The 72,089-nt window shown below is 38.3% G+C and overlaps 1 protein-coding gene across 1 annotated transcript; it reads right to left on the bottom strand.

The window, feature by feature from the left end:
* Positions 1–13,787: 13,787 nt before the first annotated feature.
* Positions 13,788–23,543, bottom strand: gpr37b (G protein-coupled receptor 37b). Its single transcript, XM_067390811.1, has 2 exons — positions 22,545–23,543; positions 13,788–14,618 (listed from the first exon to the last, which is right to left on the bottom strand). The coding sequence occupies exons 1-2, from the start codon at positions 23,517–23,519 to the stop codon at positions 13,788–13,790; spliced, it is 1,806 nt and encodes a 601-aa protein (XP_067246912.1). The 5' UTR covers positions 23,520–23,543.
* Between the last annotated feature and the right edge of the window lie 48,546 nt (positions 23,544–72,089).

Consider the following 72,089-nt stretch of genomic DNA (forward strand, 5'->3'; position numbering starts at 1 on the left):
AGCTTGTAAACTTATGCACAGGATTTATTTTGAACATCGCTGATCGATGATTATTGACATTATTGATGTGAATTGGCAAACCTATTTTTTCTGGACAAACTGATTCATTATAATGAATGACTGTGCTAACTGAGAGGATACTGTAAGAGTGTTTGATTATTGGCTTGGTTTGTGCTGCTGTAAAAGAATTATTTAAAAAAATATATTTCATAAAAAAAAAATTATTATACTAAAAATAAAATTAAATAAAAATATAAATTAAATAAAATACATACACTCTAAAAAATGCTGGGTTAAAAACAACCCAAGTTGGGATGAAAATGGACAAACCCAGCGACTCGGTTGTTTTAACCCAACTGTTGGGTTAAATGTTTGCCCAACCTGCTGGGTAGTTTTATTTAACCCAATTATTGTTTGAAAATAACTATATGGTTGACTTAAAATGAATCTAAAATGAAATTAAAATGTTAATTTATTAAACATATTAATAAATGTTAATTTTCAAGATTTTTTGGGTTCATTTTAAGTAAGCAATACTGTAATTTTTAAACAATAGTTGAGTTAAGTAAAACTACCCAGCAAACATTTAACCCAACTGCTGGGTTTGTCCATTTTCAACCCAACTTGGGTTGTTTTTAACCCAGCATTTTTTAGAGTGTACAAATAAATGTTGTTTGTTGTAGAAATTAGCTTGTAAATGGAAATGCTACACTATTTTTAAAAACAGTTGCGCTGCTGTCATGCAGTTGAAAAATGCATTTAGCAGCCTTGCTAATTTTAGTTTTTGCTCCCCAAACATCAGTTGAATGATGCTTGTGCGTGTGGACTGCGGGTTATAATAACTGCGGCTGTCGTGACACCGGCTGGTGGGATGTATCTGCAGGGAGTGGGAACTTTAAATAGACTGTCTTTAAAACCACACAGTGATGCGAAGCAACAAGCTGTCAAGGTGGTCCACTGTCATTCACTCAGCTGGACGAGATGCGTTTCACATTGCATTCCTCTTTCTCAGGCTCGCGGCGATGAGGGAGTCGCCTTCATCATTGCACTCACACCCGTATCCGGTGCAGCCCCAAAGGCTTCAGGCTCGCTGTGACAATGCCATTAGTTTTCCATCAGCTGGAGGTATTTTCTGCCGCAGTGGGCTGAGAAATTGCCAAACATCCATGTCATTTAAAGAGGAGGATTATGATACCTGCCTTACTCACAAAACCACACCGATGAGCTTCAGCCAATAGACGAGAGCCGTAAACTCCTTTCGTCTAGAGCTCGCTATCAAACACAATCAATATCTCATTGTTTGGGAGCTTAATGTGGCACGGCTGCGTGTGTGTAAAGCAAGCCTTCCAGCTGTATTACAGATTACTGAATTAGGACAGAGCACAGGCTAATTTAAGGTCTGGATTTGAGCCAGTCTGCCATGAGCTTGCATTAATGATCTTCAGATGCAGGCGGAAGTTTGGCTGCTTCAGCTCTGTATATCAGGCATGAGAAAGGTTGTGTGCCATTACCACAGCAACAGGCATTTGGAGTTGCCAAAGCGTTGGAGAAAGTGGGGGACGCTGCAGTCAGTGGCGGGTAATTGCTGTGAATGATTACTGTAGATTGCCTGATGCAATTAGAAGCAGGGTGTAAAACACTGAATATGTCTCTGATTCGTAAGCATCAAATTAATTGCAATGGATTTTTTTTGCTTTTTAATGCAATCAGGGTGCATTAAAGGAGCTAAAATGCCCCTTTCACAAGATGTAATATAAGTCTCTGGCGTCTCCAGAATGTGTCTGTGAAGTTTCAGCTCAAAATCCCCCACAGATCATTTATTATAGCTTGTCAAATTTGCCTCTATTTGGGTGTGAGCAAAAACACGCCGTTTTTGTGTGTGTCCCTTTAAATACAAATGAGCTGCTGCTCCCCGCCCCCTTTCCAGAAGAGGGCGGAGCTTTAACAGCTCAACAACAACAAAGCTGGAGAATCTCACGCAGCCAAAATGAGGATTGTCAGTAACGGTGTTCAGCTTTACATTGTTCAAACCGGAGTCGACACTGATGGAGAGACTCAGGAAGAAGTTACAACTTTTAGACGTTTCTGAATGGTTAGTGGATAAATTGATGTAGTTGCTGTGGAGTTGATTCAACTCATTCACTAGCATGTGCCGTCATGTTCATCTTTTGTGTTGAATTGACCCTCGTTTGTGAAGCAGTGCAGTGTAAAATGACGGCATGACAACAGCACTCTACTACAGCAACTCTTCCTCTTCTCTAAAGAAAAGTTCAGATATTTGTACTGGAAAACAAGACAAAAATACTGAGTAAGAACATCATTTTTTTTTGCAATGTAAACTTTGATGCATAGTTTGTCTTACAGCATGTTTGCTGCAGTTATGCCTATTATTGTACAGTTTGTAGAGGAGAGATGTGCTAATGCTCTACTTGAATTAATAATGGGCACAAAAAAATCCTTAAAAATGTCTCAGAGAAGCACCAACCAAAAAAATCAAATAAAAACAAAACACACATATGCTGGTGATGTTTGCATGTGCAGACGCAACTTACAATTTCCTCAGAACAATGAAATGAATCTTATTATATGATAAACATCAGATCATGAACACTGCTAATTTATACAGACCACACAAAACGAGTCCACTGAGGCTGAAACCAGACCCTGTGATCTCCAGGGCCAGGAGTCTGTCGTTCGTGACCACGTCTCCACTGCTCATTATGGCTCCTCAATTAAAGAGAGAGCAGCAGGTGTTTCCTCAGGAGTCATCCAGAGTCTGATTATCCCAACCTTTCTCTGCAAAGAGAAGCGAGGAGGGAGGGCCTGCGGTGATGGAGTCATATCCGACAGAGAGGAAGGACACGGCACACGCCCTAATCCTCACACACTCCACGGGAACGCAGAAGCCTGAAAGATCACAAGATAAACTGGCACCTGCTTCACAAACAACAGAAGCACACCTAAGAGCCAGAGACAAGAATAGCCTTCAGGGTATTATGAACGTCACATAGTCAAGCCACAGATGTCTAACTAATCTACAGGATATAGTCGGTTTGAATCTAAAGCTTTCTGTTTTCACATTGCTTTCGTCAAGACACTACGGGCAAAAACATTGTGTGCGTCTCAATCCGACTCCCTAGGTCAGGAATCAGTATGTCGTGTACACAGATTCAGGCACTCTGTAGGATGGCTCTATTTCTGGCAACATCACTACTGGTATTTATGAACAACAGTAGAACTGATATCTTTCTGAAGTTATTTGTTATTTAACCATTATGATATATACATATCCTGCAACATTTCAGCTGTAAATTAATTATAAATGTTAGCTAGATTATGTTCAACAAAACACCTGACGCATTTCATTAAATGTATTGAGTTACTTCGTGCTTCAGAACTTCCATTAAGGGAACATGAGATGCGTTCCATTCAACCGTTAGTGGACTATGAAGTGCACATCACAGGGCATTCCACCATCTGAAGTGAGATTCCAATCCAAAGGGAGCGAACATGTTCAGTTCGAAGGGCACTGTGAACAGCATAGGGAATAAGGGAACATCGATACAGTGGATAAGTGGACAGCTGCTGGGTTTCCGGAAGTAAAAACTCTATTCATTTTCTCCATAGGGAACGTGATTTTTAATTATAAACCTTAAACGACAGCCTTATTTTGAGCTATTAGGTTGTTAATCAGTGGTTTTACTTCTGTTGAAGCTGTCAGTCTGCATTATTTCAACTTATTTTTAAAATATTTGTGTTGAACAGCAGAAATTGTGATGAAAAACTACATTACCCATGATGCTGTACAGAAAATTCCACCAATCAGAGAGTGGAAAAAGAGCTCTTTAGCTCCGCCCACTCCCATGAAGCTATGTGAATGATGTAATCGATTCTATCTCCTTATATGGTCTCAAAAATATTTAAATATTTGAATATATTCATCTGCTGGAAACCTATATTGTAGTTAATAAAGTTTTAAGTATTTTTCTTAGAGAAACCCATTGCTTTGCTTCAGAAGGCCTTTATTAACCCACTGGAGTCGGATGGATTACTTTTATGATGGATGGATGCACTTTTTTGGGGCTTCAAAATCTCATGCCCCATTCACTACCAATATAAAGCTGGGAAGAGCCAGGATATCTTAAAATATAACTTTTGTTTGTGTTCATCTGAAAGAAGATAGGGTAGATAGGTCATATACACCTAGGACGGTTTGAGAGTGAGTAAATCATGGGATTATTTTCATTTTTGGGTGAATTGTCCCTTTAATGCCTAATTTACGGTGGCCGAGAGAGCTCAACGCGCTGCAAATAAAGAAAACATCTTCATCAGTTTGACAACACATATGCGCTGCAAACTCCACAACACTTACAAATAGTGAAACGCGCTGCAAATAAAGAAAACATCATCAGTTTGACAACACATATGCGCTGCAAACTCCACAACACTTACAAATAGTGAAACGCGCTGCAAATAAAGAAAACATCTTCATCAGTTTGACAACACATATGCGCTGCAAACTCCACAACACTTACAAAAAGAAAAACGCGCTGCAAATAAAGAAAACATCTTCATCAGTTTGACAACACACGCGCTGCAAACTCCACAACACTTACAAATGGTGAAACGCGCTGCAAATAAAGAAAACATGTGGAGTTTGCAGCGCGTGTGTTGTCAAACTGATGAAGATGTTTTCTTTATTTGCAGCGCGTTTCACTATTTGTAAGTGTTGTGGAGTTTGCAGCGCATGTGTTGTCAAACTGATGAAGATGTTTTCTTTATTTGCAGCGCGTTTCACTATTTGTAAGTGTTGTGGAGTTTGCAGCGCATGTGTTGTCAAACTGATGAAGATGTTTTCTCATTTGCAGCGCGTTGAGCTCTCTCGGCCACCGTACTAATTGTCTTAATGTTTGATATCTGTTTGCAAGCATGACATAACTATTTGATTGTCTCCTTTTTAACTCGGAAAATAGTCTGCTTTTGTACAGCAGGATTTATATTTTATTCAATGTGCTGTTAAACTTGGCAGAAGAACAAGCATCTCTTTAATCCGTATCTCCAACCATGAGAGAAAGGTGTCGGCTCTCCATGATGCTGAACTGTGCCAAAAACCATGTCCAGAGGTCAATGGCAATGGGCCATTCTTACAATAAAAAAGTAACACTAATCAGGAAGAATCAATGTGAGGAGAACGCCCATGAATTCAACCTCCAAGATGAGGAGGGAGGGAATGACATAAACTAGACCCGCCATCAACCAACATCCTCATTAACCTAGATGAGCCATGGAGGAGAAAAACAGCTTGTGAAGGACGACTACTGCATATTTTATTCCCATTCCAGTGGAAACCGTGAAGGCTCTGAAACTCAGACTGCACTGCAGCCATTCAAGCATTCAGTTCCAGCACTGACCCAGAAATGAAGATAATCATAAAAGAAGAGTCACTCGTTCCCTCAGGAGGACTTTCATATGGTCACTACGACAGACTGAACCAGAATGCAGCACATTTCAGTACTGTGATGGATGGACTGGCCATAGGGAGTTTTCCCAATGGGCCACCTGTCAAAACTAAATTTAACATAGGCCTAAATATATATTTAAGAGAGAAAAATTACATTTTTTAATTTTTTTTTGGTAACTGATTTACCTTTTATAGTAAATAAACATGAAAATCCTTAAAGAACCATGTTTTGCCTTATATCAAAGCAATCAAAGAGAGAGAAAAAATGTCTTACGTAACATTTGGCATGCATGCGTAGCTCTTTAAAAGTTTCTTACAAACCAGCGCCAAATTTCTTCAACACATTCACAGACTTTGTGGAGGATTCGATTCATTGGATCAGATCCTGTTTGAGCCCTTATAAATAAACATAGAAAAACTGTCTCCCTCCTCCACATGCCAGAACCCACACATCCGAGGAATCTGTGAAATATGCATTCCTGCTATTTCTTTCACTTCAACAATTATTCGTTTGTGCTGTTGAATTATGCATTTTCTCACTGTGAAGCTGGACACTGGTGTTTCTGTTCTTTAAAACTGGCTTTGAACATGTCTATAAAAATTTATGAATGAATTCTGATAAATGGTGGTGGGCTATAAAACAACCTAATGTCCACAATTAAGCAGTTAATGCAAGTTCTATAATATAAAAACAAAAAATCATGTTCACAGTAAACATCTTACAATGGAATGAGACAATTGGGATGGTTTAAATGCAGAAATATGCTGGATATTAAAGCACATATACATTTTTCGATAAAAAAATATGTTACTTTATTCATGTAAAAAAAAGTATTATACAATATTCCATTATTCCTAAAAAGTATCTAAATGTGTTACAATATTGCATTACTCCCTAAAAAGTAACTGTTACAATATCACGTTACTCCCTAAAAGTAACTAAATGTGTAACAATATTGTGTTACTCCCTAAAAAGTAACTAAATGTGTTACAATATCACGTTACTCAATAAAATGAAACTAAATGTGTTACAATATTGCGTTACTCCTAAAAAGTACCTAAATGTTACAATATTGCATTACTCTCTAAAAAGTAACCAAATGTGTTATAATATTGCATTACTCTCTAAAAAGTAACCAAATGTGTTACATTATTGCGTTACTCCCAAAAAGTTACTAAATGTGTTACAATATTACTTTACTCCCTAAAAAGTAACTAAATGTGTTACAATATTGCATTACTCCCTAAAAAGTAACTGTTACAATATTGCGTTACTCCTAAAAAGTATCTCAATGTGTTACAATATTGCATTACTCCCTAAAAAAGTAACTGTTACAATATCACGTTACTTCCTAAAAAGTAACTAAATGTGTAACAATATTGTGTTACTCCCTAAAAAGTAACAAAATGTGTTACAATATCACGTTACTCAATAAAATGAAACTAAATGTGTTACAATATTGCGTTACTCCTAAAAAGTATCTAAAATGTTACAATATTGCATTACTCCCTAAAAAGTAACCAAATGTGTTACATTATTGCGTTACTCCCAAAAAGTAACTAAATGTGTTACAATATTGCGTTACTCCTAAAAAGTATCTAAATGTTACAATATTGCCTTACTCCCTAAAAAGTAACTAAATGTGTTACATTGCGTTACTCCCTAAAATGTAACTAAATGTGTCACAATATTGCGTTACTTCTAAAAAGTATCTAAATGTGTTAAAATCACGTTACTCCCAAAAAAGTAACTAAATGTGTTGCAATATTGCATTACTCTCTAAAAAGTAACTGTTACAATAATCCGTTACTCCCTAAAAAGTAACTAAATGTGTTAGTTACTTTTTATGTGTTACGTTACTTTTGCATTACTTTTTCTCACCTGGACTGGACTTGGTTAATACATTAACTAATGTTTAACTAATGAACCTTATTGTAAAGTGTTACCAAAAATTGTTATATTTTGGCAAATGTAAAGGCCCTTTCACACCTAAACTGAAATGAATAAACCTCAAGGCTGATTTATACTTATGCATCGAAACATACGTTGTAGGCTAAGTGCAGCATGAGTAGCCAAAAATGTAACAATGCGTCAATTCTACGCGGACCACAAGCACTGTGACTGGTCTGCTAGAATCTCTCCCTGCATTTGTAACTGCACGTCGATGTGGACAATGATGCATAAATATAAATGAAAACCCACGCATAGCATACGGCGCAGAGGCTAAAGCGTAGGCCCGACGCAGAACTATAAATCAGCCTTTACTCATGATTCTCTCAACATGGGGACACGAGAGCTGTCAGTCAATAAATGGGAAAACAAAGTAACTTGCGTTACCTATTTAAAAAAGTAACTCAGATATTTTAATGTAAATTTAATAGTAATGCGTTACTTTGCTAGTTACTTGAAAAAAAGGTAATCTGGTTACGTAACTCGCGTTACACTGAAAATAAAACTGTTTAGGCAGCATAACTCTAAATGAATACTTCATGTAAACAATCTATTTATGGTGCTACTCATGGCAGCAGTTGAAATATTGCACATAACTTTGCACAAACAAGGTTAAGTAACTGTCTCGTAACAAATAAGTGTTTAAATATTGTGTCGAATTTTTTGCCTTTTCCCCCCAGACTTGTTTATTTTATGCATGATTATTCCTGCATGTGCAATGTCCCCATTTAAAGTGCATTTCTGTAATTGTTACAAACAAATCAAACTTATTGTCTGTTTATGCAAAGATGCTGTTGATATAACTGTAGCTCAACTGGTAGAGTATGGCACCAGCAACATCAAGGCCATTCGTTTTGATACCCAAGAACGCACATACTAAACACATTCTGGTGGATTGCATCTGCCAAATGTAAATGAAAACATTCATTTAAATAACTTATTGACAATAGTCTGTGAAAAATGACTGGTGCAAACAGAATACTAAATTTCTGCTTTCATAACAAAAGTGGTGATTCTGTTTGAGATACAGCACATCCTGTCTTGACAGTGATGGGAAGAGAATAGCTCTGTTTCCGCCTGAGTAAGTATGCTGTGCTCTCAGCCCTGGCCGAACACATTACCATGAACACACTGAAGACTGCAGACATCCACTGCAACCTAACAACGTCTGGGGGAAAGTTATTCTTGGCAGTTTCTCAAAAACTAACCTCATTAAAATAGACAAAACACACCTGTTCCTCTCCGACAGGGCTGGAATAAAGCCATAAGGAGCCCTGGAAGAAACCGGCATCACCTCAACGGCTGTAGTATTTTCTTATAATTTGCTTTGCTGCTGCTGTCATTATTGTACCTTCTGAAAGGAGACCAGGGCTCAGATAATGGGGTTATTCAATAGCCAGTGTCTGCTGCGGGGCAGGGGGGTTTGACAGAGACACTGTAATGATAGACGTCATGCTGTTCCTGGACAATTACCAGTGAAATATGGCAGATCAATCTACACTGTGGACGAATCGTGACAATACAGCACCAGTGCATCTGACGAGAAGACAGAAATCTGTGAACAATGGACATTCAGGCCCCGTTTACACCTGGTATTAAGATGTGTTTTGGTTGATTGGATCACAAGAAGACAAGGGAGACATTTCTGTTTACACCTGGTGTTTTTATCTGTCTCTTTTTTTCCACTTTCAACCACTTCTGTCCTGATTTCTTTGAGGGCAGGGTCTATGGGTGGGTAAATTTAGTTTTTTTTTCAAACCTTTCAAGCTTTCCAGTGGACTTCACTGGGGTTCAACAGGTTGAAGGTCCAAATGTCAGTTTCAGTGCAGCTTCAAAGAGTTCTACATGATCCCCAAAGAATAAGGGTCTTATCTAGCAAAATGATTGGCCATTTTCTAAAAAAAAATTTACATACTTTTTAACCACAAATGCTCGTCTTGCACTGGTCTGCGATGCAACACGCGTAACATAATCACATTGGAAAGGTTACGCATGACAAAGACCGAAGTACCACGATAGGGCAAAAAACTCATTTTCTCCTCCAACTTCAAAATCATCTGTCATCGTTGTTTTACCTTTTTTTGTAAAGGTCATTTGACTTTGTAGACACTGGATCAGTACTTCCACCTATGTCACGCGTGACCTTTCCAACGGTATTACGTAATGCGTGGCGCTAGTGCAAGACGAGGATATGTGGTTAAAAAGTATAATTTTTTAGAAAATGGCAGATCATTTCTCTAGATAAGACTCTTATTCCTCATCTGGGATCATGTAGAGCTCTTTGTCTCTGACATTTGGACCTTCAACCTGTTGAACCCCAGTGAAGTCCACTATATGGAGAAAAATCCTGGAATGTTTTCCTCAAAAACCTTTTCGAAAAAAACTTTTTTTCCTCAAAAAATTTTTTATTTTCGACTGAAGAAAGAAAGACATAAACATCTTTGATAACATGGGGGTGAATAAACTATCAGGAAAATTTAATTCTGAAGTGAACTAATCATTTAATACCAGGTGTAAACAGGGATGTGTAAACAAGAGTCTGTCTGGGTGAATCACATGAAAACTGTCAAGAACATGTCATGAGTCTTAAGCCTCATTCAAGACTGTCAGTCCAAATCTGATTTCTATGCATATCCGATTGAAATCAGATCAGATTTAGCAAGTGTGAACGGCAAAAAAAAAAAAAAAAAAAATTTCATATCCATTTCAAGCTACATTCAATATGTGGTTTAAAATCCTATTCAAATCGCATTTCTGGAAATCTGTTTCAGTCTGACTGCTCTGATCGGATTTTGCGTAGTTTATGTAAATTTCACATGCCACATAAAAAGTAAATGTCATATGCTGAACATTTGCAACAACAAAATCTTGTTTCTGCAGCGGCTTGCAGCATGTTTCCTATAACAAAGTCTGACATTTACGTTTTATGATACGAATAGGATTTCAAACCACATATGAATGTAGCTAGAAACACATTTGCTAAATTTGATATGCACAAAAATTGGATTTGGACTGACAATCTGAACGAGTCTATATTTTACCACAGAAAAAGAGACATTTGTGCTTAATTAAAATGCTTAAATGATTTGTTTACTGATTTCAAATCAAATTGAATGATAATAAAAAAGTTGTTTATTTGAGTATCTTGATCAGACTAACATTGGAACATTGGCTCAACCAATGGCGTGAGCTTGGAGGGGGGGACTATCTATTTGTTCGACCAATGAAGATGGTGGAAAATTCTAATTTGGTGACGAGGGTAGCCAGTGTTGACAAGTCTGTGTGGAATTGGGCTACTTTAACAGTGTTGCCGTGGGTTGTTTTTCATGTCTGCGGGTTGAAGCGACCCTAATAACATGATATTTAGCCTCTGGAATGCTAATTTTACCACAGCAATCCCACCAAAAATGTGGATTTTACTCCAAGGGATGCAATTTTTACCGGGGGACCCCCTCCCTGAAATGTGATTGGGCTAGTTTTGGGCTGGTTTTGAGTAGCAATTGGGCGGGTTTTGTTGTGAAAACCTGGCAACCCTGCTGGTGGCACAGAAATTATTAAGCAGCTTTAATTTATGTTGCTTTAAATAAAAAGATCATTGAATTACATTATTTTGTACTGTAGTGATTAAAATAAATATTGAGAAAGAGAATAAAAAACAAAGAAAAAGACAGAAAAGTAAGACAATGCACACATTGCAGTAATGAGAATTGGAAGGGAAAATGTGCTCGATGCTCATGTAAATAATGTCACGATGCAAAACATCTTAATGGTCCTAAAATAGGCCTCACTTTTTATGCAAAATCATTTCTTTTTTTATCTTGTTTTGGAGGCCAACTGTGACCCATGCATGATTTTGTGAGATTCATCCATTTTAGCACGACTTGCAAATGTTCAAAGCTCTCCAGAATCGTGCACGATTGAGATATAACATGAGTAGGTGAACATTTTCTGACTTACGCTACAACAAATCAAAGCGTGGCATTTCTGCTGAAACATTTTCATATGTAAATCGATCCTGTCTATCACTATCTTCCCACAAAGTGTCCCAAAAATAGCAGATTGCTCCGTTTCTGACACCTCAAACACACCAGATGCATTTGACATACAAAAGTAAGATCTCATCTGGGCCTGTTCAATGTGCAGCCTGACAGCTAATGCTTTTATGTGGATAAACAATTCCTCAGACGCATGCAGGGACGGATGTGTGCTGCTGGCCTTGAATAATGCACAAGAAAAAGAGTGTGACTGCTTAGTAAAACATTGCAAATCTTTGTTGGAGACTTTAGTCAAGCAAAACACTCTGTTTGTATTCAGCATTATCTTCCTGGAAACATAAAAGCCAGTTCAGAATCAGCACAGGCTACAAAAGAAATGCACACAACCACACTGGCATTTTAATGCATCGGTTTGCCATTCTTCTAGCAAACGTTTCCTGTTTATTAAAGAGACATTTCGTTTTGGTTATATAAAAACGTTTAGAAAGCGTTAACTAGAACGAGCATGGTGTGGGTGTTCACAGGTGTAAGACACATACAGATCTGGGCGGGTGAGTTACCCACACATCTGCTCTACAGACTTCAAGAACGATTCACAAGAATCACCTTCATCAAGAGAAAGGTCACGGCACGCAACACACAGCCATTTACAAACATTAGAGAAATGTTACTTTCAATAAATGCAGAAACTCACCGTGCAACAGGAACACCGTGTCTACACCGGACGAGCTCGCCGTGTCAAAACTGGACAGATTCCTTTAATCAAGTCAACTATCTGCACTGGAGAACTTCAGATGAGCCGTTTGTTATTTTCCTAGGAAAATCTGGAAAGATCTGTGATTTTCAGGCCTGGAAAAATGGTGGAAATGAACAAAATCTTAAAAAAAAAAAAAAAAAAGATTATAAATAATGATTATAAATATATAAGTGATGCACAACTATAAAGTATTTTTAAAAAAATATTTAAAAATCTAAAATTTTTTTGTTAAAATTATTAAAAGTTACTGTAAAATAATGGCAGTTCATTTGACAAAGTTGTGGAAACCCTGTATTTTCCACTTATGTCTGAAAAAAATAAGATTAATAATCAAATGTGTGTTTGTTTTTTTTTGCTATGAATTTCATTCATTCATTACACATTTCTGAAAAACTTGTGGTAGTTATATACAGTTAAATCTAATGTAAAGTCACTGTAAAGCTTTTAACAATGGATTTTTTATGAATAAAATAAAATATATAAAAAAATGAATTACTAAATTAAAACTAATTTAAAAAAAAAAATAAAAAAAAATATGAAAAATGGATTTGTCAAAAGTAAAAGTAGTATTTTTGTAAAAATTAAGAAATAACTGTAAAATAATTGCAATTAATTTGTAAAATCACTGTAAAATTAAAATTAAAAATTAATTACTAAATTAAAAAAATCTAATTAAATGAAATAAATGTAATGTATTAAAAATAAAATAATAACTAATAAAATATTATATTAATAAAATTATAAAAATTATAAAAGGTGGATTTTTGTCAAAAATAAAAGTAGCATTTTACATTCAATAGATTTATTTAACTTCAATTTGAGGCCTAGTCCACACGTACATGGGTATTTTTAGAAACTGAGTTTTTCCTCCTCTGTTTTTTTTTTTTTAATAAAAAAAATTGTGTCCACATGAAAACGCAAAAACATGCTATGAAGCACTGTCAAGTGCATGCCAAACCAACAGGTGGCAATATAACCCTAACCGTAAAGCCATGTTGGCCAATCAGAAGCCTGGAAAAATTGTTATTACAGGTTCCTGTACCGACGTCACAAGCCAAAATCTCCGGTTTCATTGTCTACACGACAACACTGTAAATGGAGTTTCTAGAAAATCTTCATCCTGGCAGGAGTTTTCAAAAATGTTCGGTTACTGTGACCGGATACTGCGTTTGCGTGTGTACGAATGGCTAAACCGCATAGTAAAAGCTGCGGTTTTGAAAATACCTGTGTTCGTGTGGCCAGGGCCTGAGTCTACCCTCAAACTTGCACGTGATTGGTCTATGATTAGCGAGCATCCTGAGGTGACCGACGCTTTTAGTGCAACTCAATCCCGATCTCTTCCAGTGTAGACACGGTGTCAGTGTGAAAACAGAGTGGAGAGAAAGCTAAAGTGGTTGGCAGTGCAAACAAACTGCAAAATTAAAGCAGTCACTAGTTCAGTGTTTATATATTTATATATATATATATATATATATATATATTAAGGACAATTATACAAAAAAAGTAATTACATAACTTTCAGTCTACATTACTTTCTTTAAAAGAGCAACATATCGTCGTGGTCAAAGTATTTACACAGGTAAGACAAAAGCATGTGCTTGTTGGCACTAGAATCCACACGCCTCAGCAGTGCGATCCAGTCGCTGTGTAGTTGGACATCTCTCGGCGGATAGTGCTGAACGGGGACAGCTCCAGTTCCGTCGTGCATTCGTGCTCGTTGTCGTCACTTGCAGTGGCCGAAGAGTGGGCCGCTATCCCACAGGTGTCGGCGCAGCAGCAGCAGCAGCACTCCAGGAAGGCGCGGCCGAAGGGTCGGCACAGGCAGAGCAGCAGCACCGGCGTGACGGCCGCCCGCAGGAATAGCAGCAGCTGACTGAGCAGGTGCAACAGCGCCATGGTGCTTTGAGGGACCCCGGCCGCCATGTACGCCGAAACCATGTTGCACACGTTCTCCGGCACCACGCACGCACCGTACACGATCGCCAGTGCCACTACGGTGCAGTTCATTTGGCTTTCCAATCGGATCTGCTTCTTGTTGCCTCTGGCGCAGCCGCGCTCGGCACGCCGGATCCGCCGGGCGGTCGCCACCGAGCTGCCGATGGTGAAGAGCGTAGGCAGGCAGAAGTAGCAGCCGAAGCACCACCACAGACGCGCGCCCTCGTAGGTCAGGCCCAGCACGTACAGCGTGTCCGGCAGGGAAGTGGAGATGCGAATCAGGCAGCGCTCCGACGCCGGGTCCTCTACTGTGCCGTCGCCGTTTTCCGACACCAGCTGCCGGATCAGGAGCTCGGGGAGGGCGAGGAGTAAGGCACCGATCCAGATGACGGCCAGCTTGGCGGCAGTGGAGGTGCAATTCTCAATCATCTCGTAGTACATCTGGACGTTGGTGGCGGCGCGGAAACGGTCGATACACAGAGCGCAGAGGGTGAAAGTGGTCACACCGAGAGACGCCACCTGGACAAATACAAGCACACAAACACAGTTTGGTCATCAAAAGGGATGTACTGGTGCTTCACCAGTTGATAATATATTCAATGAAATGAGACATTTAATACATTTTAATAAAAAATAAATTAAATAAAAATCTGAAGAAAATAATAAAAATGACTTTTTAAATTTAACTTTTTTTGTGTGTGTCCCTTTAAATGCAAATGAGCTGCTGCTCTTCTGGAAAGGGGGCGGAGCTTTAACAGCTCAACAACAACAAAGCTGGAGAATCTCACGCAGCCAAAATGAGGATTGTCAGTAACGGTGTTCAGCCTTACATTGTTCAAATCGGAGTCGACACTGATGGAGAGACTCAGGAAGAAGTTACAACTTTTAGAATGAAACTGGATTTATATATAAAACATTGTTTCAATTTAATTAGGTTACATTTATTTATTTAAACTTTAAATGATGGAATAGAGTCCTTTGTTTGCTGTTCTATGTATGTACATATTAATATTTAATTATCTTTTTTTTTTTTAAATACATTTAAACAAAACTATTAAATAAAAATTCTGAAAAAATAATAAAAAGTCTTAATGACATTTTATATGTCATTATATACACTGATCAGGCATAACATTATGACCACCTTCCTAATATGTATTTCCCCTTTTGCTGCCAAAACAGCCCTGACCCGTCGAGGCATGGACTCCTCTAGACCCCTGAAGGTGTGCTGTGGTATCTGACACAAGATGTTAGCAGCAGATCCTTTAAGTCCTGTAAGTTGTGAGGTGGAGCCTCCATGGATCGGACTTGTTTGTTCAGCACATCCCACAGATGCTCAACTGGATTGAGATCTGGGGAATTTGGAGGCCAAGTCAACACCTCAAACTCGTTGTTGTGCTCCTCAAAACATTCCTGAACCATTTTTGCTTTGTGGCAGGAGCATTATCCTGCTGAAAGAGCCACAGCCACCAGGGAATACCGTTTCCATGAAAGGGTGTACATGGTCTGCAACAATGCTTAGGCAGGTGGTACGTGTCAAAATAACATCCACATGGATGGCAGGACCCAAGGTTTCCCAGCAGAACATTGCCCAAATCATCACACTGCCTCCACCGGCTCGCCTTCTTCCCATAGTGCATCCTGGTGCCATGTTTTCCCCAGGTAAGCGATGCACACACATCTGGCCATCCACGTGACGTAAAAGAAAACGTGATTCATCAGACCAGGCCACCTTCTCCCATTGCTCCGTGGTCCAGTTCTGATGCTCACGTGTCACTGTAGGCTCTTTCGGCGGTGGACAGGGGTCAGCATGGGCACCCTGACTGGTCTGCAGCTCCATACACAACAAACTGTGATGCACTTCTGATAACTTTCTATCAGAACCAGCATTAACTTCTTGAGAAATTTGAGCTTCAGTAGTTCGTCTGTTGGATCGGACCAAACGGGCCAGCCTTCGCTCCCCACATGCATTAATGAGCCTCGGTCGCCCATGACCCTGTCGCCGGTTCACCACTGTTTCTTCCTTGGAGCACTTTTGATAGATCCTGACCACTGCAGACCAGAAACACCCCACAAGAGCTGCAGTTTTGGAGATGCTCTGACCCAGTCGTCTGGCCATCACAATTTGGCCCTTGTCAAACTTGCTCAAATCCTTACGCTTGCCCATTTTTCCTGCTTCTAACACATCAACTTTTAGGACAAAATGTTCACTGCCTAATATATCCACCCACTAACAGGTGCCGTGATGAAGAGATGATCAGTTCACTTCATCTGTCAGTGCTCATAATTTTATGCCTGATCAGTATATTATATATATATATTATATATATTTTAAAGGGATGTATTCATTGTTAATTTTTGCTTTTCAGCAATGATTGAGAACCATGAAATTTCACTGGTATTGGTATCAATTGTTAAAAGCCTTGATACTGCATGTCAGAAGGTGAGTAAGGCCAGTGGCGTAAACAAACTGCTTGAAAAGAAATCTGAATTATGTCAGGCATCTATCTGAACCCAGTCCTACAGCTGGAATAATCTCCTTATTAATCATCCGGCACATAGCAGCAGGTTTGCAAAACGAGAAACAACTATAGCTCTCACATTTACAGACTTCATCTGCTGCGTTATTGTGACAGACAAGTCGACCTCCTGCCGGCCCGGCAATTAATTCAGACGGCACAGAGTAGGGCCCTAAAACCCTCTGATCGCACCATTCCCACTGTGAAATGGGACATTTGCCGTGAATATTGCCACAATAAATTGGGTGATATGAAAGAGTATTTACAGTGGAGACACAAAAGAAACAACTGCAATGAATAGGAGACGACTGGAGAGATTCTTGGCCACATTCTCGCAGCTGCATCCCAGCGGATCATACAAACCCAAATGAAAGAGGCAACTAAGTGTTTGTCTTCATTATCATAATTACAGAGCAATCAGGCACATCAGCATCAAGGAGGAGACAATTAGCGGAACGGCGCTCGTGCACTTGCTAAATGAAAACCAGCCCGCCTTTTTCATCTCCAAAAGCAGATTTGTTAGATCCTTCATCATTTTGACAAAAAGCACACTGTTCAGAATCCATTATGGACTATTGTGTCCATTAAGACACTGTAATGGTGCTATATTACTTCCATAGGTGTGAAACGCATCCATCCTGCTCCATTAGACGCTCAGCACATCGAATGATCTTCGGTTTACTCTGTAGGATGAGCATATTCTCAGCAGCAGGTCAGAAAGAAAGAGATGCTGCCTGACTGCAAAATACTGCTGGGTTTCCCGTATGCCCATAAAGATTCCTAGGCCATCAAACGAGGGGTGTTAATTGGGTATGCCAGTGTATGATGGCAGGTCAATGCAAAGTAATATTTTTATTGCAGGATTAACGGTATATTACTATGGGTAACATATAATTTGTAATTGTTTAATAAAAGATAAAAGCAAGTCACTTCAAGTGATCTGGTTGTTATATTCGTGTCACATGAGTGCAAGCATGATTTTGCGTTGAGTATTGTAGCCTATCATAGACATTTCTGTGGAAAATAATGACTAATCAATTATCGGTAGTGAGAATCCACTTGGTTTTCACTCAAAATGCTGAATGTGTGTGTTTAAGCAAGTATACTAACTCTACTAAGCGCACAAATCCTCTCATTATAACAAACAACGTGGAGACACAATTTAACTAAAAGATTAATTTTGAAGATTAGTCAGATTCATTTATTAAAATGGGAGTTTTCGTATTCAGTGTCACTTCGCAACTGACTGACGGCTTCAGTGATTATAAAGAAAGTTCTCTTAACTAGCAGTCTGTGTAATTTCATTCACAATTTGAAGAAAAGTTTTTGTTTTTCATGAGACTTTTTCATGACCAAAACGTGTGAAAAAACTACGTTAGGGAGTGGAAATGACTAATGAGCCAATAAGTGCTTGTAGTGGTAATTTCATGTCTTTTTAAAAATTTAATAGCCTAATAAAAGTGTTTGTCTTTCACCAAGTGTTCATTTTTCTACATCGATAAACTTTTAGTTTTACAAATGGGGCATTAAAATAAAATAAAATAAAAAACCTGTAACCCTTTATAGGAAAATCAGTTTGAGATTGATGAGAAAAAAAAAAAAAATACAATAAAATAAAAATAATGAAAACTGAATTATTCATAGGAAAATAAGTTAAAATAAAATAAAATAAAATGGGGACAATCTTTGAAGAATGAACAAAAAACGTTTTTGGTCATCACATTAAAAATAACATTTAAATTGGATAATATTCAGACTTTTGAGCTTTGAAGCGCTGGAAAAAGTTGTGTGAAGAAGTACTTGAAAGTCCTTTATTCTTATAACAATGGTCTATAACTGTCTAATTTGCTGGGTTATGATCAGAGCTATATGTGATTAATCTTTGGACACACACTCAAACACACACACAAACCTGATTTGACACATTATCAGATAAAGGGAGAACAAGACGAATGTACATAGAGTCACAACCACAGGCTACATGATTCACATGTGGTGGTCATGTGGTTTGAACTGAAGTAATCAAATCTAAGGTCTCCTGGTCGCCACACACCTCACACTGTGGCAAACAGTCCAGATCACGACTGATCTGACATTCACAGGCTTTTTCTAGCTTACAGGTTTCCTAGCAGCAGGTGAAGATGGCGTTGGCTGAGATGGTCTTTACTAACGCCTCATTAATTCTCTGATTAAGAGGCTCTCTAAAACCATGGAGGTGCTGGATATTAATCTGGTTTAACGGTGGCTTTCAGACTGGAGGCCATTTTTGGGCTACTGCCAGCAGGGAGGGCAATAATTCTTACATATTGACAAATGAGACGGCACTGAGGCATGAGCGAGCTAGAGACAAAAGCTATTACAGTAATAGTGTTATATATGATGACCACCGAATGAAACAACTACATATTCTGCTACATAAATTCAGACCATTAGAGTGGGAGTCAACAGCCTGGATCACAAACACAAAGCCAACAAAAACCAGTAAACAAGCCAAAAAATAAAATAATAAACTAAACTAAAATAAAATAAATGAACTGCGACCCTACGTAGGACAAGTAGTTTGGAGAATAAACAGATGGAAACAATAAAGTAAAGTAAAGTAAAACAAAACAAAACAATAAAAAAAAAAATCTGCAACCCTCAATAGGTAAAGCAATTTGGAAAAATAAAATAAAATAAAAAATGAAATGAAATTCTTTATAAGAAAAGTAGTTTGAAGAATGGATGGAAAATAAAATATAAAATAAAAGAATAATACAAAATATTTAAAAAATAAAATCTGGAGAAAATGTAAGTGGTGTTTGCTTGTCCAAAACTCATCATCATCATCATGCAAGGCTTGCCATGCATTTGCTAATGCGTTCTCTGTGTTTTTAATACGTTGCTAGAAAGCCGAAGGCCGGATTGTCAGGTGCTCCTCTGCAGCATGTTTACTCAAATGAGACAAGGCCTTCATGCAAATCTCTGTGTTGTGACTGATGCAATCTCCAAAAAGCTAAAGGCCAGTCAAAACACAAAAACGTCAAGTTAAAACACTGCACCGACACGCTGCCCTCGGATTCGCTCGACCTTCCCCAGTAAAAAAAAAATTGAGACCTCTGATAAAACAAACTCAATGATCAGACAAGTTCCACTGGCATTCGCTGAACTTACTGAACTACACAATATATCTCTGCACCCCTGAGCGGAAACACCCTGCAGGAGACAACAAGTGAGGGGATGTCAAATGTGAAACGTGTCAGGTTTGAACAAAAGCAGCAGTAAGATGCAGAATACACATGAACTATCACGCACAATGTTTTTCATGCGTGCATGTGTGCGTGTGCTTCACTGGGCTGTGAGTAATGTAGCCCGAGGCGTTTTCTCCCTGTGGAGCATTCGCTCACAATTTGCCCTCAAGACTGACTTTACTCACCACTTAGCCCTGAACGCATTCACTCCCGATCAGCATTCATAGCTGTGCTGCAGCCGGAGGGACACGGGCACAAGCACGCATGCACAGTGGCTTGTTTTCATACAGCTTCACCATTGTCAGGCCGAGCCTCCAGGCCCTCTCTGCCTGTCCCATACAATCACAGCAGGCATGCTGAGTGTGCCACCAGGACGCCGCATTTGCACCGCTCTCCCTCCAAAACCCACGAGAACGTCGCAACACCCCCCTCACACTCTTCACGTTCACAAAAGCAACTCATACAATCTAACTAAACAGATGAGTGAATCTCACCAATTTGTCTTCAAGGCAAGACGGTGGCCATCTTGGTTACACCTCTTAGTGTATACAAGTACAGCTCCATTCTGCTTGAATGAAACAGCCAGCAATGTATTCAATATATTCATTTTGGGGACCTGAAAATGCAAACTTTTCATGACAGGTTTTAAAGTGCTTGTTTTTGTACAGTAAATGATACCATTATAGTCTCTGTGTAAACTACAAAAACGCGACATCATGCGCATGTTTCTTTACAAAGTAACATCGCCACCTACTGGCCTGGATTGCATAATATAACGTTTTTAGTTGTTTTCGCAAATCCGTGTGAACGGGGATCGTTTTGTGGTTTCACAAACACAAAGGAAAAACATTTAAGTTTATAGTACATTGTTGTCGTGTAAACTGATGCCTCCATTGATGCCATATTGAGCATTATGATTTAATTTGTTTTGTTCATGAGTCGTCTGATCGCACAAAACCATCAGACATTATGTTTTGGTTAAAGAAAATGAAGCCTGTTTTAAGGAACATTAACTCTTTCCCAGTTATTGACAGAATTTTCCAGCTTTCCATGTTTTCACTGTTATACGGTAGGGGGTGCTATTACACAAGAGTACAGAATCTCCAGATCAAAACACAGGTGAAGTAGAAGCAGAAACAAGCAATAAAAGGATTGCTTATGCATGTTGTAGAAACGCTATTTTCTCGTTTTTTTTTGTTTAAAATGTTGCTTTTTTATGAAACATTCAAGTGTTGATAAAAAAAAAAAATGCATAAAGCTTTTTTTTTTTTTTTTTTTACAGGGGGTCAGCAGAGGCACCGGCGCGATCACTTGCATTTTTTCCTGATAACTGCGAAAAGAACTTGTCATTTTTGTCACATACAGAAACGATTAATACATCATACTTAACTGTAAAGGGTCTATTTTTACTTGCATACACTCACAATAACAACAAAACTTTGTGCTTTTGTAAAATAAAGAAAACAGGGTGCGCTTTCTGCAGTCTCGGCGAACTTCTTTCTGAAACGTGTCAAAAAAAAGAAATGAAACTCAGCAAAAACTTGCCACACAGACATGAGAGATCTCTACAAGAGGTTCTGTTCTTTCTTTCGAGATATTGCATGTTCATATATTCATACAAAATATTGTTGGGGCCATTAAATTTTTGTGCAAATTGTCAAAAAATGCTTGCGGTGGATGGAAACTCAAAAACAAAAAATGCTGGTGGGGAAAAAGTTATGATGTTTTGGATTATGGCATTGTTTTCAAGACAATTTTACTACTCAAATCTGATTATCATAAAGTTAAGAAAACTCATTCTCATTACTGCAAGGTACTGCCTTTATGCATTAAATTCATTTTCAGGAAAACAATGTTGCAATGGAAAGGCTTCAATACTTTTACTTTATGCATATAATTTCCTTTTTTCTATTAGATTTTGGTGTGAAATATGACCTGGATATTTTTTTTGTGAGATTCACCAAGGGTCCACAATTATTTGACACTAAAGAAGCGTGGGGTTTGGTTGTGGTAAAGTGAGCTGTGCTGAAACTGGGTGTGGCGAGCAGATCAGGATGGCAGCGGGGCGCCTGCAGATTTCACGTGAAATAATCGGTTATGCTCGCGCCGTACAGTATGTGACGGCAGTGGGACAGAGGTCAGCGCCGGTGTCCTGAGGGCAGGGTGGATGTTCTTTTGCATGCAGGGAGCACTGACGTCTCTCGAAAGGAGACACAATTACCCACCATGCCACAATTTCAATACCTCACCCTCCTGTGCAAAACAAAAAAGCAAACCTTAACACTCTCAAATGGATTTGTGCATTAAAAACTAGAATACTTAGGCCTACATTTTAGATTTTTAACCAAAAAAATGTAAGTTTTCACAATAACCAAATTTATGCTGATTGCATATTTGAATAAATGAATTTTGAAAATATGATTATTTAAATAAAATCAATTAAATGCAAATAGATTTTGATTTTTTGAGTGCCGAAATCTCGACTGCTTCATTCATGTACGACTGAGAAATATGCATCACATTAAGTTGATCTAAACGGATGGAAATTTTATACGGAACACGAGGGCAATTGAATAACAGAATTTTTGGGTGAAAAGTGTAGGGTTAAAGGTTTACTCTAGGTATGAGCAAGCGTTGATGCTTGCCTTAGCAAACGACAATTCAACCCTGATATGAATGAACACAGAATCCATTACCTCAATATATGGTACGACTTTACAGGTGAACTGGCCCAACAGCCAGGTCTTTGTGAGTTCGTGAAACACCACGAGAGGCAGGCAAAACAAGAGCAGCGCAAAGTCCCAAACAGCCAGGTTAGCCAGAAGAGCGTTTGAGATGCTCCTCATGTAGTAGTTATGGCACACCACACACATTATTGCTATGTTCCCCGTTACTCCAACAGCGAAGATAAGGACCGAAACGACAGTGATTGCATACGCCCCATACGTCTCGCTAGTGACGGGGTAGAAAGGATTGGGGAAGAATTCGCTCTCCTCATCCTCGGCGTACGGAGGGGTCATCGGCGTGGCGTCCCATGGGTCGTCTACCTGTTTGGTGTGGAACTCAGTATATCTGGTGAGATCAAATGGGAAATCTGTGGAGGTGAGAGCTAGAGGTTTGGGCATGGGTTCCCACATGGTAAAAGAGGACGTCAGAGCATTATAATAAGTTTCGACTGGTGTCGATGAGGCAGCGCTTTTATTCTGGCCCCTTTTCAAGCTCTTAAACGTTTTCTTGTGGTGCTCCTTTGTGCCTCTTTTGCGCCTGTGGTTTCTCCCTCGCTTGCTCGGCTTAGAGTTATTGGGTCCATCTGCTGTTCCCATGGTAGCAGGCATCTCACCATTCAACTTTTTCCTTTTATGTCGCCGCAAGAGCTTATGTAGGTTTGTGCCACTCTTCGTAGCCGCGTGTGTTCTGTTCGACAAGAGATGTCTGTATCCATACGGTTTACCTGCGCTCCAGAGACGTGAGGACAAGTTACTGGTGTCTTCTGAAGTGTGTTTGATGTCAAAGGCAGGTGTACCTGCGGCTGGATGCCTCGCAGGGCGTGTGGCACTGGGTTTTGGATCATGAAGAGTATCTTTGGTGTGTGCATTACGGCTTTCTCCACGCAACAAAACATGTGGACATCCTGCAATGAAAAAGATCGTTCTTAAAAGCAGCATCTGCATCTTCAATGAGTCAGTGTGCTGAAGATGTTAGAAAAACACTCTAATGTGATGCATTGCAAAGAATACACAAGATTCACATCGTCAGAGGAAAAAGTTCACACGTGAATGATCGGTAAACGCTGATTAAATCCATGCAAATGACTTTTCCGGTTACATCCACTCCGGTTATGATTCTCTCTTTGCGTTCCTCGTCTTAGCAAAGTGACAGCGAGGCATTATTTCAGCTTCTGAGGCGCATCCCAGCCAGCTGCAGGAGACGGTCGCATCCCGCGTTCTGTTGGGCGCGGCAACCTGCGCCTCTGCCGTGCGTGGAGAAGCGGAGTCCCGGGGACGCGCTCCGTAGCGCGAGCGGGCGGGGAGCTGCTGCTGCTGCTGCGAGTGAGGAGCGGATGAAGAAAATGGACGGGCTCTCTCCTGGCGGATAACCTTGTTCTGTCAAGCCGGATCCATCACCAGCATCAGCCCCTTGGACCACCGCAGCTGGAGGCGACCCCGCCCCGCCCGTGCGTAGTACATTCATTACCATGCGTAATTACGCATGTCAACAGAATCATAATCCGATCAGTCTTGAGTGTAACACGGGCTTATACGAGTTAAATTATAACCTTGTGTCACAGTAACACGGGCTGCGAAAGTAAAACGGCAAAATATATAAATATTTTTTCCTTAAAATAAATAAATAATCGTGAAATATTACACTCTAAAAATGCTGCTTTAAAAACAACCCAAGTTGGGTTGAAAATGGACAAACCCAGCAATTGGGTTTTTTAACTCAGCAGTTGGGTTAAATGTTTGCCCAACCTGCTGGGTAGTTTTTTTTAACCTAACTATTGCTTAAAAATGACCCTATTGCTCGCTTAAAACGAACTCAAAGTATGTTGAAAATTAACATTTATTAATATGTTTAATAAATGAACATTTATTAAGTTTAATCAATAATAAACCATTAACATTGCTTATTAAGAAATGTTCACCTTTTGCTTATTATTGTTGCCTCTAGTAATTATGTGTCTAATTTTTAATTTCCAACCTATTTTGGGTTCATTTTAAGCCAGCCATATAGTCATTTTAATCAATAGCTGAGTTAAATAAAACCGCCCGGCAACATCGGTCAAAACAACTCAACTGCTGGGTTTGTCCATTTTCAGCCCAACTTGAGTTGTTTTTCACCCAGCATTTTTTAGAGTGACACATGCACAGTACATGCAACATACTCATAAATACATGTATCAATATAAGACGTGAGTATATTAATATAATAAGTGAAAAAGCCCTACATATGCACTGAACACGCATATACACAAAAAATATCGGCTATAGTAAAAATGATATATAGTAACCATTCCTAAGTTCATTTATAAGTAAAATATATTCATATGAATGCAAACAACAACATTAGTATCCATCTTTTGAACAGACAGGCCCTCAGATGTATTTGAACATGAGTACAGGTGGCACTTGCTGTGATCTTCACATTCAGACATCTATGTGTGTGACTGAAGTGTTTAAATACTTTTTGGTGTCACAGCATATCTAAAGCAAGTTACTTTCACTACTAAAAGCTCTTTGGTGCATTGGTATGTGGAACAGGTTTTCTCAGCCTGTGGCAATGTCACAACAGAGCAAAGTTCTCTGAGCGGAAGGGCAAGAACCGACTTGCTTCAGGTTTGTTTTCCGCTGGACAGAAACTTGGGCTCAGAGGCGAACATTTGCAAACAGCCAAGAGCCTTTCATTGCCTTGCAAAACATCATGTGGAAACACTCCATATTTAGCTCAGACATGCTTTAGTTTCTTTGTTCTGCTGGGTCCAAAGTTTCACCTCTAAGTCCTGCTGGTCATGGGAGCTTGGCAGAATATTGTAATGTAGGCCAGGTGCAGAATACAAGCTACTGGAGTTGGCACAGCCTTTGCTAGCACTGATACTCTGTTGCCAAATCTAAGCATGGGGTTCAAAACGTTAAATAACAGTGCGCCGCAAGGTCAGATACTTGACAAGAACTGAAAGCTGACAGAAATGCGTGTGGAATGAATGGAATCAATGGAATGATTTGTGCAACATGAGGAGCCATGATTATTTCATTAGTGAAGTGTGTTTCTTTTGTTTCATACTCAATCAAATACCTTTGTTTTTATGCCTTCTTCAAACAGCTGTAATGAATTTCTTTCCTTAATCATCACCACTAGGGCCTATATTTGTCCTGATTTCCAGAAAGACGATAACAAAACAACCTTTTAAAAAAAAGATAGTTTCCTGCATTGCAAAAGAACATCTTGAAAACGTCCAAATAGCAACGTTTCATATTCTTTTAAGCATGCATTTTCACCAAATTTAGATGAAAACAAAAGCCCAAAACACTTAGATTCAAGATATATCTCCTGAAATAATATTCTGTGTGTTATGCAATTTTGTTTTGGGACTGCATGTTTGGATAGAGAAATAGACTCATCCTGTCATACACTGTATGTGTGGAGGTGATTTAACTATCCAAATCTGAAGACATGACAGGCTCAAAAAGCATCTTAAACACAGATGTATGTATCACTAAGCAACTGGGTGGGTAATTTGAGTGGAACAGATTTTGCAGCAATCTAAAGCGCCACCTGGTGGTTTAAAACAGTAATGCATAAACATAAAAAATGCAGTGTGAGAACTGACAGAAAGATATATTCACCCTAAAACACACTCACAGAGCATAAGACAGGTGTACTGCAAGTCTAACACAATGTGAATATACTTAAACAGAATAAGGGTTACCAAAGTGTGAGAATGAAGCACGAATCACCCAGAGACAGTGTATTACTGTGATCAATCACCTGCTGTCCACATGAGCGTGAGATGATGAATGACTTATATATCTCCCAACAAGCAGCAGCAATATCTCACTGCTAGATGCACAATATCACAGATATGGGCTGGCATTAATGAGTGAATCAATCAATCAATCAATCAAATCAATTAATCAGGCAGAGTTTACTATAAAACGAAGATCTTTTATCATTTACTCTCCGTCTTGCAGTTCCAAACCAGAATGACTTTTTCTTTCTTCGGAGCGCAGAAGTTTAGCAAAATGTCCAGGCTTCTATTTTCTATATTCTAAAAGACTGATGTTGAAACACAATTTCTGGATGAAACAAGTTCAGAAACTGCATCATAGAGAAAGACAGCACAATAAACCTGATGTCACATGACCACTCATACTGGGTCAGTAGAAGTCTGAGTAAAAGCCATTCAATTCTCTACACAATAGGACAGAAACAGCGTATCACTTAGAGAAGTGACGTGATGACAGCAGTTAGTGGTGAGTGTGGCGGTGAGCGAATGGAAGAGGACTGTCGGTAATGGCCTCTCGGATTGCTCTGGATGACTCAGAAAATACATCTCAGAGCTTGTTCAGGATTTGACCGTTTCATTTTTTTGCCATTCAATCACTAATCTGCAACAAAGAGCAAAACAATATTACAAAACAGTAGTGCAATATTTAAGCACCAATTAAAATAACAATAAATTAAAAAAAAAAATCCAAGTATAAAAGTTGCTGGCACAATGTTTTCTAAGGCATTGCTAAGCAGTTTATAAGGTGTCATGGGAGCTTTGAGTGCATGATATTCTGATCTCTAGAAATGGCTCGAGTCCCTACTTTAACCCTTCAAGCCATGAAGGCATTTTTAGAAATGTTTTTTCTGAGTGACATACACAAAAGTAAAGACTCATAACTCCAAAACTGTAGCAAGGTTGTCCCATAGAACATTTTTTTACATTTTTAGAGAGAAAAACTGATTACATTGGACATGTATTCATGCTGAGAAACTGCTGATAAAGTACAAATAATATATAATTTTTTATTGTAATTTTACAATTTAATTTTTTGTGGTGATAGTTACAGCATTTGAAACCAAGGTAGCCTATTTGTTTAGCCCTTGAGGAAGATCTTGTGATCAACACGAGATTATGTTGATTTTGGACTCATTTCAATCTGGAGCATTCAGTTTAAGTAATGATGTGCCATTTTATACAATCAATGCATGTTTCATGAAGTTATAAGTGAAAATTCTACGTGAAATCTTTTAGTTAGCATCTGTGCGCCTGTGGGGTTTTATGTGTCATGAGGAATATCTCGTAATAGACTCACTGGATTATGTTGATGCTGAATGAATTGTGGACTCATATTAATCGTGAGAACCTGCTGTAAATAATGATGTGCCATTTTCCACAGTCGGAGCATGTTTCATGAAGTTACGAGTGAAAACGTGACAAATGCAGCATACACATATTATTTACATATGGGTCTCACATGGCTTCACGTACAAAAACTCGCTCAAGTTTAGTCAAAGCCAAAAACAATTATGCTTGTTGTAATCTACTCTGTGAGACCTTTCAAATGACTATCTGAGCTGTATGATGTTTTTGACACATTGCAGTACATAGTACAAAAAAGTAATTCATAAATTATGAAAACTGGCGACATTCATTGACTTTCAAATGACACCTATTTTGTGTTGATCAAAGCAGTAGTTTTGAAAAATATGATTATTAATTTTGTTTTTGTAGCTAGCTGTCACGCGTGTGCAGGAAACTCTGGTTTAGAGGGACTACTCAGCATTCATTAAGAGTTGATCAAAATGGTTGCTTAGTAATTTGATTATGATTTTTTTTTTTTGCAGGGGGTGGTGTACCGCCAGCGGTACACTTCGGGATTAAAGGTTTAATGATAAGGAATCCAACAGCACTTTACGCGACTACAGATGCGATGCGACAAGATTCCAGCAACAAGCAATATGTCTGTCCACACCAGATGCAATGCGAATATGAGACAAGACAAAATCCATTAAAAATAACAGCCAATCAGAAGAGCGTGTTGGCAGAGTTTTTGCCAACGCACTGCACTTGCAAAGAAATACAAACCCGATTCCAAAAAAGTTGGGACGCTGTACAAATTGTGAATATAAACAGAATGCAATGATGTGGAAGTTTCAAATTTCAATATTTTATTCAGAATACAACATAGATGACATATCAAATGTTTAAACTGAGAAAATGTATAATTTTAAGGGAAAAATAAGTTGATTTTAAATTTCATGGCATCAACACATCTCAAAAAAGTTGGGACAAGACCACTGTGTGGCATCCCCTCTTCTTTTTATAACAGTCTGCAAACGTCTGGGGACTGAGGAGACGAGTTGCTCAAGTTTAGGAACAGGAATGTTGTCCCATTCTTGTCTAATACAGGCTTCTAGTTGCTCAACTGTCTTAGGTCTTCTTTGTCGCATCTTCCTCTTTATGATGCGCCAAATGTTTTCTATGGGTGAAAGATCTGGACTGCAGGCTGGCCATTTCAGTACCCGGATCCTTCTTCTACGCAGCCGTGATGTTGTAATTGATGCAGTATGTGGTCTGGCATTGTCATGTTGGAAAATGCAAGGTCTTCCCTGAAAGAGACGATGTCTGGATGGGAGCATATGTTGCTGGATATACCTTTCAGCATTGATGGTGCCTGTCCAGATGTTTAAGCTGCCCTCATGCAACTCGCACTCACACTCATGCGACCCCATAGCATCAGAGATGCAGGCTTCTGAACTGAGCGCTGATAACAACTTGGGTTGTCCTTGTCCTCTTTAGTCCGGATGACATGGCGTCCCAGTTTTCCAAGAACTTCAAATTTTGATTCGTCTGACCACAGAACAGTTTTCCACTTTGCCACAGTCCATTTTAAATGAGCCTCGGCCCAGAGAAAACGTCTGCGCTTCTGGATCATGTTTAGATATGGCTTCTTTTTTGACCTATAGAGTTTTAGCCGGCAATGGCGAATGGCACGGTGGATTGTGTTCACCAACAATGTTTTCTGGAAGTATTCCTGAGCCCATGTTGTGATTTCCATTACAGTAGCATTCCTGTATGTGATGCAGTGCCGTCTAAGGGCCCGAAGATCACGGGCATCCAGTATGGTTTTCCGGCCTTGACCCTTACGCACAGAGATTGTTCCAGATTCTCTGAATCTTTGGATGATATTATGCACTGTAGATGATGATGATAACTTCAAACTCTTTGCAATTTTTCTCTGAGAAACTCCTTTCTGATATTGCTCCACTATTTTTGGCCGCAGCATTGGGGGAATTGGTGATCCTCTGCCCATCTTGACTTCTGAGAGACACTGCCACTCTGAGAGGCTCTTTTTATACCCAATCATGTTGCCAATTGACCTAATAAGTTGCAAATTGATCCTCCAGCTGTTCCTTATATGTACATTTAACTTTTCCGGCCTCTTATTGCTACCTGTCCCAACTTTTTTGGAATGTGTAGCTCTCATGAAATCCAAAATGAGCCAATATTTGGCATGACATTTCAAAATGTCCCATTTTCAACATTTGATATGTTATCTATATTCCTTTGTGAATAAAATATGAAGTTTATGAGATTTGTAAATTATTGCATTCCTTTTTTATTCACAATTTGTACAGTGTTCCAACTTTTTGGGAATCGGGTTTATATATAATATATATGTATTTGTGTGTATGATCCATATGTATAAATATGTGTATATACACACATACACATATACATATATAATATATGTGTTTGTATGTACCTATGTATGCATTTATATATATATATATATATAATATATATTCTTTCAATTAAAAAATCACCCACTTCATTCCACGTCATGACTCCGCCCCCACTGCGTTCCTGAAACAGCATTTCTATCATTGTCAATAATGCCTTGATTGCGATTTGTAAGGCTACAGCTCTCTAATAACCAACACACATTTTATAAATGAAGCATTTAAATGCTGAAAGCAGACTCTTTTACATTATACGCAGACCAAATACGACCTGTATCCTACTATAGCAAAGGCTGAGCTCATGCTGACGTTGCCTGGTAACCTTCCCGGAGCGTCTAGTCACATTATTTATTCCATATTCACAAGCCACGCCCATTAGCTCTCTGATTCGCTAACTGACTCAATTACGGCTGCTCATTGAACGCCATTATACCATTATTAAAATACATACAGAGTGACTGAAACAATCTTTGTCACAGAACAGATTTGTTTGTTCACACTGAGTTGACAGTTTTCCTTTATTTTCAAGGTAAAAGGTAAATCCACTGTCGCTTTCAATACGGCTATGAAGGTAACGCAAAATGCTTTTCAAACTCACATTAGGCGCTTTTAACATTAAATAAAGCACACAAACAGTACCTGAGATTATCATTATCATACATTGTACAAACTGGTCTGATGAAAAATAGAATCCCTCTGAGGTTTGTGTCACAGTGCAGCAGTGGGAAAAAACTCAATCAATATGTGCTGGTGAAAAGGTACGTCAGGATCTATCTGTCAGAGTCTAACCCATCATTGTAAACTCTTCGCTTTCTGACATGCACACACTTCCATGTTTAAAAGAGCTGTCTGTTTTTCACTGCTTCCTCAAGGGCAATTCCTTTTGCATTTGACACACTCACACATATTGACAACTGACAAAAGCAAAGAGAAACACACTTCCCTTTATTCACATACACACACAACCTCGTTCCAAAAGCCATTTGGAGCGCAGCCGAGAACTCAGTACCGGATGACAGAAAAGAAGAGCTATTGTTCTTCAGTCAACCAAAACAAAATCGCCTCTGAGAAACCACAACAAGTGCTCATCAAGCATGCCACTGAATCCTTGATGAAGGTTGTGCCATTGCCTAAAGATCAGGCCTCAAACCTGTCGTATGGCTTCAGAAGAAGCCTTTTTGTTTGTCGTTTATGAAGTTCAACAGCACATGAAGCACCTGGTCACCATTCACTTCCAAGGAAAAGAGCAACCAGGACATTCTGCCTAGCATTAACTTTTGTGTTCCAAGGAAGAAATATACAGGTTTGGATTGACATAAGTAAATGATGACTGAATTTTTGCAAATATAGAGTCCAGTTACCATATAAACATTGACTACCAATGTGCTTTCACATAAAGATGAATGTTTGTTCTGAAAGGGATAATTATCAATCCTTGTGATTGATAGAAGTCTTTGCAGTGTGCACGATGCAAAAGGCTAAGACGGGCTGAAAGGATTGAAGTTGTGAGAGTTAGAGACAGAGAGATGGATGGAAAACGATATCTAACTCTGCACAGAGATATTTCCATACATTACTGTCCTCTTTCATCAACTACAGCCTAAACTCACAGTCAGCAGAGAACAGTAGATTTCGGTCCCTAGATTTCGGTTCATTCTCGTGTTACGCAGCATGTTTGAGCTTTCCTCAAGAACCAATGAGGTTCATTCTCGTGTTACGCAGCACGTTTGAGCTTCCTCTAGAAACAATGAGGTTCATTCTCATGTTACGCAGCACGTTTGAGCTTCCTCAAGAACCACTGAAGTTTGTTCTCGCACGTTAAGCAAGTATGGTTGAGCTTCCATTTATGTTTGCTGATCAATGTGTACATGTGAATAAAAGCCTAAATTCAATCATATAAAAAGTTAATCATATAAAGCGATCATGTCTCTCAGAAAAGTTGGACTAAACAGCTCAATTCATATGGATATGGATCTCTTTATGAATTTTAAAGAGTCAAAGTGGTAGTTGCTTAACTGTCAATAGAGGGAGAGAAATCTCTAATATTTCATTAAAGGTGCCATCGAATGAAAAATTTAATTTACCTCGGCATAGTTGAATAACAAGAGTTCAGTACATGGAAATGACATACAGTGAGTCTCAAACTCCATTGTTTCCTCCTCCTTGTATAAATCTCATTTGTTTAAAAGACCTCCGAAGAACAGGCGAATCTCAACATAACACTGACTGTTACGTAACAGTCGGGGTGTAAGCCCCAATATTTGCATATGCCATCCCATGTTCCCAACATTATGAAAGGCATTAGACAAGGGCAGCCAGTATTAACGTCTGGATCTGCACAGGTGAATCAACAGACTAGGTAAGCAAGCAAGAACAACAGCAAAAAATGGCAGATGGAGCAATAATAACTGACATGATAGATGATATCATGATATTTTTAGTGATATTTGTAAATTGTCTTTCTAAATGTTTCGTTAGCATGTTGCTAATGTACTGTTAACTGTGGCTAAAGTTACCATAATTTCTTACTGTATTCACGGAGACAAGAGCCATCGCTATTTTCATTTTTGAAAAATTGCAGTCTGTATAATTCATAAACACAACTTCATTCTTTATAAATCTCTCCAACAGTGTAGCATTAGCTTTAGCCACGGAGCACAGCCTCAAATTCATTCAGAATCAATGTAAACAATATAACAGTATACAATACTTACATAATCCGACGCATGCATGACGAACACTTTGTAAAGATCCATTTGAGGGTTATATTAGCCGTGTAAACTTTGTTTATGCACTGTTCAAGGCAAGCGCGAGCTCCGTGGGCGTGGAGCACGAGAATTAAAGGGCCAGTAGCCCTGAATCGGCTCATTTATAATGATGCCCCAAAATAGGCAGTTAAAAAAAAATAATAAAAAAAAATCTATGGGGTATTTTGAGCTGAAACTTCACAGATACATTCAGGGGACACCTTAGACTTATATTACATCTTTTTAAAAAAACTTCTAGCGCACCTTTAACATATCTTCATTTTGGAACAACATGAGGGTGAGTAACTGATGACTTTTTTTGGTGAACTGTCCCTTTAAATAAACATTAATACATTAAATATAATTTAAGTTACAATAAATGTTTTATTTTAAAAACAATTTAAAATTTATTTTACAGTAAATTGTATTTAAAAATTAAAATGTTTACTTTTTAAAATATGACTTTATTTTTATATATTGTAAGGTAAGTTACTATATAACTATATAAGTTACAGCAATCTACTCTCTAAAAAGCCCATTCAAGTTGTATTTTTAAACTTGGCCACATGATGGTGCTCATTGGTCAATCCTCAAGTGTCATACCTGAAGAGATTTGACACTCTCTTACAAGACTGCAATTTTAACTTCTAATCTTATCATCTTGGTTGAATGTAGGACCCTTATAAAAAGAGAAAAAACAGCATTACACTTACACCGTCTCTATTACAGGGCTAAAATTGAGGGCTGAAGCCGAGCCAGGGAGCGTGTTGGCAGCCGTACAGGAAGCCTGCTATCATTGGGTTTGCAGGCTCGACTCAGACAGCGCTGAAGGATGATACACACACTGATACTGAGATGAGACAGAGACGGAGCAGAGAGGATGACTGGAGACACTTTATTCTCCCTCAGTCTGAGACTAAAACATATCAGCATTTTCAGTTGGCGTAGATCATTTCAACCTTCTGCATGGTTATGACATGACGTGGTTTTGACATCTAAGACCAAAGATTGATGAACATTCAGTTTCCAAACTGGAATAAAATCAAACTTGTAGTCCTAAATCAAAGTATTTCTCAAAGATTTAGTGTTAGTTTGGCCCCAGCTTCCATTAAGCTTTGCTTGAGCTATCCATTGTAATGCTACAGCGTTGTGGATAGATTCTAATGCACTGCTTTGCAGTTTATAAGGTGTCTTGGGTGCTTTTTTTGGGGGGGTCGCTAGGGTGTTCTAAATGGTTGCTACGTGGATGCGTACTAGCCCAAGTCAGTCAAGTGTGTATCATATTCTAGTCTCTAGAAATGCATCCTTAATGTAAAAATTTTCACCCATTTTTATCATCCAAAGGCTAAATTCTTAAATTCAAATAGGAATAGCAATGCATTTGAAGTATCATTCATGTCAACAACAGAAACAGTGTGAGACGAGTTATGCATCGAAATGAAATAATTGTAGGATTATTAAAATCCCTTACCATAAGTACAAGAAGTATAGTGATGCTTGTCTTAGCAACGTCAAATGACAAAGTAAATACGAAGAAAGACTAAGTGGGATCAAAACAAGATATTTACTGAGGGGGGACGGGATTACTGAACGGTCCTATACTAATTAGAACGCAATAAATCCACACCAAACTACAGAAATATTCTCTCCTCATATCCATATTGCCGCAAACGGCAAACAATTCATCACAGAAGGAAAAATTCATCATGTTTGATAGAAAAATAATAAAACGAAAACAAAACGGTGGCATATTACAATAGCCCATATGAAATCCAGTCACCAGGCGAATGGTTATATAAATCATAACTCTTTCTGCAGTAAGCCTTCCTGTCATATTTCATAAAAGTGGTGCTAGCGACAAAAACACGTCTTTGCCACCTTAGTATGGTTCATTCCGATTCAGTGTGTGGTGAAACTGCTGATTGGAGAGAAAAAGACTGAGAGAGAGGAAGGCGCAGAGAATGAATAAGGAAGACGAGATGAGGGAAGATTTGCAGTGACATCTGTATCATCTCCAGCAGTGTATAATGTCAGTAAAGTTTGGCTTTAACTTTCTCAACAAATAGTTTTAATGGCCAATTACACAAATGAAGTTTCCCAGTGCCACGGCACGTATGACCCTCGAGACAGAGAGCATCAAACCTGACGTGACGGCAGCATTCGACCAACTGCTCCAAACGAAAGTGCGAGATCAAAAACTCCCTCATTAAAAAGTCTCCTGTCGCCACACCTCTAAGACAACGGATTAGGATCCTGATCCTGTTGCAGACAAAAGCGTGACATAAATATTGAAACATTTTTAAAGCTCTGTTTGGATTTATTTCACCTCTAAAAGGCTAATCTGCTGTATTTAAAGGCCCACTGAAGAGTGTTGGAACGCGCAGCATTATTCAATGTGTTGACGTAATTTCAACTGAAACAGGAAGGCAGGGCGATAAATCGAACAGCCCCTTTTTTAAAAATAGCCAATAGCGTTTTGTTTATGTTACAGCTCGGCCAGAGCCGTTAGACTCTGTAAAACCTCTTTGTGGTGAGCAGGCCGGAGCTCCTCCGTGAGAGACTCAAGGCCGGTGCGCCTCGCAGGTGAAGCTCATTATCTCTCGCGTCACCGGCCTCACGGCGTTCCCTCACGGCTCTCTCCCGCCCTGCTCGCCACACTCTGTTTCCTTCTAATCTCTAACCGTCTCTCCTCCGAATGTCCTTTATATCACTTTAATATACAGCATTCTGTGCAGAATTCAAATGGGTCCAATACCTTTTGTGGTCTGTGGTCAATCAGAAGGCGCAAATCGAATCATATGATTTCGAGCGGTTTCAATATAGCGGCGCGCTGATCGATTCAGATTGAGATTTTTAAAATAAAAGATGGAGTACGATGAAATGGATCAGCCTGTCCTACTAACATTGAATGGCAGAAGAAAACGTTATTTACCTCAAAACTCTTGCCTGTCATAAGGCAAAATAGCCTACAGTGGAAATGGCTTGGTTGCAATTGTATCATGCACTCATAACAGTTCTTTGTGCAGTGCCGTTACTTTGAAGGAATTGGATTTATTATACATCAAACAACAGCTCTATTTCGCCAAAGACAAAGTCAAACAAGATGCCATTCTTCTGTCTCATGTGGAAGCTGTGCCATGTGAACGGAGGAGGCAAAAAGTGCTGAAATCAGAGTCAAGCCCTGTTTATAATTATTATTTTTTAATTATCACCAGAAATTCCATTGTGCTTATCCATGCAAAACTAGTACCACAATGCTAGGATAGTTGTCAGAGATCAGAGAGTCAAAAAAAAAAATCAATCGGTTACACTTTATTTCGCTAGTCCACTTTAGACATTCTACTAACTATAAGTAACTTGGCAACTACATGCCAACTAACTCTCATTACAGTATTAGTATACTGTAGTAGAGACTGTTAGGTTAGGGTTAGTAGAATAAGTTGATGTAGTTGCAAAGTTACTTATAGTCAGTAGAATGTCTGTTAGAGCATCAAAATAAAGTGTTAGCAGATATTAAGCAGTCTACTAATACTCTAATGAGAGTCAGCTGACACGGAGTTGCAAACTTACTTATAGTTAGTAGAATGTCTCAAGTGGACCAGTGAAATAAAGTGTTTTCTATGGTTCAGGAGCCGGATTCATGAAAAACTTGAAGAAAGAAGTTAAGAAATTTCTTTAGATAAAAATGTTCCAATGTGCAATTCTTGAAAAAACCTTACAAAAAGTTCTCAAATGTCTACTTTAAGAGATGATTTACTAACCCTCAAGCCATCCTAGTTGTATATGACTATCTGAGTTATATTAAAAAATATTCTGGCTCTTCCAAGCTTTATAATGGTAGTGAATAGAGGATATCTTGCCTTCAAAAGTGTCACTAAAGCCGATTAGCTGAAACAATCTAAGACTGAACTGAACACACATAACGACTGTTTCCTTCGACTGGAGCCGATTTATATACTCACATGGAATTTGAACAGCGACTGTAATCGCAGACTGAACGCAACTGGCTCTGACTGGACACGTTTGAGCGCGATCAGTCATAAGCATCAATTTACATTCAAAATCGGCCTTACAATCGTTAAGTATGTGCGCGGCTTAACCACAGAACTACAAGATTTGATCAACTGGATGACTTGTAATCCAAGGCCTACATGCCAATCAACCTCAAAGCCCTTCCGGAGGGGCTTCTCAGAGAGGATTATGGGATACGAATTGGACAGGCGCTGACCCAAAGCCCTGCTGAGCCTGCAGTGCGTCTGTCCAATTCAAACTCTGATCCAGCTCTCAGACAGAAGATAGCAGCATGCAATTCAATATCTCTCTGATAGATTGAATTATGTAATCTAACGTTCCCCAAAACATCATAATTCTGACAAATGGTTCCGGTCCTGAAACATTTGATCAGCATATTTTTGAGTGTTTGTAAATAAACAGTGTTATCTTTGGCCAAAAAGGGCCATTTGTCACGCCGTTCACTGTCTTGACTTTTATTACAAGTAGAACGGTTGGGTTTTCTGTTGAAAGGCTCATGACTCAAGCTGTCAGCAGATGGCACTGTGGCTCAGTGACAGATGCGCAGTCATTACAAGTGTGCGAGAGAATGCAATTACAACCACTGGGGGAAACAATTAAGTGTTAGAGGTAGAGCTCCCTACACCGCTGCAGTCTGGGAGAGAGCCCACTTCTGTGCTTCTCAGCTTTAGTGCCCGCAGGCGATGGCGAAGAAGAGGCATAGATGGAGAGTAAGAGAGAGACCCTCTGGCAGTGCTGCTGTGCTATAGCCACTAATAGGCTGCAGCATGCTTCAGTGGAAGGGTGTTTGATAGCAGCAGTGTGAGGGAATGTGCATGTGTAGAAAACCATAGCACATCGATGACAATATAAACAAGGTTTTTACATTTTCTTAAGGGAGTCTGAGTGGTGTTTGCACATGCAAAATTCACAGCTACAGTGCTGCTATGCGTTTGGTAAGCATGTTCCTATTTTGTTCCTAAGATGTGTTTTGCTACTTGCAATATACTGTAGTTGCTATGGTGTTCTTGGTAGTTGCATGGGTGTATATTTCATAACAGTTGGAGACAATAAACACAACATTTCTCAAGAGCAATTTTTGAATGGGACACAGAGAAAAGCCCTTACGTCTATTATTAGTGTAGGACATTGGAGTTTTCCCCTCTTTTCCACCTTGGTGTGTGGCTTAACACTGCGTATAACACTGCTAACACCAACTATCGCAGCAAGCCTAGAAGGGGAGGTTTTTTTTTGCCCCATTTGAGTTTGTATATTTTTACTACTTACACAGTTATTTAAGTATATATCATTATATTATTTACAAAACACAGTGTGGTTTTTAATGATTTTTTTTTTTTTACCCTCAGATGGGGTAGGTCCTGACCCCCGATGATTTACGCCTATGGGTAGTTGCTAGGGCATTGCTATGTGTTTTAACTTGTTGCTGTTCCTATACAATTTCAAAGGTGTTCTGGGTATTTCTTAACTTGCAGTTGCTTGGGGCGTTTCCTGGGTGGTTGTCAAGGTATTACTAAGCAGTTGCCATAGTGTAATTGTTAGTTGCTAAGGCATTGCTATGTAGTTTTTAAAGGTTTTAACTTGTTGCTATGTGGTTGCCAAGGTGTTCTTTAACAGTTGGGTGTTCCAAGTGGTTGTTAACTTGTTACCTTGTGTCTGTCAGGGTGTCAATTACTAAGATGTTCTAACATATAAATTGCTACATGATTTCCAGAGTTTTTACCAAGGCATTTGCTATATGGTTGTTAAGTTGATCTAAGTGTTTTAGCTTGTTGCAATATGGTTGCTATAGCACTCTTGGTAAGGGCATTTCTGTGCAGTTTCTAAGGTGTCCTATGTGGTTTAAGCTTGTTGCTATGTAGTTGGAATGGTGTTCTGAGTAGTTGCCTGGGCATTGCCATGAGTTTTCTAAGTTGTTCTTAGTGTTTTTCGCTTGTTGAACGTCAGGACATTCCTATACAGTTGCAAAGGTATTCAGGGTGGTTAACATGTTACTGTGCAGTTGCTAGAATTTCCTGGGTGGCATTCAAGGTTTGTTTGTTTTCGTTTCTATTTGGTTGGTAGGGTGTTTGCAAGGGATTTGCCACAAAAATGCTGTGAGGCAAGTTACATGCTACAGGTTAATAGTTAAAGGGTAAGTTCACCCAAAAATGGAAATTATTCCATGATTTACTCAACCTCAATCCATCCTAGGTGTATATGACTTTCTTCTTTTAGTAAAACACAAGAGTTATATTAAAAAATATACTGGCTCTTCCAAGCTTTATAATGGGAGTGAATGGTACCTTTGATTTTGAGGCATCCATCTATCATAAAAGTTATCCATATGACTCCAGTGGGTCTTCTGAAGCGAAGCGATGGGTTTTTGTGAGAAAAATATCCATATTTATAACTTTATGAACTATAATCACTGACTTCTGGTAACGGCCGTACGCGGGTCTAGTTCCGGCAGAAGAGTGACCTCTGACCAAACACATGACATACTGATGAACGTTGAAGCGCAGAGGATAGAGCACAACAAAATACCAGGTCACAAATTATGAGGAGCTTGAGTTTGTTGCCCAGCCCTATTTGTTTGAACCACAAGAGGCATCTAAGCCTATGCCACTCCTACTACCTATCAGAGGTCAGAGGTCACTCTTCCGCCAAAACTCGGCTGTAACCAGAAGTCAGTGATTATAGTTTATAAAGTCATAAATATGGATATTTTTCTCACAAAAATGCATCGCTTCGCTTCAGAGGGTCTTCATTTACACTCTGGAGCCGTATGGATTACTTTTTATGATGGATGGAAGTGCTTTTTGGGTTTCAAAAATGAAGGTACCATTCACACCCATTATAAAGCTTGAAAGAGCCAGGATATTTTTTAATATAACTCAGATTGCGTTTGGATGAAAGAAGAAAGTCTTCTACACCAAGGATGGCTTGAGGGCAAGTAAATTATGGGATAATTTTTGGGTGAACTGTTCCTTTACGGTTAGTGATTTGAACAAACCCTAAGTATGAGTTACAGTAACAGTGATGCTTGACTTAGCAAAACTACTAACAAATGTCCAAATCTGTATGTGCTATGTGCAAGCATATGAGGGTGTGTGACAGCAAGAGAATGATAAAGAGTCATGTTGTGGGTGTGTGTGGGCTGAAGTCGCCACACTGAGTGAGTCTGTCTGGTTATTAGTGTATATGTGAAACAGTGCAGTATAACTGGTTTACTGCATCAATCTCGCCATTGTGAAAGCACCTGCACTTTACAGCACACACAGTGCTACTCACGATTTCATCAACCATTTCATAGCTTATCATAAAGTTCTGTCAATCAGCAGTAAACAGGGATTGTTTCTTGAGCTAGATGTCACTGTGTACTTACCTAGCGTGAATCCAGTGGATAAAAGAAAGTGGAAGAAGACACCATCCCAATCAGTCCATTTAGCAACAGCCATCAAGTGGTTTTCAGTTACCTGTGGTCAAGAGTTCACATGTGTGGTTTACTTAAGATCAATTTGTCTTGACCTCCTCTTTGACTTGCTTCAGTCTTTGAGACACCTTCCAAACCATCACACGTTGTCTAAAGTCTAAGGTTGACTACATGTAAGAAAAAAAGTCCTTCAGCATCTGTTTTAGCTGTGGAAATAAAGAGAGCATTAGATCGACGCAGGGTGTTTGCACAGGATGAGAAAAATGAGCAGAAACGGTGGCCAATAAGTGCAGGCCACAGCATGATTAAATGCTGCAGTTACTTCTGCCATATCCCAGCAATTTCTGTTTATAGTTGTTTGTAAAAAGTCGCTCTGAAAGGGGAACATTAAAGCTTGCAGGCACTGAGCATCGCTGTAACTAATCTATTTGAATTCAGTGCATTGAGTTCAATTCATTGTACAATTACGACACTGTAAATAAAGAGATTAGGGTTGGAATAATGCGGCAAATATGCTGCAATGCACATACACATGAGTACGGACACGCATCTGAACTAATAAAATATATATTTAGTACACAAGAACGCACATACACATGTCTGGGTCATAAGTTCACCCTACAATGTGTTTAAAGAAAACACAAGTTATCTTAAAAACAAACACATTTTCCCCATAAATTGTCTTATAATTGCTTATTTTTTTGTCCTGGTTATGAGGTGAAATGTGACCTGGACTTGTTTGCATGAGATTCACCCACACGTGGTGCAGTGCATTAACAGAAAGTGACTCAGTCTCAACTCTTTCTATCATCTCCTTGTAACACAGACTGACACCAAACACTTGTACTCGCCTGCAATTATCTTACCAGTGCACGCACAAAAACTCTCAGTACAGACAGTCCTTCACACACAGACAGGAACTGATGTGGATTATGGTGCAATGTGCATTATGGGCAATCGAAGGGGGAGGGAAACGATCAGGTCGAAGTGTGACACAAGTCCATACTTATATCTGCAGTGCTCTTCACTTCAAACTACAAAAACAACAGAAATTGAATGAAAAGCAGACTGGTGCTATCGACTGAAGGACTGGGTAGAACATGTGTTCCAGATAAAGAGTAAGGGATGAAAGGGAGAGAGAGAGGAGGAAGAAAGCAAGAAAAAAAATAAAACATTTCAATTTTAATACAAAGGGAAAGTTTTTTTCCCTTTCGAAGTGGAACTTGTAGAGTTGATGCTATCAGCGTGACCGGTGTCTGAAGCATGTGTAAACAAATCATTAGCTTTTTTGTCTTCAGGAGCCGCTTGTTTGTATGCACATGTAAGATGAAAGCTGGAAGCATTCCTTGCATTGCATTCGCGGTAAGTGCTGTCCTTGCTTCATTCTTTCCCGAGGGATGAGAATCCAGCGTTTGCACAGAGTGTATTGGCCCTCAAGGGATTTAGAGGCACTCTCCTAGTATTGGGAGATATTGACTTAGGGAGTGGTGCCACTATTCAGCCTATATGAGCTATATTGGATGCGCCCTTGCTCTGACTTTGGCCAAGAAATCAGTAGAGTCAATTTATGCTAGGACCACTAATGTCTGCGCATGTTTAGTGAGGTAGGCATTCCCCTCAGCATGACATAGTGGGTATTGGTTCCCCATAGTGTCAACTCCACTTCGATAGGGAACATCTCAGATTGAGTATGCGACCCTGTTCCGTGCAACGCTGCGTCTCGTTGCCATGCTTCAGGCTTACCTGCACGTCTCCTTCAGACAAAAGATCTGATGATGTGTATTACAGGAGCCCTTTTATAGTCACATGCACTCCACTTGTGATGTCATGGACTGTCATCTGCCAATGATAATTGGCGATTGTTTACATGTGCTTCAGACACCAGTCATGCTGATGCCGTTCCCCATAACTCCACGACGCAGCATCTCACTCCCCTTGTCAGGGAACCGGGTTGCATATGCAACCAGAGACGTTTTCTTAGGGCATTGGCATTTATTCCTTTTTTAAGCATAAGCATTGTTAAAATGTTTCTCTAAAAAATAAGAAGTCTTCAATGCTGAATGATGCCACATCAATCTGCATATTTAAGACAATAAATAACCATATTATTGATGCTTGCTAAGGCAAAATTTGACCAAAGATTTAAACAACCCCCTCAGAAATTATGAAATACATACACTGCAAAAAATTATTTTTGTCTTGTTTTTCAGTAAAATATCTAAAATTCTTAAATCAAGATACATAAAGTTGTTTTATGAAAAATTAAGTGAATTTATGCTTAAAAGAATAACAAATATCTGCCAGTGCAGTTAAGATATTTGTACTGTTAAAAAAAAAATAAAAAAACCTGATCATTTTTTGGCGGTGTATCATTATTATTCTTCATTTTGCAGACACTTTCTTATACAGAATATTTATGGTGCATTTTGCTACAGGGACAATTCTACTGGAGTACAAATGTGATCTGAAGTGCACAATCAGGTACATGGATCCCTTTTGGGTTTGAGCCGACAATCTTTTGGTTTTCAGTGCAGATCTTTAACACTAAGCCAATCCGCCTGCATATCGTGCCACTTACTTATGCATTGATTCAGTCTACCTTTAGGTTATGCTTTATACTGCAGACCACAGATCCATTGTTTCTCCGCATTATGCTAAACTATTAACATATAATATAAGGTTAATGATCACAGGTGGCTTCCTCTCTCTCTGGAGAGTTTCCTGCGCTCAAATATTGATGGAGGCGTCAGAGAAAGGGAGCGGTGAATCTCCCCTCCCGCAGGTGCTGGAGTGTTTGGTGGAGGTGGCTGCTGTCTCAGCAGTGCTTCAGGTGGATAGTGTTGCAGTCTGCTTCGATATCTGACGCTCTGCAGGGAAGGGAGACAGAAAATGAGAGGAGGGCTACAGAGAGGACAGATGGTGAAGACTTGGGCACATGGAGCTGATTCAGGAGTTTTATTAGGCACTTTGAGACAATATCCATGCAGTACACTGCAGAGGAGTTTGCATTCATTAATATTCACGTGTGTATTTATGTGTGTATTGCTGGTCATAATTCATTATCTTCTTGATTGAATTATGCCATCTGATTACTAATGTCCTCCAAAATGCCATATTCATAATTCTGACAAATGGCTCAGCGGTTTAAACATTTCATCAGCACATTTTTGAGTGTTTGTTAATAACAGAGTTATGGCTTTATTTTTTTGGAGAGAAAAAGGCCATTTTTCATGATGATCATTTTGGTGGTGTCATTTCTTTTCATAAGATGAAAGTTTGTAAAATGTGTTAATCTTTTCAACAGAATTACTCACGAAAATGTTAGCAGGGTTTCTTGATTTTGTCAAGCATAAAAGATATGAAAATGTGCATGATGAAAATAATTACAGTTTTAATTAAGACGTAGCTGATGAAAATATAAAATGTCTGAATATTTTCTCTTTAACTAAATTTTGTTGACTAAAATTTAATGGCATTTTAGCCATAGTAAAATTGGTGGGAATTTATTTAATATATGACAATGAAATATTGACTACATTTAAAACAAATACTGTGGGAGAACAAAAATGAACTGTCTGCAGCCTGTGTTTTATTTTTGCATTTGGTATGTTGACATCAGAAATCCAGGAATAACATTTTGTTTAACTCAAAAGATGACCTAGAAAATATTTTTAGACATCATATGCATTTCCGATGCAAATCTTGTTCCGAAAGCTAGGCAGTATAATTATACTGGCTTCAAAGATACCTTCTGTGGGACAAATTCTAAAGCTACATTGCTTGCACGTTCTGTGGAAAAGCCAATCCCAGAATGCATTGAATAGAAAATCAAACCAATATGATCAAAATTCTAATTATATTGGAATTCCATCTTCCTGTGCAAAAAGAGGAAGTACTAAGTTAGTGCCAGCAAGAAATAACCTTGAAAAATAAGACATTTCAAACTGAAAATTGTAAATTTGCAAGGTAGATCTGAATAATATCTAATATGAATCCAATTTGCTTTGTGTGTTTTATGACATCATGAAATATGCATGTGCCTTCATTCAGCAACATACAGTACCTGCACTGCCACAGTATTCCATCTCACGTGGGTGGTAGAAAGGTTGTAAGAAAATAATGAATGACCTGCCACTCAGAGACTGAGTGAAAACTCTGGAAAAAGGTGCAGAGAACACAGATTCACAGGAATATCAGAACACACACACACAAACACAAACATTAGGGATCTTTGCTTCCATAAACTTGGTCATAGTCCCTTTTTATTCAGCATAAACTGTATCACAGTTCAGAAATCAAACCTGCCAGCCATTGTGACAGTGTGCGGCTCTTCCTCTGAGAACATCAAATCATTTCATGCATGAGGGCACATGGGGATTCTCCAAATTGCTCTGGAAGTACAAACTTTCTCTTCAAATATTTACCGTGCTGAGAGAAACGGGGAGAGATATCATGGATGGATTTGTGAGCTAGACAACTGGAGGAAAGCGCTGAAGTATAAGACAATTTCTAAACAAGTCATCTCAGACTCTCTTTGGGGATGCACTCAACTCCCCATGTCAGCTAGAAATATGAGGAACATCGCCAGCCTCCTGGCCTCAATAAGATGAGAAAGTGGCGTGGAAAAGGAAAAAAACTGTTAGATACATCTGCTGCAAGAGTCGCTTTCACAGGCTACATCTTGCGAAACACTAGAGAGAAAGATAAACAACAACACATGGAGAACAAAACTCTACCACTGTCCTTTCACTGTTGGGGAGCAACTAACTAAAAGCAGCAAGACTACTAACCTTACATTTTCCAGTAGCATACAATAACAAGCTACTTTTTCCTAATGATTAGTTATGGTACACAAAGGTAGAGTATATCTGAGTGGAGACGGCAGCGTCGCGGATGATTTCATATACCAGTTAACATCAGCACTGAAGACTTTTAAAATCATTTTAGCCCAAAACTCGCTTTCAGATAGCAGCGAGTGTTTGAAATAACTTCTGTTTGTGATATGATGTGGATTCTGATCACTGTATAAGGCAGAAATACTTATATGTGATGCAAAAGACTAACCGCACTAACCATTACCATAGTAAACATGGTAAGTATGACGGCTTGAAGAAATCAAACAAATCATAGGCTAATCACAATCATGTATTTATTTTATTGACATCTTATCTCTTTATACCGGACTGTCTGATGTCCGTATTTAGCCTTGCTTATGTCATAAAATAAAGCAACTTCGATTTTTCTGGAGCTTCCTCTGTTTCTCTGACTGAGAGTATAACTGTATTGGGGCTGTCACTGGAAAGTGCTCCTCAGGTCGTATTTTTGGTGGAAAATATATAGAAGTGATCATTCTTTCTAAATGTAATGTAAACATAGGGACTCCTGTCCTGTGAATACAAATAAACAGAAACTGAGTAAGTACGTGTCCTCTTTCTGTTGTGAAATAACGGTAAATCCCACTTTATTTCTGTGACTAATTTGCAATCTTGACACAAATTAATTCATTATGATCGATGCATCACATATTATTGTAAAACTGTTGTAAAACAATCGATTCTTGGTTTTTAAATCTTTAAGTAAACAAGATTGCCAACAAATGGCCGCATTTATCATGTTCGTTTTGCGCTCTCGCTAGTCTACAGTGATTTCTTTCTGATTAGTTTTCTGATAAAACTACAATTTGTTGGTGAAATGAAGGGTCTGTATGACGTTGTTCCAGAGAGGTTTGTTACAAGCGGGTTTTAGTGAAGTGCTGCGGAGCTTCTGGCCCGATGTTGAAGATGCAGTGTGGTTTTGGGCTCTGTGTTACAGGCAGGCGTGAAAAAGGTGAGAAGGATATTTCCCCTCTAGGGGGGGAAGAAAAATTTAAATATTAGATATTTTAAAGCATCAATCTGATGCATTTTGAGATGCTTTTTTTGCCAACCTGGGGAGAGCTGGAGAAACTTAACTTAAGTCAAAAATTATTATGGCCTCCTTACTAAGTATGATGAAGGGGGATCTTCACTGTTGTCGATTTTCAGTCTCTTTTTAATGATAGGCTTTATGCATCTGTCAATCATCCCCACTTGCTATTTGGGGGAAGTACCTAGCGCTATGATTGGTCGAACTCTTCTTCTTTTGCTGTTGCTTGATTTGAGGACTGCACGTGCACAGAGGCGTCACCAGGTTTTTGCGTAGTTTAGAGTGACAAATCGTACCAGCATACTTTGAAGTCAAAATGCGTATCCGCTACGCAAATTGCGTACAGGTTGTCAGGTCTGCTTATTGATAGAACGGTGGACCACTTTACCTTCTGCCTCGTCAGTCCCCTCACCTCAAAATCTAAATTATTAGCGTTAGCTAATAATTTTCCACCGGAGCTTTAGCTAGCTGGCTAACGTTGCGTTCTCTCCTGCTGTGTTCAATGACTCAATTCATCAAGCTGTAGCTAATGTTAGCTAAGTCTATGTCAACAGAGCTCCTGGGTAACTTAACTTAGATATACCAGAAAATATTACAATTATTGAAACCATCACTCACCAAATTCATTCAGGTAAATCGCCGAGGCCAGGCGTGCTTTCAGCTTCTGATGGTGGTCTGCACTAGTGATGGAAGGCCCTTCGCGTTAATATTTCCATGCACTCGCGCTCCCTTCTGGCACACGCACCTGTTCGCAGTTCACTGAATATGAATCCAATTTGGTTTCAAAACGGCAAATTTCGCCGAAAGGTGAGGGATTTTCATGTATGTACAGGTCCGAGGCTATTAGTCCAGCCCGGCCCATCGAAAGCCCTATTGGCTATTGATGCGCACTGTCAGTTCACACGGTCAGTTTTTGGGATTAACAACCACATTTATTTACAGGTGTCTTTAAATGTCCAAACAGCAACTTACAGTAGTGTCTCGAATACTGGGTCTCATTCACTAAGCATACGTGTACGCATGAATTTGTGTGCGAAATCTGTGTACGAATGTTTTCATGAACAAATTGTCTGTTATTTATCAATAACTTTCAATGTATAATGTATTCTAAATTATGAAAAACTGAAAATTGAAAATGAAATTTTAAACATATAGATCTTTAATAGGATATATTAAATCATATATTGGCATATCAGTAAAAAGGTGCATTATAGCTCAAGCTGTGAGGTAGCTCTGCATAAAGATGCAGATAAGTGCATGTACAGCTATTCATAAGTCTGTAATGTTTGTATAAAAGGTTTTTATTGCATTTAAACTTCTTTTGAAGATGCCACATTTGACATTGCTCGGGGATCTTTCTGTCTTTAGAGAGCATCATGTTTACTGAGAATGATGAAAGAAAAAGGTGTGCGGAATGCCCTTATATGGACATGGTTTGGGTGCGTTTTATGTAAATTACTTACATTTAGAATACTCCGAATTCATCAACATTACAATGAGGTTCAAGTGTGGTCGCCACTCCTGTAAATAACTGAACTGTGTGTGAATGCAACCGTATCAAGGGCTGACAACCGTATTCTGCTGCTGTGTGAACGTGACCAAGTCATCTTCAAATGTTTGTCCCACTGCACATAGAAAATGTCTATCAGCTCTTTGCTAAAGAAAAAGCAGCAGGGAAGATAGCACAACAGACTAAAGATGGTTTAAAATGGAGGAGGACAGCTTTTGTTTGCTGTGTGGCCAGCCTGTTGTTCTTGCGGGTATTGTGCATATACTGGAAGGGCCGTGTGGAGGCGTTTGAGCGTATTAGAGACTGAATTGATGATGAGTCTTGAGCATTGCATCATAACACATCAAACCCTGACCACACAGATGAATTAGCACTTCCACAAGGCAAGCAAACAATAATTCATCACCATTGGTCGTGCTGAGGGATGCTTTGAGGAATGCTGGTCTAGAACTTTAGAAATGTTAAAGGGAAAGAATGAGGGGGAAAGTAGAGGAAGGAAATATAGCAAAATAACGGTTAATAAGATAAACAGGGAGATTGTAATTTTGGAAAACTATCTACGGTGATAAAAATATGAAACTGATAAAAATCTGTTTCATATCCCGCCGTGGGTGTTAATGTTTCAGGTTTCAAGTAGACAGTGTACAAGTGTGAACTAGGACAAGTGCTGATGTCATAAGTCAAGTGGGTTTGAATATTACTGACTAAACCACAGTAATGGAGGAAAATTCTGTTAATACTTTTTCAGTGTGACATCAATTGACATACTGATACATCTATTGATATATTTAACTGTCGGGGTGCTATTAGTTCACAAGATGAAATGAAACAGTTTTGGGTTGAAAACAAGACAAGTTTTTAAGAAATCGTAGGCATGAGATCTCGTCACACCCCTATAAAATGATGTTAAAACTAAGAGAAAATGGAAAAAAAGGTTTTGCATCAGTAGATCACATCACTTAAATCAATATCCTCAAGATAATTTCTATTGAGAATCTCATAATAATCCTTAGATTTGTGTCATCATAATATCAATATCTTAAAACATTCTAGATATTCAACATGTCTAAATTCATTTTTTTAGTGGACACCTGCTGGACAGAAAAAAAAAAAAAAAAGGAATTAACAGGCAGATACTGTTAATATTTCCTTGTCTGAAATGCCAATCATGGCTGTTTTCTGTGTCTTATGCAAGGTGTTATTAACCCCAACATGCATCGATGCTTAATCATATACAAAGGCACACAACTAAAATAAGAAAAAGAGGTCCATGATGTCATCAGATCTGGTCTGTAAAGAGGCAGATTGGAACAATTAGATGCCCTCTTATTAGTTGTTGGGTTAAAGCACTGCGAATGTATCATAAGTGCCTGTAAAGGGCAAGCAAAATGCCACATGCAATGAAGACTCATTTTGAGTGCTTCTAATGGAACGCTGATGCTAAATATGAATCACATATCGTTTTATGCCCACATACAGTAAATAAGAGATTTCAATGAATTGCATTTTACTGTAACGTGAAACCAGATTTGCAGTGACATGCATTAAAGGGATAGTTAACCCAAAAATGATCCCATAATCCCATACTCACCCTCAAGCCATCCTAGGTGTGTATGACTTTCTTCTTTCAGACAAACACAATCTGAGTTATATAAAAAATATCCTATATTATAAAATAGCCCAAAAAAGTGCATCCATCCATCATAAAAGTAATCCATACTACTCCAGGGGGTTAATAAATGCCTTCTGAAGTGAAGCGATGCATTTTTGTGAGAAAAATATACATATTTATAACTTTCCATATTTATAACCCAATGCATGATGTAGGAGTGGCGTAAACTTAGACGCCTCTCGCGGTTCAAACTAATAGGGCTGGGGAACAAATACAAGTTCTTCCGACATTTCTTTTTAAAAATTCTCGTTTTAGACTTCTAATTCTTGACCAGTGTTTTGTTTTGATCTATACTCTGCGCTTCCATGTTCGTCAATGTGTCATATGTCAGGTCAAGGGTTTCGCTTATGCCAGAACTCAACTCGCGTACGGCCGTTGCCAGAAGCCAGTGATTATAGTTTAATTATATTATAGTTAGAAATATGGATATTTTCCTTATAAAAATGCATCTAGGTCTTTATTAACTCTCTGGAGCCATATGGATTACTTTTATAATAGATGGATATACTTTTTGGGCTTCAAAATCTCAAGCAGCATTCATTAGAAAGCTTGGAAGAGCCAAGATATTTTTTAATATAACTCATATTGTGTTCGGCTGAAAGAAGAACGTCATATATACTAGGATGGCTTGAGGGTAAGTAAATCATGGAATAATTTTCTTTTTAGGGTGAACTATCCTTTTAAGTCAATAAATATGGAGCATTATGATTTCATGTTTTGTAAAACACCACTAAGTCATCTTTGGGAGAGATTTTTCTCAACTTCTCCATGGTTGAATTCAATTAGGAAGATGGAGACTAACATTTCGAATTCTCATCACTGAGAAAAAAAGACCTGTTAAAGCAACATGCATCATTTTAGCAGCTGCCCAGTAGATCGATAAGCTAATTGAGTCGCTAGCGCTCCATCACTCTTTCTCTCTTCATCTGCTCACACGTGATCTAATTTTGTCTGGCATGGGCAGCAACAAATTCAACTTCAGTGGATCGGACAATCAAAGGGTTTTCTCCAGTCCCACACAAATTCATTCCCAGCACTCCATCTTAATGTCAAACCATTCCTTAATAAGGTAGAGGATTGCCCTGCTCAATATTTTCCAGATAACAAAACCCCTTTTTTCACGGCCTCTTGTCACTTATAAGACCTATTCCCAGCGGGAGCCTTTTTCCTCAGAGCTTTCAGTTTCCTTTCATTCAAGACCTTCATGTTCAAAGGATAATTTACCTCAGCAGAGCGACTCTGCATCTGTCTGTTTTGTGCCCTCAGACAAGGTGCTGTAGAAGGATATTGAGTGAATGTGATTTGTGTGTTTGTTTGTGTGTTTACAGCCTTTAGATATGAGCTTGTACATTGAGAAAAATCAATAAAAATGTATTAAAAATGAAACAAAATGAACTGGAGACAGTAGAAAGGAAAGAAGCTCAGCCTTAAGTGCAAAGATGTTTAGGCAATGGTCTTCCGCACTCAAAAATAATATTTCTAATGTACTCCACTTTGCAAAATAAATAATCAACATGAATATGCAAAGTGTAAGACTGTCAACTGGAATCAAGCTTTGACTTGGTGCCCTTTCTAAGCCTATTAGAGAACATCTAAATATTCCTCGATTAGTTTTTGCGGTTTACTTTTTTTCTAAACATATGCGGTTTCCAAAACTTAGGCAGCTGACTTGATAGGGAATGACTCTGCAGGCAGATTTTGTGCACAAAGGTACCTCACGAAACTGATTTTGAACAGGCGTCTGAGGCAGTGTAATGGTTTAATGATCTACTGTAGCCCCTCCTGTTCGAACCGCCCACTCTAAGCGGGACTCGAACCCGGGTCCTCTGACATGTGAGTCAGGCGCTCTAACAAGGAGGCTAAAGACCGCTCAGTCACTACAGTGCCTCTTGAGATCAGGGGAGTGAGGTTTACACACACAACTCTTACCCGTCTACGTCCGTTACATTTACAAACACACTGACCACCAACTGCAACTTTCAGATGCCATCTTTGTTTTTTTTAGCTCAACTGTCACAGAATAGACAACACAGGATTGTGGGATATCAAAGGCAGTGAAGGATACATCTATATGCTGCCTTCAAAAATTGATCAGATGAAGGTATCTCAGGAGACAAGTGAAACTACAGTAACATTGTATTCAGACGTGCCTTAATGCCTTCCTAACTCCGAAAGCAACATTTTTAAGTTTCAGACACAGCCATATTGGTTCACTACATTCTGAAGTCATAAGATAAAAAAGTAAAGGCTTAAATTTCAACTTTCATATTTGAATGGTTGCACACCTTCACATTTGAGCCATATAAGCATGTTCTGTTTGCATTTTCAACCCAACATTACTATGAATCCTTTGACTTGGGTCAGTAAGCAACCACATAGCAACATGATAAAAACCACTCAGAACACCTTCTCAACCTCATAGCTACAACACCACTGGCAAGCACAACTCACAATTTATTTAGAAAATGAAGTTTAAAAATACCAGAGTCAAAGCGCTGATGCTAATGTTCTTGGCCTTTTTTGCATGCTTGATTTTATGCATCATAAAATACTGTGGCCATAGCTGTATATAACTGTGCACCATCCGTGTAATCTCAACATGACAAAGTTATAACCTCTAGAGGCACCGGAACCAACGTTTAAAACTTTTATCTACCCCTTAAAACAGGCCTTCCCTTCTTCGCACTGATGGAAAGACATGCTAAGAATAGAGCTCTTTTAGTGCAAGACTGACATCGAGGCATTAAGCCTTGCTGCAGTGTGTTGGCCATCCAGGGATTCAACATGCCACTCACCACAGGCACTTAGAAGGACGCCCTACAGGGGGCCTCACTGATGGACAGTTCTCCCTATATCTCAGGCAGCCTGTCTAATGCATGCGCCACTTCAACCATGTCCAAACAGCCTATGAAATACGACCCTCACTCCTGCAGAGCATGCACACTATATCAGTGGTTCTCAACTAGTTTGCAGGTTCAAAACAACTGGATAGAAAAAACAATGCTGAATGCAAATGATCAAATACAACTAACCGTATAATCACATATTTAGCATTGTGAAAACACTTACTATATCCTGTGTTGTCGACATCAAAGGTTGTGTGTTTAATCAAATTCAGAACTGGTAATGTGGGCAGGATCTGTGACAAAAACCAAGAAGAAAACGTGACCCAAAATTGCAAAAGTTAATTTGGAAGATGGACAAAAAATGGTTTGTGCTTACCACATGTTCAATGCTGCAAATTTTTGATTGCCGAGGGCAATTTAAGAGACATTTGGGCCACTGTAAAGTTTCAGGAGTGACAACCGCATTAGAATACTGTAGTGAATCCCCTAAATTATCGTTCAGAGTGTGATGAAACTGTGATGCCTGACAGCATGGTAACCATAGCAAAGTTCTGCCATCTCAGCATTTGTGTGGCAAGCAGGGTGGGGCTGAGAGACGTGGGAATGGAGCGAGTCTCACGGAGGAGCTCGGGAGGATAAAATGAGGAGTGACGACAGTGAAGGACAAGACAGGATCAGGCCTGGACTATTTATGTTGTTGTTTTATTGTGCTTTACTTTTGTTTTGTTGTTTGTTTTTTTTGGTCATTAAAAGTTATGTTGAACATTTGCCGGTTCCTGCTTCCTTCTTCCCTGAACTTTAAACATAGTTACAGTTCGGTATCTGCTATTTTTGACAAAAGTAATATTACATTGATCAAAGACTTGTCATGTTCTGCAATTTTAACTAAACCATCATGCAAAGAGTTGTCATGCTCTTAAAGTGTTGCCATGTCCACTTATTTTAAGCAGTTTTGGGGTTGTTGTTTGGGTTTGGTTCACAAAACAATCAAGTTTAAGGGGATATTAAAGTGGGCAGGTGCAGGTCGCAATATTTTGGTTTTGTTTTCAATATAAAGCAGTTGGATTCATCTTGTTTTTTTTTTTTATTGTGGGCTTGTTGAATGAATGAATCAAAGCGTGTACCACTCTCCCTGTGATTTCTTGCACTGCACACATACAGAAATATGTAAACATACATTATATGTATGTATGTATGATAAAAAATTCTAGTACTGTGTTGGGTCTCAACTTGATGTCTAATGTAAAATCTAGGTCCTGAAGCAAAACTAGGTGACTATTGTACACTTAAGTAAACAGAAATTCCCTGTTGAAACACATGTAAAAACGTGCAGTGGATGCTTCGATTTGTTTAATGGGATTGCCATATGACGTTTGTACCCGAGGTGGGGTACTTAAGGATGGTGATGTCTGGGGTATACTGTAGGGCTGGTTAATATTTAAGAGGTTTCTGTGAGTTATAAGTAACATTCGTTATATTGCTCTCATTTCTCTTCATCTCATTTTTTTGAGGCAGGCAATATTTACAGCACCTCGAGGGTCCTATGAATGCGTGGCAGATCCCTTCACAGCAAAGAATTTATACGGTTTCTTCTCTGTGCATCGTAGAGGCTCAGTGTTGATTATCATCTGTCAGAAAATTCACTGCTGCGTGAAAAGATTTTGCAGGAAGAGGGACCCTGACTCAAAAAGTCTCGCAAATCAAAAAGAGGCTTCGGAAAGTACCGGCAACAAAAATCAGCCACTATTTTTACTGTCGCGGAGCAGACATCAGTTCCTGGGTGGCTTTCTATTGATCCTTTGAATCACCACACAAAAGCTCCTGATTAAAACTGGATGAGAGGAGCCGAGGAGCCTCGCATCAAAACCCAGTCAAACATCCAGTGGGTGGAATAAAAATTGATCTACCCGTCACTCTTGGACTGACACTCTGACCGTGGCCAAGTGTCGATCAATGATTTAAATGTGGTAAGGTGCAGATAATTGCATGTGCCATGCAGCGGAGGACTCTGGTGTGAGGATGCGCCGTGATTGCGTGGAACGGTTCCGTTTTGCTAACCCCCAATTTACTACTAGGAATTGATCAAGCAGGATTTAGAAGGTGCAGGTGATGAATTTCATGGCCAATGACAAACATGCCACATCTTATGAGCACAGTGGGATGGTCAGACATGTGTGAGCATGGGATGAAATTAACTTTTGTCATGCCTGCCAATGGAAAGTGAATCAAGAATATTTACCACGCAGAACTATTTCTTACCAGCTATGAAACCTAATATATATTATATATATATATATATATATATATATATATATATATATATATATATATTTATATATATATGGTAATACTTTAGATTAAAGGTCCAATTCTCACCATTAACTGCAACTTTTGCCTCAAACCTCTTAATAGTTTATTAATAGCTTATTAATAATTAGTAAGGTAGCTGTTAAGTTTAGATATTACGGGATGTAGAATATGGTCATGCAGAATAAGGCATTAATATGTGCTTTTATAAGTACTAATAAACAACCAATATCCTAGTAATATGCATGCTAATAAGCGACTACTTAATCGTGTTACATTTTATTTATATATATTACATACATACACATACATACATACATACACTCCTGTCTGTTTCTGCTAACACGGTAAAACAATTTCCTCTGAAATCAATATTTCATGACCATTTTTTAATTTATTTGCCAAGTGGCCATTAAATAAGAAGGATCACACAGTCAGGTGGTCATTGTTGCAAAATAAATCCCTTCAGGATAAGTACACAAGGGTTTATTTTGCAATAATAATTGGTTGACTGCACATTATCACTCATTGAAAAGTTATATATTTTTACAGTGTGAATACTGAAGCCTCTGCTTGAGTGTTATAAAAACATTCCTGTTCTTAGTGGACATTTGGATGGTGTTGCATATATTTTTCAACAGATGGCGCTGTGGTATCTGTATTCACGCCACGTGGCTCATCTGTGGAGAACACATGAAGAAGAGGAGGGGGCTGATCTTATCACCAATAAACGAGATTACAGAGAGTAAGATGAGAGAAAGAAGAATGACTCTCTTCGCATATTTCCACTTCACCTTTACATAACCAACAAAACACTAACACGTTTATATTTACACATCCATAAACACACTCTCATTTTAGTACCTGTAGCAGATTGATGACAGACGACATGAGCAAGTCCCTCGAGAGATTGTCACATTTCTTCTGTCACAGTTCAATCCCGTCTCCTCATGAGCTGCTTGTGATCCTTTTCCCTCCTTTTACACTTTCTGTGTAAAGATCCAATGTGGATTTTCTGTGGTCGTCCTGTACTTGTTCTGTGGGGGGTGGAGGTTTGCAGCTCTGTTCTCACATCAGCAGCATCTAGGAGAGAACGTCTGGAGAAAATGAAAACCTCGAAATATTTCGAAGGAAGTCGTGTCTGCTGAGGGCATCCGGAAACTTCCCACCACACTTGAGCAAACAATTCTCTGCTGAACACCAAATTTCATTACATTTCCAAGGGTTGCTAGCATTTGAGGCCTGCAGAGAAAGTTAGAAATTAATTCAGATATAGTCCTGCCTGAGGTGCCAGACCGCAGAGCAGCCATATCTTAGGCCATGTACACACTGCAGCTAAATTCAATTTTGACCATTCACCTTTTAGTGTTTAATCCCGTTCTGTACACACACACACAGTAATTTACAGGAGTGACAAATGAATTCTACAATCGAATTAACTCCCAAAAAATGCAAGTAGTGACAAATGCATGTACAGAAATTCTACGCAGTGTGTACGGAACTTAAGTTTCAGGAGTGAGTCAAGTTCCGTACACACATGGAACAATAATTTAGTGGATTCACTCCACATTTAAATATGGTTGTTACTCAACTTTACAGTGTGTATATAAGCGTTATATGTTAAACTTAAACAGGCCATGTAGAATTATAATATTTTCCCCCACTGGATTTTCCCATTTTATAGTCCAATTTTGTGACCATTTTCCACCTTCTCTTTCACCTATTAAACTGCCTATTTTTGGTTATGTAAATAGCACGTGGCTAACATCTATGAATCAGCATACTGTGGGTGGCATCAATATGTAAATCTAGGCGGTCATACGAACTCAGACATGTGCCAACATACTGAAGGCTCTGAACAACCTGTCGCAACATGTTCTGGGAAAGAGTTTAGCATTACAAGAATGCTGTTAACATAACATATTTTGGTAAACCCTCCATCTAATGAGAGGCACTTTGTGGAGCACACCAAGCAAGACACACAGACCTACATTCAATTTTCCTGGTGCACAACATCATCAGCACAACAACACTTAAGCACCTGCTTCTTCTTTGTGAATCTGCCTGTTGATGCAATGGTAAAACGTGGCATTACATAATGCATGGAGCAGCACCAGAGCATGAAGAGTCCCATGGAGATCTCGGCATGGTTTGCATAAAGGGCAAGAGTGGAGGGGGGCTGTCAAGAGATTTTGTGAACTGTGATGGTTGATTTTTAAAAGGAGAACCAGACCTGTCCAGCTCATAGTCAACATATAAAGATCCAAGAAACTGTACTTGTGTGTTTGTGAGTGTTGATACATGCACACATATTATGTATGCTATACTCTCTTCCAGTCATGTTGCAATTATCATATTTATGAGATGGGTGCACATGAACACCACCACAATGTCATAATTACCAGTGGGAAACTTATTTGCGTCCTTGACTTTATAGAGTTAGTGGCGTCAGAGAATCATGCAAAGCTACTTCTTATTAATCATAATAAACTATAATTGTGAATGTTGACATTACAATTTAATTTGTGCACATTTTTATTACTACTAATGAAGAATAACTAAAATGCTAAATACTTGCTAAATAGTTGACAAGCTTGAGCAACCAATATTTCTCATTATTCTCTGTGGCACCACAAAAATTAAAGCAACGAGAAGCCATGTGTTATAATATAATTTATAATTTATTAGCTTAACCATAAGCCGTTTATGGTTTGTTGGAGATCAGGAATGAAAGAATATTTTGTTTTTCACCATGTACCAAAGAACTCTGTAAAATTCATCTAGCACATACTAACCTCTTGACTCAGTACAAAAAATACAACTTCAAAAGCTACATGGCTTTTAGTAAATATATTTTTAAAGGGATTCTTGATTATGATTTCACTTTTTTAACTTGAGTTAGTGTGTAATGTTGCTGATTGAGCATAAACAACATCTGCAAAGTTAAAACGCTCAAAGTTCAATGCAAAGGGAGAAATTTCCTTCGACAGAAATCGCTTTTTAAGGACTACAACAAATGGCTGTTAGGGACTACAACAAGCTTCTTGACAGGTTGGTGACATCACAAACCCAACATTTACATAAACACCGCCTCATGGTTTGATGGCATATGCTAGTCGATGAGTTGAATCAACTCCACAGCAACTACATAAATTTATCCACTAACCATTCAGAAACGTCGTCTCTCCATCAGTGTCGACTCCGGTTTGAACAATGTAAGGATGAACAATCCTTTGGCAGCGTGAGATTCGCCAGCTTTGTTGCTGTTGAGCTGTTAAAGCTCCGCCCTCTTCTGGAAAGGGGGCGGGAGCAGCAGCTCATTTGCATTTAAAGGGACACACACACACAAATGGCATGTTTTTGCTCACACCCTAATAAGAGCAAATTTGACAAGCTATAATAAATGATCTGTGGGGGATTTTGAGCTGAAACTTCAGACTCATTCTGGGGACACCAGAGACTTATATTACATCTTGTGAAAAGGGGCATTATAGGTCCCCTTTAAGCGAAGATAGTATTATTTGTAATTTGCAATTTATTATTTATTAAAAACAGAAGCCCTATAGCATAACCTGTTGCAGTATCCTGTTGCAGGTGTAAAGTAATTTTGCATGCCCAAAGCCATGTGTCACTACACCTTTACAATGCGAACACAGCCACAGATATATACAGTCAACCTTATGCCTGACACTGGCTGTCAACAAAGTACTGATGTTGTCATGTGGAGCCATTATTAATTTGACTACACACACACACACACACACACACACACACACACACACACACACACACACACACACACACACACACACACACACACACACACACACACACACACACACACACACACACACACACACACACACACACACACACAGCATGGCATGCTGAGAAGGCAGGATAGCTGTGCAGAAAGCTGGGTCAAGCACTTTCAGGTCAGAGGTCAGTTATCTGCAGCTTTGATGCACAGACGCCACGGCAGGCGGATGAGTCACAGAGGTAGATGCTGCTGACATCACCCTCTGGCTCATAGGTGGAAGCCCCACACACACCCAGACAAAGAGCTCATTATATTTGAGCACTGCTGTCTGTGTGTGCAACTAACAAACCTCAAACAGATTAGCTCAGAGTGTGTGAAAGAGTGGAGTAAATAAAAGAGTATCAGCTCTCATTAAGCTAAAATGTCTATCCTAAAGCATCATCATGTTCTCGAGTGAGGTGAGAGGGCGTACAGAGCACACGCTGTACACAAGTTCAACCTCCACCTCACTGTTTCCTTGTAGGAAAATACATTAGGCATAACCCCAAAGAAGATTTTAATGCTCTCTAATGTTCTTCAAGCTTCATTTAAGAATCAGTTTTGACTCAAACGCTGCTTCTAAAATTCCTCTGGGAAATAAATGAGACATCGTTGACAAAGTAAGAGTATGGAGATATCATACCTATTATTATTTTGGAAGAATTTGATGGGAAAGGTGTCCATTTTGGGATTTGATTGCAAACTTTGGTTTCTTAGTAAATCTGAGCACAGTTTGAGACATTGATATCTAGAGGAAACACATGTGAGATTATGATAGTCTGGAGAAATATTTGAGAAGCATGTGATTTAAAGTCAATGAGAAACATCACACATAACGTAAGCTCATTCCTTCACAGCGGTGCGCTTTTCATTCCTTTCTTTCCAAATGTCATGTCCAAATCAGCTAGATCAGTGATATTTGCTTAAACACCATCAGTTATGTCTTAAGTAAACATAAACAGTTGGGAAATAAGTCGCATGTGTATCAGTATATTGGGATTTGGTCTTAAAGTGATAACACTAATGACGGCAGCAGGAAGGCTGCTGTCATTAATGTTAATCAAACAACAAAACACAAAGAAAAAATAAATAAATCTCTCACTGCTCTTTAGTAGATTTAGTAGGATTCATCTAATTGATTTAATTTATACAGTGAAAACCATACAGTGTTGTCTTACATTTGATTACTTGGTTATAGTTCTGTTGTTTCATTTTCATTATTTATTTTACAGGAATGCTGTATTTAAGCTCTAAGCAGTTCTTAATCACCTTTTAGACTGGGAATGGAATATGTTGCACATATTGCCAATGAATAAAAGCTCTTAATTTTGTATACTTAAAATACACTGCTGTTAAGAATAGTTGTTCAATTATTTATTTTGGTGATCGGTATCGGCCAATACTGCTTCCAGTGATCGTAATCTGTGGAGCACCCTTACTCATAACCAATTTTACTTTGAAATTTATACATATTTCTGAGTAAAACTGCATATTCAATAAGTACAAATAAGATGGAAAAATTTCATACATTAGGAATCGACTGGATTATAAAAAAGTGGGAATAACATACCATTATAGAGCCAGGTTAGAGGTTAAATAAAACGTCAGCTAACAAGAAAAATCATTTCAGAGGGTTGACAAGAGTTTGATTAAATATTACAAAGACAAGCCCTAAGAAATTTAATTGGGTCAATTTTGCATTGACCTTGACCTTCAATCTCAGTGCTGCCTAAACAAAACTCCTTTGATCTTATTTGTAATTTTTCTTTCCTACAGGACTGCAGAAAATACGCAACAGCTCCATTCAGCATGTTACTTACAGGCTTTTTGTGAACATCTGTGTGCAACAACTCTGAAAACCCTCAAGCCAATGCAACAAGGAGGGAACAGAAGGGACTGAAAGAATAAGAGCCGGGGTGATGGTGGTATTAAAAGTCCCTTGTGGCCCTGTGATGGCAAAGTTCTTGTCAACCATTAGTGCTGCTTTTTGGCTCATGAAGAGCAGCGGTGCCCTACCCAGCATGCACCTGGCGGGCAGGAAGCAGGTAAGTGCTGAGGACAGATCTGTTAAATTGAAAGCAGAAACAGCAGCCAGACAGCATGAGTGCTTTCCCCTGTAAACCTGGAATGATGGCAAGCGGAAAAGTACTCCATACAGTCTTGAAACTACCTGCTCAACCTGATCGAATCCAAGTGAAATATCCTCCTTTCAAAAGCAGCAAATGCACCTCTACATGGACAGATTCTTCCAGGAAAGAGACAAGGGTCATTAGATCATCCTGACTCCAAAGTCAAATTGTTCTATTTTAAGGTGTTTCTGAGGCTTTGCAAGAGTGCACTCTTTATCAATTGTTTAAAAGCTGTTTGAATCAGTGACATAACAAGAGACTATACTTAAGAAACATGTCTTGTCTTGTTCTTACAGAGGAAAACATGAATTCACTAATGCATTTAGTATAAAGGGCAACATCATCTGATGGCTTGAGGAGTCTAATACTCTCAAATTATTTATTCAAAGTACCAGGATTTGTATATATATAGATATAAAATGCTGGCTATGTTTTATTCAAACCAGCCTGTAATGGTAAAACTCATTTATAATTTTTTGGTGTTAAATAAGAAAAATAATGCATAAGGCATTTTCCTTTTTTTATTTGCCAATTCCACTATTCTCAATGATGATTCTCATTACACTTTCTTTAATACTTTAGTACTTTACTGTTTTATGTCAACTAACTCTCATTAGAGTGTTAGTATACTGTAGTAGACTGTTAGGTCATGGTTAGTAGAATAAGTTGACATGTAGTTGCAAAGTTACTTTTTGCATATAGTTAGTAGAATATCTGTTGAAGAGCATCAAAATAAAGTGTTAGCAGCTATTAAAGGGATAGTTCACCCACAAATTTAAATTCTGTCATGATTTATTCACCCTCATGTTGTTCCAAACCTGTATGAATTTCTTTCTTCTGATTAACACACACAAAAAAAGATATTTTAAATGTCTGTATTTTTTTTCTTCTCTATACTATGGAAGTCAACGGGGTTCATTAACTGTTTGGTTACCCTTATTCTTCAAAATATCTCGTGTGTTCAGCAGAAGAAACTCATACAGGTTTAAAACAACCATCCCTTTATGCAGATAGTCTACTAATGATAGTTAGTTGACATGTAGTTGCTAAGTTGCTTATAGTCAGTAGATAAGTCTGTCTAAAGTGGACCATCGCAATAAAGTGTTACCATAAATTTTCTCAATCACGAAACAAATTTGTTCTCCTTTGCTCATGTGAAGCCATGTTTTTGCCAAAAGAATTCAATCTGTCATTATTAAGGGGAAGGGAGAGATACCTAACCGTCATCCTTCATCCACAGGTAGACACCAGCAAGGGCTGGTGGAAATAGAGCGTTTCAGACCCCAACTCAGAGACATGAAGACGTGTCAGTAGCATTACGCATATTACGCAGTTAACAGGCCTGTCTTACTCAATACTCTCCAGTTATCCTTAGTTAGCACCATGGTCACACATGCTCATCTTGTGATTGATATCCAAGGACAGATTGATACAATGCTGTGTGGAGTCATTTGTCACATTTCGGTGCTGATTGCTGAGCTTTTGATTTTTGCTTATCTAATGCAAGGTGACGTCTAGAGGGTATAGGGGTCATTATGCATAAAATGTTCATGTCCTCCTCATCATATATATCTTAAAGATGCCAAAGAACATGTTTTCAAAAGATGTAATATAAGTCTTAAGTGTCCCCTGAATGTGTCTGTGAAGTTTCAGCTCAAAATACCCCATAGTTTTTTTTTTTTTTTTTACTTTTTTTAACTGCCTATCATTATAAATGCGCCGGTTCAGGGTATGCGGTCCCTTTAAATCTTGTGCTCCATGCCCCAAGAGCTTGCGCTTGCCTTAAACACCATAAACAAAGTTCACACAGCTAATATAACCCTCAAAATGGATCTTTACAAAGTGTTCGTCATGCAACATGTCTAGTCGTGTAAAGTATAGTATTTATTTGGATGTTTACATTTGATTCTGAATGAGTTTGATAGTGCTCCGTGGCTAAAGCTAACATTACACACTGTTGGAGAGATTTATAAAAAATGAAGTTGTGTTTATGAATTATACAGACAAGTGTTTAAAAAATGAAAATAATGACAGTCTTGTCTCCGTGAATACAGTAAGAAACAATGGTAACTTTAACCACATTTAACAGTACATTAGCAACATGCTAACGAAACATTTAGAAAGACAATTTACAAATATAACTAAAAATATCATGTGATCATGGATCATGTCAGTTATTATTGCTCCATCTACCATTTTTCGCTGTTGTTCTTGCTTGCTTACCTAGTCTGATGATTCAGCTGTGCACAGATCCAGACGTTAATACTGGCTGCCCTTGTGTAATGCCTTGAACATGGGCTGGCATATGCAAATATTGGGGGCGTACATATTAATGATCCCGACCGTTACGTAACAGTCAGTGTTATGTTGAGATTCGCCTGTTCTTCGGAGGTCGTTTAAACAAATGAGATTTATATAAGGAGGAGGAACCAATGGAGTTTGAGACTCACTGTGTGTCATTTCCATGAACTGAACTCTTGTTATTCAAATACTTAGAAAATAGAAAATACTTCTTAGCAAACTTTTAGTCATAATGGTTTTGACTTGTATTGTTCCTGGGTGCAAGAATTCAAAGAGTAAAAGTTTAGCGGGAGTGAGTTACTTTCGGTTTCCAGTGGAGGATCCAGTTGAAAGTCATGTTGTACTCAACATTTCAGATGGGATGAGCACAAACACAGTGTTTTAGGCAAAACGGAGGGGAAAACTGAAAGAAACTGCTGTTCTGTCAGTTCTGCCCAAAGCAAAACGCTATTGCGTACAGGTAAGAGAGATATTGCCATAGTGTTCAATTTTTACCATAATGCTGTTTAAAGATTAGACAATTTTCAGTGATAAACCTACTCTTACAATAACTCTTTTGTTAATAACCCTCATTCTGACTGTGAGCGAAGATATAAAAATGCAGAAGTTCAATCTGTAGTTTTCACAAAAGCCTTGGAGCTGTCAAAAGTTTTGCATCATCCGGTTTTACGTTTTGCATCATCCGGCGGACTTTTGCTGACAAATAAATGTGAATATCTCGGTCCAGGTAACACAGAGAAATAGTAAACATTGTTCATTTACATACATCATGTTTCATGAGAATAATATTTTAATTGATAATCAAAGTTTTTCCTGTCTCTTTAATATCACTATGCATTCTGTTAAGTCTTTTGCAAAACCCCTCTGACCAATCAATTTCGAGCATAATACTGAAAGTCTGCTAGATTCTTTTCATACACACACACACACAAGCATATTGATTATTTTGAATTTACAGCATTCAAAAAGTACAACAGAACAGTGGAGTGACGAGAGAGTTGATTCAAATAGTCACTCTAAATTGTTTATACGATGGAAAATTTCTGGACTGTAGTTAATGGATTCCGGCCATATGCTGTTGTGATTCAATAACACTAAAGTTCCATATGCTCGCCCACTTTAACAACGTGGTCATAAAACAACAAATTTCTTCCAAGTGCGTAGCTATTCAACGCTATATTAACTTCCTGTTAAATTGCTGAAACGAAGCGGGAAAGAATGGACAGGTAGTTTAGAAGCATTTCAAAGCTTTTTCTTTGCTTAAGTATACATTTTGTAAATTATAAAAACCACATGTACCTACTCTGCTAGAAAAAAAGACAAGCCGTATATATAATCAGGTATGTAATTAAACACAAGTAAGCGTTTTCCCTTGGGGACAAAGATGAGAGGAGAGAGAAGGGGAGTAGGAAACTAAGAGGAAACAAAAAGAAAGGAGAAAGATCTAGAAAAGTAACATTTGAATGTTAGCTTGCATGACAACAATTTTAAGGTAATTCATTAAGGTTATTAATAAAAATTTTTTTTTCCGAAAATCATGCTGTTTATGGAAATCTCACACAAACCAATGGGGCTTTTTTTGTTTTTTTTTAACTTTAATAAGGTTGTTAATATGCAGTCTTCTTGCTTAGAGTAGGATTATTTTAATGAAGTCAGAACAATAAACTACTTGTTTCAAAAAAGCAAAAGTTCCTATAATGGTATGAAGACTTATCTCTACATTACAGGCTCACTTTATGACAAGTATTCTCATTCACAGTTGATCCAGTAATGAGAAAATGTGAGAAAGCAAGAAGGAAGGGGTTTGGAAGGAAACAGAGGGATCGTAGAAAGGTTTTTTTCACCTTTGCTCAAGGCTCAGCTGTCTGTTATGTCATATCCTGCCATTACTTCCTGTCAGAGAGAATGGGGATGGCATCGCTGCAGGTAAGCTGGGTAAATTGCACTGTCTGTCTGTCCCCCGCCAAAAACCTTTTAAGCCCACATCAAAATAAACAGTTGCCTTCAGGGTTAAAACGACAAAAACAGCCGGTCAAAAAAGTCATTGTTATCACCGTTTATACCTACCAGTCAACAGTTTTCAATTTATGATATTTTTCCTTTCTTTTGACAATATTTGGCACAGCTGCCAATGACACACATTCACCAAGTACAGACCTACACTGTAAAAAGTCATTCTGTGGGTTTGTAGATTTCATGGAATTTAATATGTAAACTTTATTTAACAAAATTAATTTCTTGTTTTTTGGACAGTTTGTGTTAAAATTAATAAAAATTGTCTGTAACAAAATATACTCAATTTTGTCATTAAGGTTTTATCTATTCTTTTTGAGTAATTCCAAACAGAGAGAATATTGATTGAATCCAACATGTTGGAAATAAGTTGTTTTCAATTGACAAGCATTTACGATTGAAGTGTGTGCTTCTAAAAAATGACGTGGAGTTTCCCACAGCAGACAGTGTGAGGACATTTCTGATGGCACTCTTTTTGGGGGCTTTGCTTAGTTTTGTGTTAATATTAACAAAGAAGGATAAATAGGGCAGCTGTAACCCTATTGAGCTCTGCTGTTTAATGGTTTATGTTCACAAGGCCTGGCTTTACTGGATTCCCGCTGACAATGTGGAGGCTAACGACAATGACGATCTGACAACGTTATTTTTCAGCTAATTCTTTGACAAAGTAGTAAGGAAGATAATTTATTTCTTAAAACTGTTGTTAATTGTCCAGGTTGTGTTATTACCACAAAAAGTAGGAAATCATGTTTTAGACAGATTAATGGCTAAAGCAGGTAGGCTAAAACTATTAGTCTGTCGCTGCCATTCAACAGTGACCATTTCCAGTGCTCACATTCAACGCTCCCTTTCCAGTCCTTATAATTATCATTTCAACATTTTGTTGAACTCTTACAACAAACTATGAACATAGATTCATTGGGTTGCACAGTATAATTAGGTATTAGAGTCACAAAAATGAATTAAAGTGCAGTTAAAAAAAAAATGCAGTTAACTGTTAAAACGTCTAAATGTACTCGTGTGTTTTTTTCTCTTGTTTTTTAATAGGTGCAACATAATGAGATGGCGGTGTAAAAATTGCAGATTGCAACAATCTTTTACACAACAGACTACAACACCGGTCATCTGTACCTGGAAAATCAGTGCCTTGTCTGCATTTGTATTGCCCAATTTTCTGATTAATAAAGAGTTTTTAATAAAGAGATCTTTGACATCTGTCTGTTATTTATACTTAAAATCTGAATTAATTAATTAAAATACATTAATTTAAATAACCCACTTAATATCATTAATAATATTAACTTAATTTTGTGTTATGTCAAAATAATTTCATTAAGTAGTATTCAATAATATAGTTGTTTTGTCCAACGAACCCAATATTTTTGCTAAAATTTTGCAGTTTCTCATTTTAAATGGTTCACTTTTAAGAAGCTCATTTGATTAATTTGAACTCAATTCTTAATTGTTAAATTATAATTAATAATATTGCTTGTAATCTGTTGCCACAATTTTTTTTTTGAGTAGATAGGGTATTATTATTATTTTTTACAGTGTACCTTATTTTTTTTCTTTAGCAGTAAAAATACTTTAACCCATGGGAATATAAAAATTATGTATAGTTACGCACAATAATGCACTGTTGTTTAAATATGTGGTGCTACTGAGGTTGAAAGTTTTGTAGCACAGGCCACACAATTGTAGCACAAGTATAAAATGTCTGTTACCATCTGTGTACATTAATGTTCCATACGGTTTTATGAATGTGGTAGCCGGAGGGCGCCCTCGTGCAGAAAGTCCACAAGTGAGACTCATAGAATTCATAAAACGTATGACGTTGCAGGAAATTCTTAATATAGTCAAATGCATCCAGATATCGCTGTAGCAGAATAAAACACAGATAGAAACGTTTGACTGATGAAACAAAGACAATAAACATACAATTGCAACAATATACTGTTCTACAGCTCTGATAATAATATCCTGGGTATAGGAATTTTACCAAGGTATATTTTACAATCAGCTATTTTGTTTTAGGCCATTTTTCTAAATATTAAGCAAAAACATGTTTTGCTGTTTGCCCATAACAAAAATAAATCAACAGCTGACAAATTAAGAAAGAGTGCAAACAATTTTATTACCCAACTAGCTGATAATGCATCTTATTTTGAGCAAGTCATATGTACTGCATGAAGCCAATTCAGTAACTGCAAATAAAAAGTACATGTACAACCATTAGAAATAATGCTGAAATCATAAACAAAACTTAAACTGAGCCAAAATGCATTTGCTAATGAGTATGTACAGTATGAGGAAATAAAGCATAAAGAAACTAAGACAGCAGTGGCCATTATCTGCCGCTGAAACAGGCCTAACTGCAGTGCACCAAAATGTTGTAAATAACCATATTAAGCACAACATCCTGCGAGAGGGTTTTCTGAACGCCTGCAGATTCCCATCTCAGGGAAAGGCTCTTTATATGCCCCGATTCTTTGTTTCATTGCAAAACTGGGCAATTCATCAGCTTGACTACATATGGAATGTTATGTTTCAGATACAGAAAATCTGCTGTGATGATTTATTTTATTTACGTTATTTTTGCAGCGCTGCCCTATGTCTTACCTTCAAGATGACGCATATAATAGTGGTTGCTGGGGTGGAAAAAGGCAGCGTGTTGTAAAAGGAGAACGGCTTGCAGCACATCACCAGGTTTATCTGACAGGGCTGACATGTTTGCTTGTGTCACCACAGACAACCACATCCATTCCCCTAGCCTGAGAGACACTCTCACGTCACTGAGCCACTGGCTTTCATTAACGGCCGCCACGGCAGAGCTCAACATTACTCTCCCTCAAGGCAAAGGGCGGCTCTGTCTCTCAAAGTTTAGGTAATGGGAGTCTCTGTCATGAGTTTCCTGGTTTATCTGGGGTTCAGATAAGCACCTGTGAGTGTTTTGAAAAGTAAAGAACTCAACATAACTGCCAACGCACCAAGAATAGAAACGTTGGCTTGCACTCTCCAAACTGTTGCCCGGCCGGTGTAAATGTCTAGCACAAAAAGCAATTACCTGTTCTTTGTCAAATAAACTGAAGTTTTGCTCTTACGTGCTGCCAAGCCAGTAATTTAACTTCTTTAAAAAGTACAGAAAAATAGAAATAGTTTTAATCATTTGTGGCAAGTGGTAGCCTGGATAGCAGAGAAAAAGGACATTTATATTCAGTGGTGCTGTTGAACTACAGGTATATGTCTAATCTGTACCTTTGGAGACACATTTGCAGTCTGAAAGTGGAAATTCAGTTGGTCAGTGACTACCAATATGGTAGCATCGGTAATGACAAAAATCAAGTATGCCACTGTCATTCACACCTAAAGCCAGAGATGAACTGGTGATATGAAGCACTGTTACTTTTCCAACTTGGTCGTCCAACTTTAGATTCAAAGTAAAGTTATTTTGATGCTAGAATGCTTTCCCCTATCCCAGCTATGGAGAGACCATTTTAAGTAAATTATGTACACTGTAAAAAATTAAATTTTAATTGCTATTACATTAAAAGGAATTTGGGGCTGAAGTTGCAATTCTGTTTGATAATGCTAGAAATTAAATTACTTTAAAGGCGAAAAGTTGCAATTTTGTCAGGCCAACCCATTTTAGCTACACAGTAGTGGAGCCACAATGAAATACACCTGGTACCAAGATTATTGAAATGTTTAAATGTAATATTGGATTACTGTTTTGTTAAACTGCACCACCATTGCAATGTAAACTGTTACTGTATACAAATCAATACACAAACTATATAATAGAGCAGATTGTTTTTATTAGGTTGGCATAGATCCCAGGCTGTTTGCCTAAAACAATTTTTTTGATAGACAACTTCACTGGTGTAGACGCTGATACCAAGAAGTTGTTATAAAAAAAATGAAGACATTAAAGGGATAGTTAACCCGAAAATGAAAATTGTGTCATCTTTTACTCACCCTCAAGTTGTTTTCTGTATGAATTTCTTTCTTCTACTGAACACAAAGAAGATATTTTGAAGAATGTTGGTAACCAAAACCAGTTGATGGGCACCATGATGGGAATTTGCTGGGAAGTCATTGGTGCCCATGAACTGTTTGGTTACCAACATTCTTTAAAATATCTTCTTTTGTGTTCAGCATGAAGAAAGAAATTCATACAAATTTGGAATAACTTGAGGGTGAGTAAACAGATTTTTCATTTTTGGGTGAACTATCTTTTAAAAGCAATTTTTATCTTAAAATGAGCACCTAATGGAACTGCTAAAAAAGTTCATGCAACAAAGTTGGATAATGGAGTATCAACAGTCAAAGTTGATGACTTCTACACAAGCACAAGGGTGAGGGTGACTCCTGACAGATGGAATGCAAGACGTTACCCTCATAAAGCCATCATCACTTAGCATTGAAAGCCCACTGAGAAGCAGTCGTCCAGCACTAAAGTGTCTAGAAGTCACAGCAGACGTTTGTCATTACCCTTTGCTTAGCCTCCGGCTGAATATCCTATTAAAGAAGATGCTGTGCACGAGTTTAGAAAGGCCTTTCTTTTACTACCAGAATGATAGCAGTCTGGGGTAATTACCAAACTCCAAGGTTACGGCAATTTACTTCTCAAAGGACTTCTGAAAGATATTGCAATCAGCACACCTTCAAACTTTCAAGGCCTTTCTCAAGTCTAATCAGAGCATTGACAGCATTATGTCAGCCATTATAAATTCCTCATCTAGGTCAAGACTTTCTCTGGCCATATCCAGGTTCAGTACAAGTTTTATAAACAGCATCTGTGGCATGAAAAAAAACTGAAATGAGTCATGCGATGTTTACAGTAATGCAAATGGAAATCAAGGGTGCATGACATTCCAGACAGTTTAAAAGCAGAAATCTCATAATTTGATGAATTAATTATTTCATTAAAAATACCACATCACAGATGCTGTCAGCAGAACTTGAGTTTGAAACTAGAAGATGCCTTTATAGTAAATGCAAATACTGAGTGAGAATAAAGCTGATTTTAAGAAAAGTGTGGGCGACTTTTTTTCCCACCAAATGACTACTGACAAATTTTAACAAGACATGCGCAGTCACAACATTCAGCTTGTAAGGATTTTGAGACATGTGGACTTGAAGAATGGCTATCATGTTTGTGGTTGTGTAAATTGTAACTGACTGTGAATGAGCTCTATGTTCCGTGGGTTTAATTGCAGAGGAGGCTTTGATGAGAGATTTGTTTAACATGGAGTGTGACAAACATAAAAAATAGCCCTTTAAAATCCTATTTAGCTCCCCACTCACAAACAGCTGTAGAGACAAAGAAGAGACAAGCCCGTGGGTTTGTCAAACAATGGCCAGCACTGCATAGCCTACATATTGCAGCACCTAATCGGGAATTTGGATGTAAAATAAAGGGGGAAAAAGCTTTAATATTTACATTGTGCTCTCTCACTTTTTTTCATTTCAGACCATTGAAAATCTATTTCATTATGTTGTGTTCCTAAAGCCTGAAATTTGAAATCAAATTGTTTAATTTAATAAAAATGTTATAAAATTGAGAGGAAAGTCTATTTGAAAAATTTCATTAGACCTAAAATAATTGTTTCTTTTCAAGGTTAAAAAAAATTATCAAAAAAGGTTAGTTCGTCCAAAAATTCTGTCATCAATTACTTACCCTCATGTCGTTCCAAACCTATAAAACTTTTTTTTTGTCTTTGGAACGCAAATAAAGATATTTTAATTATATCTGAGAGATTTCTGTCCCTCCTTTGAAAGTCTTCACAACTACCACTTTGTATCAGGTGGCACGCTTGAGCTTCCACAAGAACCAATGAGGTTTGTTAAGTACAGTTGAGCTTCTGTTTACGTTCGCTGATCAATATTTATATGTGAATATGTGTGAATATAACGGAATTCAGTCCGTCCGTCATAGAAAAAGTGACCGGGTCTCTTAAGAAAATCTGGACTAAACCGCTTGGTACATATGGATTAGTTTTACGTTATCTTTATGAAATTTTTTGAAGCATCGGAGTAGTAGTTGCGTAGCCTTACATTACTCAGTTCTTTCGTGGGTAAGTACAATGAATGTGCACGTACTGTAAAATAAATTAGTAAAAGTCCAAATTTTCTGAAGAGACACAATCGCTTTATAAGATGAACAAGCATGCTTGTTCCTCCATTGACAGTGGTCACCCAGAGTCTTATGGGTGACCACAATCAATGGAGGAACATAAATCTTTCAGATTTTATTGAAAATATCTTAATCTATGTTCCTAAGATGAACAAAAGTCTTATGGGTTTGGAACGACATGAGAGTGAGTAATTAATGACAAAATTTTCATTGTTGGGTGAACTAACCCTTTAATATTTAAATGTGGTCTTAGACTTGTGAACCTAACTGTACATGGCAATGTGCATGATATATTGAATTTTACAGTGCAGTCAAGAATAAGAGTCATTGCATCAACATTTCACCTTCTAGCCTTCTGTCTTCATTAAATATGGAAGTTCTTTAAACCCTGAAACTTGTAGTTGAGATAATGCACTTCCAGCTCAGAACATGGAGGAACCAAGTACCATGACAAACTGCAGCTGAATCGTGCTTCCAAAGGTTTCTCATTTCTGAGAGTCACGCAGGGCACAGAGTCTTATGGGTGACCACTGATTCAATACAAAATGAAACTAGAACCCCAAACTCTCCCTCCCCACAATTTCTTATTCGCCATTATCTCTTGATGTGTATGCCAAAGTGTCCGGCAGATGAAGATTAATGATGCGGTGCTATGATTAAAGTAAACTAACACAGAAAATTTAGCAGGCAGCCGTGCTCTGAGTAACTGTCACAATGCCTTAAAAGCCATTATTTCATAATAGACATTTGCAAGATGAATGGTCAACACAAAATGTCAAGCTCAGTGTTGTAGATAATTTACATCTTCAGGTTCCTACACAACATTAGCAGGTGACTCATATTCTTCCGGGCCGCAAGTTCAGAGATGCAGAGTTAACAAATGCATTAAGAACAGTGGTGTTTCAATCATGGGTGATTCTGTTTTTGTTTTTTTTAAACAAATCCTTTAAGTGCACTGAAGTTTCTCTCTTTTCAAATGTGCGAATGTTGTCTATAACTGACTATAGCACCAACAAATAGCATTAACGTGCTGGTTACGAAAGGAGCAATATCAACAGTTGGACCTCATGTTCATGTTTTGAGACTATATATATATATAACTATATATATAAAAGTGACACTGACCAAACTGGGACGTTATTTGTAAATTAATGAGACATGCTGTTCAAGAACAAATTGAACAAAGCATATCCTTCATGA

This window comes from Chanodichthys erythropterus, chromosome 8, assembly GCF_024489055.1.
Source record: "Chanodichthys erythropterus isolate Z2021 chromosome 8, ASM2448905v1, whole genome shotgun sequence".
Lineage (NCBI taxonomy): Eukaryota > Metazoa > Chordata > Actinopteri > Cypriniformes > Xenocyprididae > Chanodichthys > Chanodichthys erythropterus.

Coding starts and splice junctions, on each gene's coding strand:
- gpr37b (XM_067390811.1), bottom strand. CDS start 23,519: ATGCAGATGCTGCTTTTAAGAACGATCTTTTTCATTGCAGGATGTCCA. Junction 14,619..22,544: donor AAGTCGTACCATATATTGAG/GTAATGGATTCT, acceptor GTATTTGTCCAG/GTGGCGTCTCTCGGTGTGAC.